We start from the raw sequence: 60,948 nt of genomic DNA on the forward strand, positions 1-60,948 counted from the left end.
ACCATTTAGTAAGTAATTGTTTAACGTGGTCAATTAAAGGCAATAGATTAGCTTTAAATAAGTCCTTATGTTTCTTGGTAATTTTAACACCTAAATACATAAAATAGTCAGTTACCAATCTAAAAGGTAATTGCCTATAAATTGGGGTTTGCATATTTGATGGAAAAAGTTTGCTCTTATTAAGATTTAATCTATAGCCAGAAAAAACACTGAGCTGGTTTAGTAGTGATAGTACTGTGGGGATAGATTCCTCCAGATTAGAAATATAAAGTAACAGGTCATCTGCGTAAAGAGATATCTAATGAATCTTCTGTCCGCGAGTAATGCCACATATATTTGAAGAGTCCCAGAGTGCAATAGCCAAGGGTTCTAAAGCAATATCAAATAATAAAGGGCTTAACAGGCAACCTTGTCTAGTACCTCGAAAAAGCCTAAACAAAGGAGATCTTTGATTATTAGTAAGTACTGAAGCCATAGGTATATAATAAATCATTTTAATCGCAGATATAAATTTAGGGCTAAAATTAAATTTTTGAAGTGTAATGAATAGATATTCCCATTCGACTCTGTCAAGTGCCTTTTCAGCATCTAGTGAAACAACACATTCTGGAATTTGGGATGAAGGGGTATATATAATATTCATTAATCTCCTAAGATTAAAATGTAAATAACGATTATGAATAAATCCTGTCTGGTCTTCAGGGATAATTTGTGGAAGAACCTTTTCCAATCTGTAGGTCAATATTTTGGAAAATATTTTTGAATCTACATTTAATAAAGAAATAGGTCTATAAGATGCACAATCGGTGGGATCTTTATCCTTTTTAAGAATTAAAGAAATAGTTGCTTCATAGGAAGATTGTGGTAGTTTGCCCACTGATAGGGCATCTCTAAAAATTTTGGCTAACCAGGGAACAAGAATATCAGAAAAGGATTTAAAAAGTTCAGCTGTATATCTATCAGGGCCGGGTGCTTTACCTGAATTCATTGAAAATATTACTTTATTTCTTCCTCCGAAATGGGAGCATCTACTGTAGAACATTCATTTAAAGATAAATGGGGAATCAGATCTCTTAAAAATTCATGCATTAATGTAGGATCCTCAGGGGATTCTGACTGGTATAAAGAAGAATAAAATTCTTGAAAGGATTTGTTAATTTGAACCTGATCTATCGTGTAGGTACCATCTGGTTTACGAATTGTATTAATCTGACATTTAGATAAAGTAGCTTTCAATTGGTTGGCCAATAATTTACCAGATTTGTCACCATGTATATAAAATTGACTTTTGTTTTTAAGCAGTAGATTTTCAGTTGAAGATGTTAATAATAAACTATGTGTAATTGGAATTCTGTTCTCTTTTTAAAAAGCCCCAGATTAGGAGTCTCAGAATATTTTTTATCGATTTCTTTAATCCTGTCAGCTAATATATGTATTTCATTATTAGGTCATTTTTTCAATCCAGCAGAATACAAAATAATTTGACCACGGATATATGCTTTAAAAGTATCCTATAATATTCCACTGGAGATTTCTTCAGTAAAATTAGTTAAAAAGAAAAATGAGATCTGTTCTTTAGTAAATTGGACGAAATCTAAGTCTTGCAATAAAGAAGGGTTAAATCACCATTGTCTGACATCAAAGGATACATCTGGTAATTTAATTGATAATCTCAATGGTGCATGATCAGAAATGGCAATTGCATCGTATTTACAGTCCATAGTAAGTGGAGCTAGTCTAGCATCAATAAAAAAAATAATCAATCCTCGAGTAATTATGGTAGACATGAGAAAAGAATGAACATTCTTTGTCATATGGGTGTAGAAATCTCCAAACATCTAAAATTCCGGATTCAACTAAGAAGGAATTAATAAAGACAGGGGATTTGTTTGGAAGTGCAGGAATTGACACAGATCTATCCATCGAAGGGTTTAGACAGCAGTTAGAATCTCCACCCATAATCACAGTGTATTCATTTAAATAAGGAAAAAATGCAAACAGATGTTTAAAAAATTCAGGGTGATCTGCATTGGGTGCATAAACATTAACCATAACAACTTTTTTATTGTGAAGTAGACCAGTAATTAATAAAAATCTACCATTTGGGTCTGATATTGTCTCATGATGGACAAATGAAATTGAGGAGTCTATAAAAATAGAGACTCCTTTCACCTTCGCTTGTGAATTTGAATGGAACTGTTGACTCCTCCAAAATCTAAAAAAACGTTGATTATCTTTCTTCCTGATGTGAGTCTCCTGAGCAAAAATGATCTGAGCATTTAATCTATGAAAAACTTTAAAGATCTTCTTGCGCTTAACTGGTTTGTTTAAGCCGTTAACATTCCATGAAATAAAATTAATAGTCTTATCCATTTTAATAGATTAAAAAACATATGGTATGTAAAGGGTTAATCTTGGTATATGCGAGTCTTACCAGCAGGAAGAAGCAAAAAAAAGTTCAAAGAGGAAGCGGATATGACGATAATTTAGAAAAATTTGTAGTTTAGTCCAGAAGAAAAAAAACCTAAAGGCAGCCCCACCCCCTCCCCCCAACAGCCCGAAAACTGGCCAATAGGCAGCCAGAAAACTACCCTCTAATTGAACTAACCCCAGTTCTATTGGTGGCAGTAGTCCAAGTTAAAAAAAATTGTAAACCACCCATGTTTGGTCTAAAAATTATCGACAAAGTCAAAACAAAGATATCAAACTAACAACCATAGTTGTGGGATTGAAATAGAGCCAAAGGACGTTAACAGTCAATATTTAAAAGATACAGTTTAATAATTATTTTGAAAAGAAAGCAAACGATCAGTCATTTTGTTAAATTCTTAATTATTATTAAAACAAAACATTAAAAATATTAAAAGAAGGAAACAGAAAGGTTTAATCTAAAAATTAATTGGATAATAAAGCAAGTAGGTAGTAAATCAAAGGAAAAACACTGTGTCTCTTCCTCATTTCTTAGCTTCTAAAATTAAAAGCTAGTTCAAAAGAAATTCCTCAGCCTCTTGGACAAATTTAAACCATTTGCAAGATTTATCAGGTAGTGTAATTCTCAACCTTGCTGGGAATAATAATGCAGGATGATAATTGCTTTGATAGAGACGAGCCATAATTGGTTTGTAGGTCAGCCTTTCTTTCATAACTTCTGGGGTGTAAACTTCAACTATTCAAAACTTCCGTTGTTTAAATTGAATCATTCCACGTCCATGAGTGGTACGAATCGAGAGTTCCTTGATGTTGACATAATGAAATCTCAATATTACTGGCCGAGGTTTTTGATCCGGAGCAGGTTTGGATCTTAATGTTCTGTGAGCTCTGTCCAGAATGGGCTGAACAGGGAACATTTCGGAACCAAACAAATCGACCAGAAGTTTAGAAAAGAATTCCGTAGGGTTACCAGTCTCGGTGTTCTCTGGAAAATTGATGATTCTTAAATTTTTCCTCCTGCTGCGTCTTTCCAGGTAGATGTTCCTTTGTTGTTAGTTTTCCAGGTTTTGCTTGGTCGTAATTAAGGCTTTTTCAAGTGAGTGGAGTTTGGCATCTCTCTCTTTACCAGCTTGGTCGAGTTCAGCAATTAGTTGCATTTGTTTGGCATTTTCCTGGATAAGAGTATTTTGTTTGTCTTCAAAGTCCTTTAAAATGGACTTCAATTTGGCAAAGCTCCGGTCGAACTTTCTATCCAGATTAGAAATAGCTTCCAAAGTAGGTTGGTCTCCATTACCTTTACCATTAGCTGGCGCTTTAGATCTGGTGTTCATTTTAACAATTAAAAATCAAAATTAAACTTGTGCCAGTATTATAAAAGACTTATTAAAGAGTGGTAAGTAGTAGGTTAAAAAGTGCTTGGACCAAAGCCAAGTTATGACTTAGTCCATCGAGCACCACCAACAGACTCCCGAACATCTTTCTAAATTCACCCCGAAGCCTCCAGCAAGGCCAGGGCGGATGTGAGATTCAACTAGTTGGCTCAGCTTCCTTCTGTGTGGATGCTGAACTTTAACGCTCAAAGCTAACTACCTAGAATGTTCTTTTCTGAAATTTGACAACCCTGTACAACATAGATACACTGCACAGCTAATAATTAACTAAAACTGCCAGGCACCCACTTGTAACCATTGTTTTGATGATGCTGGTTAGAAACACTAATACCATTCTTGGTTATCAAGCTCTGCAATTTTCAATGACTTGTTTTCAATGATCTTCAAATAATCACCTGGATCAGCAGCACTAGATTAATACCAATACTCAAACAGAGTCCAGTGTGTTGCCCAAGCCAAGCACAAAACATTGTCAAAGTAGTCAGCACACATCTTGTCAGAGCCATTACATGGGGCAGAATGGGTGGAGGTTCGTGGAAGATTTCTAATCTATTCTCTGTTTTTGAAACAGAGACACTTTTTGGAGCCCATGAATTTGTGGGAAAGTTACAGACTGCAGTACCGGGGGACATCAGGAACTGTTGTGTACTCTGCTTCACTGGAGGAGCTGAGCACCATGATCAACCATCACGAGATAGTGCACCCTGATGCCTTCCTGATCATCATGGGGGACTTCAACCAGGCCAGCTTGAAGAAGTCTCTGACAAACTACCACCAACACGTCACCTGTGGAACCAGAGGAGCCAACACACTCAATCACTGTTACACCACATCAAGAACGCTCACCGTGCCATCTCGCGCAGGCACTTTGGCAAGTCTAATCACCTGACTGTCCTTCTTTTCCCAGCGTATAGGCAGAGACTGAGGACCGCAGCACCAGTGGTGCGGACCGTGAAGGTTTGGTCAAGGGAGGCTGACGAGCGTTTACAGGACTGCTTTGAATTGGTGGACTGAACCATATTCAGGGATTCATCTTTGGATCTGAATGAATATGCCATGGCCATCACCGACCTCATCAAGACCTGCGTGGATGAGTGTGTGCTGTCAAGAACATACCGAGTTTTCCCAAACCAGAAGTCCTGGATGAACCAGGAGATTTGCAGTCTGCTGAGGGCTAGATCTGTGGCGTTCAAAACCAGATCCAGAACCCTACATGAAGTCCAGGTATGATCTATGGATCGTGAGAGCAAAAAGGCAATTCCGTGTGAAGTTAGAGACACAATCGGACACATGACAGCTATGGCAGGGTTTGCATGCCATTACTTCCTGTAAGGCATAATGGCAGTGATGCTTCACTCCCTGATGAGCTCAATGCCTTTTATGCACGCTGTGAAAGGGAGAATAACACTGCGCCTATGCGAATCCCCACAGCATCTGGCAATCCTGTGATCTCCATCTCGGAGTCCGACATCAGAACATTCTTCAAGAGGGTGAACACTTGCAAGGCTTCAGGTCCCAACAGTGTACCTGGCAGGGTATTGAAAACTTGTGCCGACCAACTGGCTGGAGTGTTCAAGGGCATCTTTAACCTCTCACTGCTGCGGTCGGCGGTTCCATCCTGCTTCAAAAGGGCATCGATCATATTGAGCAGGGTGAGCTGCCTCAACAACCATCACCCAGTAGCACTCACATCTAGTGTGATGAAGTGCTTTGAGAGGCTGGTCATGGCTAGAATTAACTCCTGCCTGAGCAAGGACCTGGACCTGCTGCAATTTGCCTACTGCCACAACAGGTCTACAGCAGACAAAATCTCAGTGGGTCTCCACTCAGCTTTGGAGCACTGAGACAACAGCAAAACATATGTCAGGCTGCTGTTTATTGATTACAGCTCAGTTTTTAACACCATCATTCCCTCAGTACTAATCAACAAGCTTCAAAACCTGGGCCTCTACCTCCCTCTGCAACTGGATCCTCGATTTCCTTATCAGGAGACCACAGTCAGTGCGGAACGGTAGTAACGTCTCCTCCTCACTGACTATCAACACAGGCGCACCTCAAGGATGTGTGCTTAACCCATTGCTCTACTCTCTCTACACTCATGATGATGTGACTAGGCACAGCACAAATGCCATCTATAAATTCACCGATGACACCACTGTTGTTGGCAGAATCTCAGATGGCGATGAGGAGGCGTACAGGAGTGAGATAGATCAGCTGGTTGAGTGGTGTCACAACAACAACCTTGCACTCAACATCAGCAAGACCAAGGGATTGATTGTGGACTTCAGGAAGGGGAAGTCGGGAGAACACACACCAGTGTTCATTGAGGGGTCAGCGGTGGAAAGGGTGAGCAGCTTCAAGTCCCTGGGCATCAACATCTCAGAGGACCTATCTTGTGCACAACACATTGATGCAATCACAAAGAAGGCACGCCAGCGGCTTTACTTCGTTAGGAGTTTGAGGAGATATGGTACGTCACCAAAGACTCTTGCAAATTTCTACAGATGTACAGTGGAGGGCATTCTGACTGGTTGCATCACCGCCTGGTATGGAGGCTCCAATGTGCAGGATTGAAAGAAGCTGCAGAGGGTTGTAGACTCAGCCAGCTCCATCATGGGCACAACCCTCCCTGCCGTCGAGGACATCTTCAAGAGGTGGTGCCTCAAGAAGGCGGCATCCATCATTAAGGTCCCTCACCACTTGGGACATGTCCTCTTCTTGTTACTACCATTGAGGAGGAGGTCCAGGAGCCTGAAGACCCACACTCAACATTTCAGGAACAGCTTCTTCCCCTCCACCATCAGATTTCTGAACGATCCATGAACCCACGAAAACTGCCTTGTTATTCCTCTTTTGCACTATTTATTTATTTTTGTAACTTATAGTAATTTTTCTGTCTAGTCTTGCACTGTATTACTGCTGCAAAACAACAAATTACACGACATATGTCAGTGATAATAAACCTGATTCTGATATGTTTTGAAGATGGTCAAGGAAAGAGAAATGAAGATTGACAAACTATTACCACATCCTCCTCTTCCTGTACCCCAGACTTGGACAATCACACTCGATCTCGGACTAGCTTGAGAGGGCCCTGTCTGCCTGTTATAAAACAAAAGATACTGGAAACACCCAGCAAAGAAGCTGAAACATTAACTCATTTTCACTTTTCACAGATGCTGCCTGACCTATTGAGTGTTTCCAGCATTTTCTGTTTTTATTTCAGAGTTCCTGCATCTGCAGTTTTTTTGATTTTTCTTGTTAGTTAATCTTGTTAGTTTGGCTTCTGCCCTCTTCCTTTCCAGTCCTGATGAAGGGTCTTGACCTGAAACATCAACTGTTTATTTCCCTCTATAGATGCTGCCTGACCTGTTGAGTTCCTCCAGCATTTGTGTGTGTTGTTGAATGTTTAGCTGTTACAATTAATGTCATTGCATTATAAATACAGCCAAATCAAATTTTTATATTTAAAGACAAAATGGTTTATACTGTATTCATTTGGTTATCTAACTGGAGTTCAATGACAAGTAAATTCATCCACTTTTCAAAGAACTTGTACTTACATTGTACTCTGTAATGAGGATGGCAAAGAATTCTGAGGCGCACATGGAGTCACAGACAAGCTCCTGCTATTAGAAGCACAAAGCACTGGAATGTAGCAGCAGACCTAAGTTAAAGAATGTCATCTCAGGATTTGTTTTAATTACTTAGTTTGCCTGAATCTAGTTGTCTCAGAAATAAAAATTTATTGAAAGATTTTTTAATCTAACAATGTTGCTTAACTGAGTTATCCTAAAGATTATTTCTTAAAGCTACAACTTTGTTATAAACGTTTTGGAGAAGTAATGTTTTAAAAACATTGTTCCAGCTAGAGTCACTGCTTTGTATACAACATGTACATAATTTTTGAAGGTCTACAAAGCAGGGAATTACTTTTGACAACCTTTATTATAAGTGATTTGGAGATGGTTTAATGCAGCAAAAGTGTAACTGAGGATGTACAGTATTGTGTATGTCATTAGAATCTGCAGGCCCTGTACCTGTAAGCAGGATCACAAACTACCTGGGCCTGGGGACTGGTGAGTTGGCACGGGTGAAGAGAGGAGGTTAATGTGTGGGTGGTTCCCAGCAATATCATCACTGGGATGGCATTGCCACAGAATTCAAGGTGGGACACAGTTCCACTTCCTTTACATTGTCAACATCTGTGCACAACACCAGACATGGGATGTGAAGCAAGAAGTGTCCGTGTCTCTTCATATTGTTATACGAGGCAGATGCAGTGGAGTGATACCACTCTGAAACCTTGCCAGATCCTCTGCTGATGCTCCCAACTCTAATGTTATGAACCCACATGAATAACAAGACCAGATCCTAGCATAGGTGTGGCCCGTGACCACAACAAAAGCAAGCTTCCTGACAACAACTGACCCTTGGCAATCTGAATGTGGCAAGTTTGAATGATGATGTTTTTTAAAATTTTCCAGCCTGAGCTGGAAAGGCTGGACTCTTCCTGTTCCAGGAAGATAATACTTCTCCCGGAGGACGTGAGCTGGAAGAACTGATTGCCAGGCCTATTGTGTTACTTTTACAAGAGGCAAGAGCAGAAGCAAAACAAATCTTGTTTCTTGCTTTCTGCTTCTCTCCTTTCTTGAATAGCGGCATTACATGTGCAGCTTTCCAATCAAACTGTGATCTCTCCACAATCCAGAGAATTAAGGCTCTGGAGCAAAGGGATGCTGCAGATATTCAGCTAGCTGTTCTCCATGAACAGAGAGAGACGCTGCCTGTCAGCACATCGCGCTCCTGAACATTCAGAAAGATGCCAGCCATTTCTCCCCTACCAGAGAACAGAACTCACCTCATATACAGGAGCAGAAACCAAAAACTCACAATCCATGGTGAAGACTGTGTCAGTTGATTCAGCTCTGGATTTGGAGTGTGATACAATGAGCTCCTGCAGCTGGATATGCTGTTGTCTACTTCCTTCCCTGAGAGGTTGCATTGGTGTGCAGATTTGTGACAACAATACCCTGTCTGCAAAGCCATCCAGCACTCCACCCTCTCACAGAGCAGGCTCTGGAGTGCCTCACAGTCAGCAAGCCCAGGCATCTCCACTGATTGGCCGTGGGTAGCAGTCTGAGCAGGGCGCCAAGGGCAAGTGGGCATTTATGGCATCTGCACAAATTCTGTGATAGGCAGTAGCCTTCCAGTAGCTAGGCCGAAGCCACATGCGGCCCACAGTGACATGGTGCTGGGACTTGTAAACCTACATGTGAGGGAGTGAACCACATGTGAGGAAGTGAACCACATTCAAGACAAATTACTCCTTTATACATTTATGCGTAACTTTACTTGTTACTATTATAAAGTTTAGTGAATACTGCAGCAGAACTGAAATGTGCGTTCGCGTCACTCTAGTTACATCTGTCATTGGGTGGAGGTAACTGTGTCAGCCGCTGGCTTTGCTGCTGCACAATTTCATATAGGAAGTCTGAGAACAGAATGTATGCCACACGAGCATGTTCCAGCCCATTCTGGAACACTGCCTTCCCCCTAAAGATTGCAGTCAAGTGGTTGCAGGTCTTATTGTAAAATTTGTAGATGTATGTACTTCTTTCTTTATTAGCCACATATACATCGAAACACACAGTGAAATGCATCTTTTTGCATAGAGTGTTCTGGGGGCAGCCCGCAAGTGTCGCCACGCTTCCGGAGCCAACATAGCATGCCCACAACTTCCTAATCTGTACGTCTTTGGAATGTGGGAGGAAACCGGAGCACCTGGGGGAAACCCACACAGACACAGGGAGAACATACAAACTCCTTACTGACAGCAGCGGGAATTGAACCTGGGTCACTGGCGCTGCAATAGCATTACGCTGTATGCTGTTGTTCCCTTGTTCTGGCAGTGACTGTATCTGAGCCCTGATGCCTTGCTCGTGATGTTTTACCCCACATGTTCTACACCAGTTATCACAGCATCCTCTGGGCAGCGACTTATGACAGTGGATCCAAATATTAAGATGACGTTGCTTGCTGAGGTGGAAAATTTTCTACAATGTACCCCTTCCACTGGAGAAGTCTATATTGCAGGCAAATTAAATGTTCCTCAGGAGAAATTCATTGGTGAATGATGTTGTAATGATTGACTTGAAGTGTTAACCCCTCAAATGACGTCCATACCTATTGAATGCCAATCTGATCACTTACTGTGAAATGTATTTCACTCAACTGATGCAGCTGTCTTGCTTACAAGTAGCCATCAGCTGAAGCAGCAGTCCAAAGAGGTCAGTATTTGAAAGGATTACACCTGCAGAGTGGAGCACAGCAAGGAAGATGCTCTTGCTGAAGTCAGTGCTCTTATAAATACACACCATTTAGTAGGTAACACCAATTGTGCAGCAAGCCATTGCAGTGTTTAGGTCATGGATCCCTGCACTGATATATACTGACCAGTGCATGGGCACCTGCAAAGGAGGACGTGAACAAATATTGTTTCTGCTTTCTCAGTTTACTTTTGGAGAACTAGCTGGGTGACCAGGATTGTGTTGTGCAGTGGTTACCTGGTCTGGAATTCTCACAATGCAGACTGGCTAGGAGAAGGATCTCTCTGTAAAGGAAGTCCCTTCTCGCCCTTGATGAAATGGCCTCTGTGTTCAATACTGCTGGGAGATAACACTGCACTTGTTCATCAGTGAACTCTCTTCATTTGCCATATCTATTGATACCACCTAATCTCCCCACAGGCCTTTGTAGTTTAGAATTCCTTCCTTTTCTTCCTCCACAACATGCTGCTGGGTACTTATGGCCATAGTATGTTGCACACAGAACATACATATGATGTCCAAGCACCTGACTGGAGTGTACTGGAGGACTCAAGAAGATGCCAGAAACACAGTTTGTGGATGGCTATGGATTTCTCCACCAAGATTCTGGTGCTCACGTGGCTGTTATTATGGAAATACCCTGTAACTGTGTGAGGGAATCACACAAGAGTGAGGGACTGGAGAAGGAGAGGTAGCCCATACTCTCAGCATGGATTCCTCTAGGCAGTAGTGGCTGCTGAAGATGCCTGAATGATTTTTGGGTGCTGCTAGAAAAAATGGTATTGAGCATGTGGAATAGCTGCGAGTTGTTGCTGACTTTGAAAACATTGGACAATGTTTGTACAGATCACAGTGAGTTTTAAAAGGTGCCCAATCAGATATCCTGATGTCAGCAGTGAACCTTTAAATCACAACCAAACCTGGATGATCACATCAATATCTACACAAGTGACTCCAGGAAGATTTCACTGTGCTAGGTTGAACAGCATACAGAAGTGCCCAGAAAAGTTTTGTGACAGGTGTTATTTCTAATATAAATGGGCACTATCCCTTTAAATCATGTGCTAAATGATACTGTAGGTACTATTTCATTTAAAACACAACTGCAGGATCCAATTTCTAGGCACATGTCTCCAGTCACAAAGAGTTGAGAATTTTATAATAAACTGTAGGCCAAAAGGTTAACTGTTTAATAAGTAGTTATCGATAAAGGTTTACTGATTATCAACTGACAATAACCTTGAACACATTTATGGAATTCTACTCAAGTGCACACAAGGCAATTGAAGGTGAATCTGCAGTATGCAATTCTGCTCGTGAAATCTGACCAACAGGATCAATCTATTTCACTTACTTGAGTAATCTTTGCCAAATATTGGACACTTTCAAATCAGAGCATACTACAGTGTCTTTGCTGTGCTTGGTGTGAGTAATGGTTTGGTCATAATCAGAATCAGATTCATTATCACTGACATATGTCGTGAAATGTGCTGTTTTTTGGCAGCAGTACAGTGCAAGGCATAAAAATTACTCTAAGTTACCAAAAAATGAATAACTAAAATAGTACAATAGAGGAATAATGAGGTAGAGTTCATGGACCTGATGGCAGAGGGGAAGAAGCTGTTCCTGAAATGTAATGTGTTGGTTAAAGGGTAAATGCAATCAGAATGAAAAAATGATCATGTGTGAATCAGTGAATGATAATAAACGAATGGATATTGAAGATCTCCTGGCTGATCTCCCACTCTCTATAAACCAGCTCAGCCAAAACATTACCACTGACATCCCATCTTACACCAGGCCATATTCACCCATCACCACTGTGCTCCCAGTTAGCAATCCATTGAATTTGGATTCATCCATTTAACATAGAGCTTTTTTTCAGAAAGTGATGATTCATTGAAACTCTCTTCATCAAAGGGCAAAGGACAGAGTCTTTGAGTATTTTAAAGCAGAGGTAGATAGATACTTGATAAGCAAGTGGGTGAAAGGTTACTGGGGGTAGATGAAAATGTGGAGTTGAAGTCAGATTAGCTTATTGAATGGCAGAGGAGGCTCAAGGAGCCAAGTGGCCTACTCCTATTGCTAATTTGCATGTCCGGTTATAATTTAAAATTCTTAGCTTTTGTGCTCAAATCAATCTGTAAGCTTGCCCTCCTAGATGTCTGTAATCTTCTACAGCCTTACAATACTCCCATGAACAGCTGAACCTCCAAATCAGGCTTCATTTTCATCTTAGATCTCCATCACTGCTCTAATGGTAACTGTGTGCTCACATGCCAAGCCCTGGAATCCCATCCCTTAACCTCTCCACCTCCTCCCTGTTGTGAACCTCATTCAAACTTTTGATGTCTCTTTAAGCAGCGCATCGTCACATTTTCTGTGATGCTCCTGTGAAGAGCCTTGGGGCATTTTACTACATGAGAGGTACTATCCTCATGTAGATTGGTCCTGGTCATAATTAGAGTCATGTTCCAGGGAGAGTCTAACAGTGCTTGGTTTCTCACCTACCCTTTTTAGTATCTTTGTTATCTGGAGAAGGAGTAAGTGAAATCCAGTTCTTATGAGCTGTAACTACATGATAGTTACAGCTATCATGATAGCTGTAAGTACATGATAGGGTGTGGGCATTGGTTATAAAGACCCGCACATTTTTGTCCATCCTGGCATGCCCTTGAGAAGGTGGTGAGAAGCCAACTGAGACAAGTTTTCACCGTGGCTACAGAATAAGTATTTTGTGTCTGAGTTGCCACCTGGTTTTATATATTGAAAGAATATAACATGTCCCAAGGCCTTTATTAGCTTTTGATGTAATTTACTCTCAGGCTATCTGTTGCTTATCAGTTTTAAAATTATTTTTATATCACCTATTGCAAACAGGTCTTTTCACAATTGTGCATGTGGAAATTTGATGCAGGTTAAATATTAAATTAAAAATTAAGCATTATTGTTCTAAAATTGTGGAGGCCCTAAATGCAGCTGCTTTCTTTTTTATGCCTTTAAAATCCTTATACAGCACAGTACAGATTGATAAAGAGGAGGAAGTTTGCAGGTTATATCTCTGGTCTGTGCTAAGCAGGCTTGGAGGTGTTGCAAGGGGAAATAGGGGTCCAAAAGTGTGTTAAAAAGGCAGTGCACAATGAATCCACCAGCATTAAATCCTACTGCACAAGGCCCAAGGCTTCATGCACACAGGAGTGGGCCTTACCTGTTTAACAAAGGTCTTTCCTCTGCATATGTGGAGCTAGACGAAGAACACATGGCAGGTTGAACACTCACTGGGGAGAGAAGCTAGGGATATGGGATAGGAGGGAGAAGCATTGAGAAATAGAAGTTGAAGTTGGTATATGGAAGCGTGAAGGTGGAGGTCAAACTATTCCAGTCAGTGTGGGAATTAATTGGAAGGGATTTTAATATTAAAGTCCAGTCATGCCTGTTATTACAGAACCCTCGCTACTTACTGGCTACATTGGATATTGTGATTAGAATTGAAACATTTTGAATCATTACAAAGAAACGTTTGGTTAAAACGATGATAAAGCCACAAAACCATGAGTTCAATTCCTTTAGCGTCAATGGTTGGAGAAAGAAATTGGCACCTCTTTCACCTAGCTTCTTTAACTGACTAAGTTGCATCAGATAACAACCCACAGAAGTATTCAGGCTTTAATATAGTCATATTAAGTTGAAGAGTGATGGAAACTGACCCTTGGACTATTCATATTGCGTATAGTACACACGGCAGCCTGTGACATCAGCAGAGTAATGGGGATTTCCCCACTCGAGCTTACAAATAGAAATTTATCATCCACATAACAGTTGAACTCAAAGCCATAGTTCTACAAACCACCAGGGGAAATTATGATTCTCTTTGAATTTCAGTTCAACATAGTCATAAGGAAAAGGGTGTTGTTTAGTGATTGATGTTCTCCCACTTTTCACAGAAACTCGGCTTGGCATTTCCGAGCAACAGCAACATTTCCAGCCACAGGGCTAAGATCTGTGTAGTGAATGAAATGGTGGTGGTGGCTTGGGGGGGTGGGGTGGGGGCGGGAGCAGATTAAACAAGCAGTAAAACTTTCTGGAGCATCTCCTGACGGGTTTATTGCACACATATCAACAATCAATTGGCTTTGAAGAATAGGTCAATATGGAAACCTAGAACCCCATCAGGAACAGTAAAACTCTCACCGCAACACTCAAACTCATTGGGCTTGGGTTTTCCATGTTTTTTCCCCGTATTTCCTCATGACGTAGAAGGAGGCCATTCAGCCCATCGAATCTATACTGGCTCTGACAGCAATCCTATCACTCTTATTTCCCTATAACCTATTCCCTCAAATACCCATCACCTCCCCCCCCCCCCATTTCTCCTACCAGCCACCTTCACTAGGGGTAATTTACATTGGCCAATTATCCTATGAAACAGCACTTCCTCGGGATTTGGGAGGAAACTGGAGCACCCGGGGGAAACCCATGTGGTCACATGGAAAATATATAAACTCCACATTGCAATGGAAGTCACAAGTGAAGCAGGGTCTCTGGAGCTGTGAGGCACCTAACTACTTGCAGCATCATTGCGCCGGCCAGGTGAAATGAAAGGATAATGTTTGCCATTATTACAGCTACTTTGCAGTGCCAAAGCCATTATTACAGCTACTTTGCATGTCCTTAGTGCCAAATCTTTAGTTGCTGTCAATTATATCCTTCTCCTCCTTAATAACCTTCTGCAGCATAATCTTCAGAAATCAATGAGCTAAAGGGAACTTCTGATAAATATCTACTACTGGCTACTGTCATGAAGGGATACAACTAAAAAGATGATGGGAACAAATCAAACACAACCACCAAAAAAAATAAGTGAACCCATGTCTTTTTTATGGACAAACTTCTCCATCCTTTGCAGAACAAGGATTTCAATCCACTGAAATGATCACTGTTCTGATTTAATACCATTGTGAGCACCTTGAGATGTTATTAGGTGACAGGACTTACAGTTATTCATATTATACTTGTACATCTTGTTATTAGTCAGAATCCATTCAAGCCTTTTACTAATGCCAAATAATGAGATGATTACTCCATATTGTTTTACCCATCGGGGCCCTTCGCACTAAATTAAAATATAACTGATGGATCTGAGAGTCTCTTAGCAACACGTTGTGTGAAACTTCAATAGATCAGAAGTTTAATAATATTTCAGGTTCCAAAAATATTTCTCTTCTCGTGTCCAATTTGAACAGAATTAACAGCTTTGCAAGCCAGCATTCAGTGCTGATTGAAGAAAACCTAAGCAAGTGCAATAGTAGCAAGCAACATTCTCCCACTTTTGAAATATGGCCATTGATACGAAGGATGCCAGACCATTTATTGGTATCAGCTCAGAATTAAAAATAAATAATTTGATAAACTGGACAATGAATACTTGATGGACAATTTCATTACTGTTTTCTCCACATTGTATTGGTTCCTAGTCCTAAAGTGATTCCCATCCCCCTCCACTATACAATGCAATCTGCTTTTTGCTGTCTCTCACACATTTACTGCCAACCATATCATTCGTTCAGCAAATAAAACCACAATTCCAGAAAACTATTATTGTTGACATCCATTTCAATCAATGAATAGCTTGAGAATATTCTGCCTGATACTAGCTTTTTTTTTATATTTGTGTGCAGAGCTATAGTGAGCCTTAAAGGGACCTGTCGATATTTAGGGAGAATAATTCTGATGAAATTTGAAACTGATGGCAGAAATGAATCAATTGTTCACTGCACAATGCCCTATACCATCATGGCTGGAATATCATGAAGAAGTACAACTTCATGTCATGTACAACTTCATGTCCTTCATCAATCGGGGAATTGAACTTAGGAAACGGGAGGTATTGTTGCAGCTATATAGGTCCCTGGTCAGACCCCACTTGGAGTACTGTGCTCAGTTCTGGTCGCCTCACTACAGGAAAGATGTGGAAGCCATAGAGAGGGTGCAGAGGAGATTTACAAGGATGCTGCCTGGAATGCGGAGCATGCCTTATGAAGGCAGGTTGAGGGAACTCGGCCTTTTCTCCTTGGAGAGACGGAGGATGAGGGGGGACCTGATAGAGGTGTATAAGATGATAATGATAGGGTAGATAGTCAGAGGCTTTTCCCCAGGGCTGAATTGGTGGCCACAAGAGGACATAGGTTTAAGGTGCTGGGGAGTGGATAGAGAGGAGATGTCAGAGGTAAGTTTTTTACTCAGAGAGTGGTGAGTGCGTGGAATGGGCTGCCGGAAACGGTGGTGGAGGCTGATACGATAGGGTCTTTCAAGAGACTGTTGGATAGGTACATGGAGCTGAGTAAAATAGAGGGCTATGGGTAAACCTAGTAATTTCTAGGGTAGGGACATGTTCGGCACAGCTTTGTGGGCCAAAGGGCCTGAATTGTGCTGTAATTGTTCTATGTTCTATGTTCTAACCTTTCTTCCTTGTGACTCCCAAATTCAGTACCATCACTTTCCTAGTGCAGCCCTCCTTCAGCCGTGCAATCTACAGGGAGAAGCAAAATAAAAAAGGCAAAATCTCAGGACAATTGCAAAAATAATGCAGGAAATTTCCCTCAGGCAGTAGAAACCAATCCAGGAGTACACAAGGATTAAATGTGTCCATAAGCACTTACCTTCCATGTAATGAAATCTTTGTCTCACCCAAGAACTGATCAAACTCCCTCTTGAAGGAACAAGGACAAACAGCACCCAAAATATGGCAATACATTCCAGAAGGTTCACTGTGCTCTGGAACAAATAGAACCTTTCAAAGACCAGAGTTGACACCTGTGCATCCTGGAATCCTCTGATGTGTTAAATTGGAATAATTTATAAACAGACATGGTTTGTTGTCCTTTAAGTATTTTATGGACCTCTATAATATCAGGGCAAAGTCCACATTCCTCTAAGATAAATAGACTATAGATTTGAGTGTGACAGAAAGGCTGAGGTTATCGATCAGCTGTTTCTTTTGGATGAAGATAAGAACACTTGCTCCATATGGTTATATCCAGAGCAGATTCTGGCAGATGAAGACAAGTTTTCTCTTTAAATGAAATCCCCTTGAATACTATCCGTTGGCTTATCAGTTGTTCATTCAAATTGATTAACAGCTTGGAGAAGATTCCCTTCCCTGTATTGCCTAGCTATCTAGTCTCTGAGAAAGAAAGAGTAGAAGATGTAGGAAGCTGAGAGAAAGCTGAATGACAAGTGAGGACGTGAACTGGTGAGCAAGGTCATTGAACCTATTCCAGTACTACGTGCCAGTTCTTGGTAGAGTGGAGACATCACCAACCACTTCTACCACAGCTCACACAACAGCTTCCTTAATGCCAGTAATTTGCTTTTTTGCAATTACTTCTGCCAAAAATCTTCAATTCCAGTTGCTGATACCAGCATAGCTCCTCCTCTGAATGTTCTTGCAAGAACAAAATAAACTAAATCGTACTCACTTCTAGTTGGCAGTTCATTAGAGAACTGCCAGTGATTCTAGTGTGGAAGTGCCCTGACTTGTAAGCCTGCATGTTGAAGTACAAAGACAGTCATGAGCTGTGGTGAGTTGGGTCCAGGTGTAGAGCACAGCATGGCTGAGCTGAAGGGCACGGAATTCACCTCCAGTCCCTCAGTGTTGCAGCAAGCCTGACCCTTAAATTTGGAGAGGTGCCAATCTTCATAAAAAGGGCAAGTAAGAGATGAGTTTATTTTTCTTTTTAGTTAATGTTTTTAATTAATTTGTGGTAGTTTGGCGTTTTAATTAAAAGGTGGTTTTAATTAACATTTCTTTTTTAAAATCTTTTTTTTATACATGGTTATTTGAAAGGTGTACGAATATCTCAAAGACATCATTCAAGAGCCTTTTACGTCAGTGAGACTTGAATACAGTGGATTCACTCAGTTGATCCTTTGTATCCTGATCAGGCTGGGCACTGCAGGTACCGTGTTTGAGCAGCAGGCCAGATCCAGCACGTACTTGCCCATTGCTTCCTTAAAAACTATTTGGGTCACAATCCTCTTCTCAAGATTAAATGGTCCGATAAAACTTTCTATTAGGTTTGTGAAAAAATGGTCATGAAACACATCAGCGGAGGTCTACTGCTACATGTGCACCATACTCCAGCAATGCTGTAGGGGCAGGAGGATGGAAATTGGTAACAGTCAAATATATTTTGGAAGATATTCCTGACACTGCTGTAAATGTATCTAACACCTCATGTTGTAAAATCAGAAACATAAAGAAATGTAGTATATCTACAGTTCAGAACAGGTGACAAATCTCCTTGGTATATTTTCGATTACCAACATGGGTGGAACTAGAAATGATTAACAATCTACATGATTAAAGTTATAAAAATATTAAAACTGAAAGTGGACCTATGGAGGATATAAAGGCAGAGTACACGGCACTGTTGAATGGATTCAATAAATAATTCCAGCAGTGCGTAATTTATGTTGCTTTTATCCATTGTGTTGATGTCACAGCTTGTTCTATGCACAACATCTAATATATAATACATTGTTGCAAATTGCACAGGTTTTGTCCGGGTTATCCAGGATATTATCAGTTAAAGTAAGCCTGACTTAGCTATTTCTCAAAGGAAAAAAAACTTTGTATCTGTAAGTCTAAGGCAAAACATTACAAGGTGAAATCAATGTGCTGTAACTTTAAACCATCAGTTATATATTCAGGTTTGACATTAGGAATATGGCAGACAATGGAAGAATAACAACATTCATTTTAGCTCAGACCCTCCACTGCTGGTATTACATCCTTCACCCTACATAAAACATTTGTTATGTATGTCTCCCTACCAGGTACACTTAACTTTTGGTTCCAATCCTCTCTTCATCAGCTCCACATCCACTCTGCCACTAAGAATGTTTCTTTGGCAAAATATCAGCAGGGTCCATAACTTTACAGTGGGAAATCAGAGCATCCACGGAAACAAATCAGAGTTTTAATTCTCAAAATGTTTTTCTGAAATGTGGATACCCATGGGTAGTAAAGTGAACACTAATCCTGTTTTGGAATTGGATTACTTTTATACAATGAATAAATACCATGCTCAGGAAATTCTATCATATCGTGTAACGTCTTTCCCAGCTGATAAGAACAGTTAGTCACCTGAGATCTGCTCCGAACTGGACAGACCAGATGGGGTCCCTCTCACTGACCACAGGAATGCCAGCAAGATCGATGCTGGAATTGTCCCAGTGTGATTACAAGAGCGATGGCTTTATTAATTCCAGTTTTATTTTACTGCACAAATACCCTGAAACTTAAATTCTCTCTCAGATAATGGTTTATCATCAAATTTTACATAAATTAATCAATTAAAAAATAAGGAGAAACAACAGCATCTCAAAATATTCACATCACATAATGTTAAAGTAATCATTGTCATCCACATTCATAAGACACAGTGTGTTAGTGAGGATAGCGAATGGCCAGAAATATATTACAAATGGTTTAAACTCTGAGTGAATGTGGTGTGGGATTTGATTTTATTTTCATCTGTACTTAATGTTAGATTCTGAAATGCATTTGCACAGCTGGACTTAGCTTTAATTATGTAATACTTGCACAATAGAATCATGGAATCTTCCAGAAAAGGAGGAGGATATTTGATGTATTGTTTCTTAGAAATAGCATTCCATTCTACTCTTCTGCTTCTTTTTGGCCTGAAATTTTGTCTCCTTTAAGTATTTATCCAGTTCTATTTTGAAAAGTATTTCTGACTTTACTTCCATCAATTTTCCAAGCTTTGCATCCCAGATCCTAACATTGCACTGTGCAAATGTTTTTGTATTCATCTTAAATTTGGTTCTCCACTGAATTAGATTATAGAGTCATAAAGTTGAACAGCATAGAAACAGGCCCTTTGATTCACCATGTACATTCCAACCTTTACAGAATCCCATTTGCCTGCACTGGGTCGACACCCTTCTCTGCCTTCCCTGTTGAAATGTCTAACCGTCTCTTAAAGGTAGGAATTGTATCTGACTCCACCTCCTCTGGCAGTGAGTTTCAGATATCATAGAACATTACAGCACAGTACAGGCCCTTCAGCCCATGATGTTGCGCTGACATTTTATCCTGGTCTATGATCTATCTAACCCTTCCCTCCCATATAGCCATTTTTCTATCATTCATATGGCTATCTGAGAGTTAAATGTCCCTAATGTATCTGCCTCCACCACCTCTGCCGACAGTGTGTTCCATGCACCCACCACTCTCTGTGTAAAAAAACTTGCCTCTGACATCCCCCCATACCTTCCTCGAATCACCTTAAAATTATGTCCCCTCGTGTGAACTATTTTCATCCTGGGAAAAAGTCTCTGACTGTCCACTCGATCTATGCTTCTTATCTTGTTCATCTCTATCAAGTAACCTCTTATCCTCCTTCGTTCCAAAGAGAAAAGCCCTAACTCCCTCAACCTATCCTCATAAGACATGCTCTCCAATCCAGGCAGCATCCTGGTAAATCTCCTCTACACGCTTTCTAAAGCTTCCACATCCTTCCTATGAGGTGACCAGAAATGAACACAATACTCCAATTGTGGTCTAACCAAAATTTTATAGAGCTGCAACGTTACCTGGCAGCTCTTGAACTCAATACCCTGACTAATGAAGGCCAACACATGATACGCCTTCTTAACAACCCTATCAACCCGTGCAGCAACCTTGAGGGATCAATGGACGTGGACCATATCAACTACTCTCAGTGTAAAAACATTTTCCCTCAAATCCCCTTTAAAACTCCATGCCCTCTTGTTTTTGATACCCCAAGCATCTACTCTATCTATGTTTTTGATAACGTTGTATATCTCTATCTCTAGTCTCTTGGCACCTCACCTGTGGCTAACAAAGATGCAAGAATCTCTTTCAAGGTCCCAGCTATCTCCTCCCTTGCTTCTCATAACAACATAGGATATATCTCATCTGGCCCTGGAGAGTTATCAACCATTATGCATCCCATAATATCTAAAACCTCCTCCTTCTTAATACTGACCTATTCCAAATTATCCACGTACCTCCCTGAACTCATCTAACCCCCACATCCTTTTCCTTGGTCATCTCTATGTAACTGAAAACTTACAAGTTTGAATCTAATGGCAAACTATAGACCAGTTAGCCTGATGTCACTGACACTGTGGAGAAGTAGCGTAGCTAGTAGAGCCTCAGCCTTGCAGCTGCGGAGACTTGCATTCATTTCTGACCTCAGGTGTGGAGTTTGCACATTCTCCCTGTAACTACATGGGTTTCCTCCAGGTGCTCAGATTTCCTTCCACATCCCAAGGACATGTGGGTTGTAGATTAATTAGCCACCATATATCACCATCAGTGTGTAGATGACTGGTGGACTCAGGGGCAGTTGATGTGGATAATGAGAATAAAAAAAGGTATTAATATAAATGGGTGATTGTTCGCCAGGACAGACTTGGTGGGACAAGGGCTCTGTTTCCTTGCTGTCTGTCCCTATGAAATCAGGAGGAGGAAAAGTGCTAGAAATCTATCCTTTAGGAAATAGTAAGATATCTTTATTAGTCACATGTACATCGAAACACACAGTGAAATGCATCTTTTGCGTAGAGTGTTCTGGGGCCAGCCCACAAGTGTTGCCATGCTTCTGGTGCCAACATAACATGCCCACAACTTTCTAACCTGTACGACTTTGGAACGTGGGAGGAAACTGGAGCACTCGGAGGAAACCCACGCAGACACGGGGAGAATGTACAAACTCATTAAAGACAGCGGCTGGAATTGAACCCGGGTCGCTGGCGCTATAATAGCATTGCACTAACTGCTACACTACCGTGCCTGCCCAATGGCAGGGTTTGTCAAACATTACTTCCCTCTCATCAATCTACGTTGACTCCATCCAACCATTTTATATTAGAGTCAACATGGATTGATGAGAGGGCAGTCATGTTTGACAAACCTGTTTCTTGAGTTTGTAACTAGCAGAATAGATAAGGCGGAACCAGTGGAGGTGGTGTATTTAGACTTTCAGAAAGTCTTTGATAAGGTGCAACACAAGAGGTCATTAAACAAAACTAATGCACCCAGGATTGGGAGTGATATATTGGAGTGGATTGAGGATTGTCAATGGGCAGAAAACAGAGAGTAGGATAAACTGGTCATTTTCGGGCTAGGAAGTTGTGGTCAGTGGTGTATCACAGGGACTGGCCCCTGTCATCCTAAATGTTCAATATCAATGATTTGGATAAGAGGACCAAACATAATATATCCAGGTTTGTTGCTCATAAGAAAATAGTTAGCAATGTGGGTGGCGAAGTGGATGCATAGAGGCTTCAGAAGAATGCAGACAGAATGGTAAAAGGGTGAGGAAATGACGGAATATGCTATGGAAAAATATGCAGTCATCCACTTTGGTAGAAAAACTAAAGAAGTGTGAGTCTTTCTTAAGTGATGAATAATTGAATGTCGTTGATGTTCAGAGAGACCATTGTCCTTGTTTTGAATCACTAGAAATGAACCTGCAAATGTAGCAAGTAATTGGTTGGTCTTTATTGCAAGAGAATTTGAGTACAAGAGTAAAGATGGCTTGATGTAATTATACAGGGCCCTAACGAAACTGAACCCAGAATATAGAGTATTGGTCTGCTTTCCCTACCAAAGGAATTATAATATTTACCACAGGGTAAGTTAATGAAGGTTCACCAGAATGATTCTTGGAATTGAGGGGGAAGCAGTGGAGATATTCTATGGCAAAACTCTCCTGAGATTAGATGAATGAGGGATGTTTTCATTGAAATAGACAAAATTCTTTCAATAATAGGATTCTTTCAATAACAGGATAGATGAACAGATGGTTTTTCCTGGAGACACAAGAGACTGCAGATGCTGGAATCTGGAGCAACACACAATCTGCTGGTGGAACTCAGTGGGTCGAGCAGATGGTTTCTCCTGGCTGGGGATGTTTAGAACTAAGAAGTCACAATCTCAAAATAAGGGATTGGCCATTCAGGATGGAAATGAGAATAAATTCCTTCACCCAGAGAGTAATCTGTCTTTGGAGTTCCCAGAAGTGTTGTGGAGGTTCAATTGCTAAGTAATTCAAAAGAAAGATCAGTAGCAGTAGATCAGTATCAATGATCAGTAGTAGTTTTGGATAAAGGAAATCACAGCATGTGGGGTTAGTGCAGGAAAGTAGGGCTGAGGTAAAAGATTGGCCATGCCCTAATTGCTTGGCAGAGCAGGCATGAGGAGCTGAATGCCCTACTCTTACTTCTATTTCTCATGTTCACATATTATTGTGTCTTTGAAAACAGGTACCAAGAATATATCCACTACAACTGTTTTGAGTACTTGGAGTATCGTGCACAAAATTGGTCATAAAAGTCTAGCTGATACCAAAGCAGTGTTTTAAAAAGTTCTAGCATAACTGTTTTTGTACTATATGCTTGTGCTTTGAAAGCCAAGCATTCCTTATATATTACTTCAACAGCCTTTTTTGACATGTTCTGCATCTTTCAAAATTTACATAAACCTCCAGATTTCCTTTTACCCCCTTTAAAATCGTACCAGTTATTTTATATCCCCTCTCTCCATTCTTCCTGCAGAATAATTCACTTCACACTTCATTAAGTTGCATCTGCTATGTGCTTCCCCATTTCAGTCTCTATCCTCGCGGTGATTTTGTAAAAAAATTGGCTGTACTTGTACGGCACTTATAATGACCACAGCATGTCCTGAAACACTTTGCAACTGTTGAAGTACTTTATGAAGTATAATCACTGTTGTACTATTGGAAACATCAATTTCTTGCTCATCCTTTACTGTGCTTAAATTTTGTCTCAACCTCAAACTGTATACTCAAGTACACATCATCAATCTGTTTCAGGTAGAGCAACAATCCTGATTCTGACCTCGAGGGGACATTACATTATACCTCTCTTTTATGTGAAAAATAACCTTTCACTACCACCTTCTGATTCCTGTTCCTAGGCTTTCATTACCACTGTCCCTTCCTTTTGAGATTTTCTTACATCTATTATGTATATTTTAACAAATTCCTGTTGAAAATCCATACCCACAGTACAACTGCAATCTCATTTACCCTCTTTGTCACTTTAAAATATTTTTTACATTTCCTATGTTATTAGTTTCCAAACTTCTGGCATAAGTTCTCTTAGAGATTGGCAAACCTGAGTTCACTGTGGAACTGGGAATTACGGAAGGTATACAGAAACTAGATATCTCACAATGAGGTCAGCACTGAAAGTGCCCATCATGAATATTGACAGGACTCATGGCCATGCTGGCATTCAGCTGCATTCACATTTCAACCACCAACTGCAGGGTCACAACATCCTCAAACTCCAGATAAATTCAGATTTAGGGAATGAGTTATTCTGAATGAGGTGTTCAACCTTTAGGTTTGGTTAACTGCATGCATGAATGAAAAGACATTCACTTATACAGAGCTTGTCATGTCTTTCTCAGGATCCTGAAGTGCTTTAAAGCCAATTAAGTACATTTGAAGTGGGGTCAATTACAAGGACTTTCCCTTCTTTCATGAATGAGAGCTGCTATCTCTTAGGTATTGTTGGACAGAGACCATTTCCTCTTGATCATTATATATTCTATATCATTCTATGATCATTGCAATGTAGGCATCCCTCTAAACTCGAAGAACGAATTGCAGAAGTTACACACAAGGTAAACTTTTGTGATTGGGCTACATAGATTGATATCAATATTAGTCAGTAATGTTTCTGATCTTCTCATAAGCATGATCACTAAAGGATGGTGGTATTTTATTCACTGGAGTGAGTTTCAGTGTTGGTTCATTTGGGTTTACACCCATCCTTGTGAATTGACTTTGATGCTTTTTCTGAGCATCCTCTGGTTTTTCCAAAGATACTAGTTAGAGATAATGACAGAAAATACTGGATTCTATTTTGGATTTCCACCATCTGCAGTATTTTTTTTGAAGTGTATTAAACTTATTGCAGATTAGGCCATTCTGCTCATTTTATCGGAAATAGCATGTGAGCTGTTGCAAAGAGGGACTTACAAGGACAAAGAAAATGGGAGTCTGATTCAAGCAGCATTTAGGATGTCCACAAATACCACACACTAATTAATTACTTCTGTAACATGCAGACAGCTCCTTTTTAGGTAAATGAACTCCAGTTGAGCAAAAGGAAAGACAAAGAGCAGTATGATGGATAACTGACTTGCTAATCTGCTTTGGTGCTGTTGATTGCTTGAAGGATAATTCCTGTTTTTCTTAAAAAAAATGTGACACATCATGATTTACCCCATTTGAGCAAACTAACTTTAGTGCCTCTCCTGGAAAGCAATGTCACATTTCCTCACTGCTACAATGAAGTGTCAGCTTACATAAGAGGTTCCTAAACCTTTCATCATCGTGTGCCTTCCTCCAGATACTCCAGTTTCCCATCTGCTCCCAATGGCTTATTATATTTTAACCCTTCAATTGTCAATTATCTGCCACAATCTTATCTCTGTCCTATGTCCCCCTCCCTGTGATCCTTCCTTCAACAAACACTCCACATCTTAACAACTACGCAGGGACTTACAATTACACCATTGTAGAATTTCTTCCCCTCACCCTCCAGAAATATCTTGCCTACTTCTTGATGTATACCGAATTTTGTGAACGCCTAGTTCACTTTAAATGCTCAAACCCTGCAGTAAGCCTTAAACCCACAACATTCTAATGCAGGAATGGAAAGACTATAACTGGATCAAGAATCAAGCTTTCTGTTTTAAATTTAATGCAAAATTTGAGATACTTCAGCGAATAATATTCATTCCCAATTGATACTTTTTCCTGCATTCAGTTTTTCCTTTTTATTGCATGACATAAAATAGGAACCGAAGCTAAAACTGGTTAAACTGTTTGGTTGATAACCCATAAATAAAGTGGGTATTTTTGCCTTCCTGGCATGCTGTGCTACTTAGGACATGTTCCTTAAGAACCTACACATGGCACAGTAGGTAGGTAACATATTAAAAATGAGTGGTATAAAGGGTTTAAATTAGAAACAGTAAATTACCAGAAAACTCAGTTGACATTTTTATGATTCTTTATAGCATAAACAAATAAAGCCAGTTCCAAAGATGCATCAGGGCATTGCTTTTGGATTTGCTTTTAATCAAAGCATATTCTTAAAATACTCACGTTTAAGAGCCGATGCTTTAGCTGACATTTTCAAAAAAAATTAGCCAAATAATAGTTGATTGTTTTGTGTAGAGAAAAAGAAGCCACAGAACCTCAACTTGAGCCAAGCTGCTGGATAGAACACCCTCCTCATCCAGGCATTTTACTTTGAGGAATGGAAAGGAGGGAAGCAAATCTAACAGTATTCAGTGCTTGGATGGAATAATATGCTTTGTGTCACCTGCCAAATCACTTTTTATGGATCTAATAAATCTTCTGTGCATTGACTACCTGGAATCATAATTCACTTATGAGAAAAACAGAGGCTTACACATCTCCTGTAAAGGATTATTCAACTAAGTGCAATGAATATACAGTCTTTGCCTTAAGGTATGCATTATATATGAATTGAACTGATGCAAAGTTCAATTACATTTTGTCATTAGAGTATCAAATGTGTTCCTCAAATGCATTCCTCAAACAAATATACCAGCTTCTGAAATCCAATTTTAATATGACCCGCTAATGATTATTTACCTCATTGTTTCAGCTCAGTGGTGGCTCTATTGCCTCCAAGACAAAATATTAGAGATCTGAGCACTAGAGATCTCCAGATATCTGAGCGCATAATCCAGATTGATTTTTTTTCTAGATTCCAGAGAACATTGGCCAATTCTACTCATCCTCTCCTCATAATACAGACCTCTGATTCCAGGAATCTATCCAGGGAGCCTTTGTTGCCTCCTGTCCAATTTCTACATTCTTCTTTAGACAAGAGCAAAACTGTACACAAATTTTTTTTAATGTCTGGTCACACTACAGATCTATTTAAGTCCAGAAAAGCTCTGGCACACTGTACCATGCCACCTTGGAGATGATCGCTGTTCTCCTTGAGCACCAATATGCCTTCCACCGGTAGACTGCTGCTTTCAGTGGGCATAGGGATCCTACATGAGCTGCTATCTCTTCTGCCCAAACACTGAGTTGTTGTGCATCAGGTTGTTATCCTGCAAGAACAGAAAGGTGACCTACCTGAGCCGGTCACTCTCTCATGGAATCAGAAATGTAGCTCATGGGAACTGGCCTCTTTCCCACAGGAGCAGCTACACAAGCCCCCCTTAAACATCACTGCCACTCCACCAGTCCCCTACTACTTATGGCCTCTCCCTAGTGTGCAGAGTCCTTTTCAGATTGCACTGTCCGGAGAGGAATGATGAGAGCAAGGACTCTGAGTCCGGCAACCAACTCAGCTCAAGGGTTTGAAGGTTGAAACTATGGTAGAGCGGTCCATGTACAATGTTGACCATTGGCTACCTGCTCGAGAAGCCACCCAGTATGCAGTTTCAAAGTATTGACATCCCCTTCAACAAGAGCAGCAGACAACCTCTCACCACAGCCATTCATCCCGTATTGTTCCCTCAATTTGTCCTGGATAACAGTCTGAAGATGGGCCCTCTAAAGCAAAGGTTTCTTTAGTCATTGAGGACATTTGTTGAAATGAAATGTAGCTATTTTCAAGCAGAAACACTGTGATCACAGAAGGGACTTACTGATGTAGGGCTCAGACATCAAAACCCACATATAAAAGTAGTTAAATGGAAAAGGCATGAGAATATTCATGTCCTGAGTCAAATGTAATAATTTTTGTATTACTTAATTTTTTTTAATTGTTACAAACAACACTGAACATACTGGCATTGTTGAAATGCACCACTCTTATGTAGGCTGTATCATATCCACCATAATGCAGTGATAAATACCACTAGTAGGGCAACTTTCAGCAAAGAGGATAATTTCATACTTCTTCACAATATATTTTATCTGCCACCTCCCTGCCCAGTTATTTGATGTAGCCAACTTTTTAGTCTCTTTGCATTCTCTTCATAGTATACCGACTACCTTATACAATCAGGTACCTCATCTAAATTCGTGATATATATGGTGAATAACCGATCATTATGGCATTCTGTTAGGTGTATGCTGCTGTACTGAAAGTCACCCAGTTGTTATTCCCAATTTTAGTCCATTAACTAATCCCTTTTAATATTACACCCAATCCCATGAGTCCAAACCTTGAGACATGAAGGTGTAACATGTTACCAAATAGCTTACAAAAATTCCAAATATACTATAATCCATGGTTTCCTTTTATTTATCCTGCTAATTAGTTTTAACTTCAATAACTAATTGAATTATCAAGCATTATTTCATTCACCTAAAACCACATTGACTCTGTTTAATCATAATCTCATTCCTCCACAGCCTTTGCAATAGATTCAATTGGTCTGGCTACTGCCGATGCCCAGTTAATTGGACTATAGCCAAGCTATAAAACTGCTTTTGCCTTACCATTATTTCTTGAACCTTGGTGGATTTCTGCCTGCTAATCTATGGGAGTCATTCTAGAGGCTGTGGAATATTGGAAAATTAAAATACAATGCACCCACTACCTCTGCAGCCATCTCTTTCAAACCCCATGTCCTGTCAGTAATATTTCTATAATTTCATAAAGCTAGTCTGATTTGACAGTCTAACTACAAGCCTCTTCTCAACAGAATAATAATAATAGCTGGACTCAGACTATATATACACGCACACACACACACACACACACACACACACACACACACACACACACACACAGGTTAAAAGATTCAGCATACATAAAGATAAAGTACTTCATGACTGGAGGAAATTCCATTCATTTTACAGTGCATTCCAGTGTTCCAGATAGCTAAATAAGGATAGCTTAATGTTTTAGTTGTCATTTTTAAAAAGGTGGCAATTTAATTGCATTGAAAATTCAATTGCATTAGAAATTGTTGATAAGCAAATTTCGCAAAGAAACTGTCTTGCGATTCAAAGTTTTATATCCATGACTTTGGCTATTTTACCTCAATTCATACCTAACCCATTATTACTCTTCAGTCTTTGTTCCTTTCCTCCTTATTATAGGCTTGAAATTTCAAATTGTTGGCAGCCTTTTGTGCATCTCTCACTATCCATTCTGGAGTTCAGTGCTACCTCAGTAACAACCACAACGGCCTCATTCTCCACCCAGTTGACTTCCCAATCACACTTTTGGATGCAATCTCACCAACTCTCTTGCACACCTTTAAAAATCTTAACACAAGGAAAAGCAGTCTTTGTGCCATCGAACCAGTGGTCTTTAAAGGACAACTGCAGAATACAATTGACAATAGTGTAAAATACAAATGTGGACCCAAGAGTTCTCCAGTTGTATATGTTTATTCCAGGACTGCTCCTCATTCAATCCACCAAGATAGTTGTTAGTTTTCACTCAATTCCCACCTGCAATTATCCTTAACCTTTTCAAACCATCCTTCTGATGACTATTGCTTTCTTATTGGGCAACCTTTCAAACAGCACACTGGCCGGATCTCTTCCCTGGTGAGTTAATGTAGGTGACCATTAGGCCCATAACCTACTGACTACTTGATAAAAGGGTCCAAGGCCTAATTTGCATGTGCTGTGGGCCTTCCATTCAAGCATGTGATCCCTCTGCAATCTCCCAGCATGCACTTCTTGCGTTGGCTTGAATTGCTTGACCTGAGCTCCACAGAGTTTTGTCCCAAGTTAACAGATAGAGAACCAGGAATCACTCTTTATAACAAAAAAATGAATAAATGAGAGCAAATAGAAATCTGCAGCAGACCTGACTTTCTAATATCTTTACATACTTAAAGAAAACAACCCAGAAAAAATCTTCTCAATTGTTCTATTTGGTCAGTGTTAGAGGCAGCCAATCAGTAGTACTTGATTCCACCTCCATTCCCTATTCCCACAAAACTAACCCTCCTCATCCTTCACATCCACTGGAACTATGGCCCTGCACCCATCTAGCTTCCAGGCAGGCATTCCTGGAAAATTGTTCAAGTCCAACATGTCTTGTTTACCCATCCTTACCCACACAGTGATAATCTCAAATTCAAGTGGAAAGTTCATTTCTCCCAAGATCGGTATTCCCTTCCAGCTCTATAGAGCAAGAACTCTCCGTTCCTTGACTCTGGTCTCTTGTTATTGAGCCATTTTATATAGGCAAACAAATTTATTGCCTGGTACATCATTGCATAGCTCACACTACTCCTAGTTTATGATTGATATTTTGAGTGTGTTATGGTGCCACTGCAGTGGCATTCCACCAGCTCACATTTATGGAAGTATTCATGGTTCCTGAAATTCATGGATACTGTGGCAAACAATCAAACAAGAAGGTCAATACCTGGGGCAGGGAGGGTTGAATTAAAAAACAATTTTGGGATGTGAATGCCAGCCTTTATTCCCCATATCTAATTACCCCTGAGAAACAAGTGGTGAGCCAGCTTCTCAAATTGCTTGAATCTGGCCAACAAAAAGACAGGCATAGGTGAGGCCCCTGTGGATGCCCTTGGCTATACTTTTGATTTGTAGAAAATGGGAAGAATCAAAAGAGAAGTTGTTGAGGGTATGAACAGCTGCTGCCAGACTGATGAAAGTATCAGTGGAGGGGAACCAGTTGGGTCTTTGTTCAAGAAAGCAGCGGAGGGACCCAAGACCTTCCTGATGGGGATGGATATGTATAAAGACTGCACGTCCTCTACTTCTTTCTCTTATCCTCAGAACTTCTCTTTCGATTCCTCCCACTTTCTACAAGTCATCTCTGATGGGTGTTCTCAAATTGCTACAGTAGTCCCCTAATGCTGCAGGGAAGAGTGTTCCAGTGATGATGAGGGAACATGGATACATTTGCACTTCAAGGTGAGCCTGATTATGCAAACCTACCACTTTCAGATCGTAACAACAGGCCAGAGGGATGTTTGCAATTCTGGATCTACCATGCCCTAGACGATACTAACAAATTAAAGCCAAGGATGGAAAATGTAAAACTTTTGGGAAGGAGCTATGGATGAACACTAGCCTCTCGAGTAATACTTGGCCTTTTTGATAATGTAATACTTCATACTTCAGTCATGCAGAGTCAGTGTGCCGGTATTTGAGGAATATGGATCAAATCAGCCAGTCTAGCTTGATAGCAAAGTGTCCTGCAGTGCTAGAATTGCCAGCTTTCTAATGAGTTGTAAAAGGCAAAGCGCCAAAGTGGACGTTAAGCAAAAATCCTTTGGTATCATTCAAAGGAGAAAACTTCTCTCTAGTGTCCTGAGAAATATTTATTCTTCCCGTATCAAAATAAATTTGATCTTTGCCTCGTTTGTGAAAATGTTTACGAGTTGACCTATGCTATTGTCTTATATTACCATAGTTGTCATGCACTTCAAAAGGCACTGCTGTGAAGGGTACTATACAGGTACACATTTTACATATATACACACATGCACACATTACAACAGAAGTATGTTCCTCATCTAACCAGTAGATTTACCTCCAACAAGCAAATGTTCACTAGTTGTTGCTATGCCTTTATCTCCTTCACTTTCATTGATCTAGCCATTGTAATCTAATCATGGACCTAGGCATTTTCTGCCTCAACTATCGACTCTAAAGGTTCTTTCATTGTTTAACCTTTCATCCATTGCTACTCAACTAAAGAAATCTTAATCAAGCTACTTATCTAATCTTTCAACTAATATTACCCCGTAATCTACATTGCTCTAATAAAAATAGTCCCTAATTGTAAAGACATGCAGTTAATAACTTTCTGGATTCAAGGACAACAATTTGCCTGACTCTTGCTATCCTCAGCAAGAATCCCATGGCAACCAAGGGCCCCTCTGTCTTTGATTACCATTGATATGTATCTACACTTGCTGTACCACCCACCACATTTGAGGATATACTTGCTTTGGAGGCTGTGCAAAGTGGATTTACTAAGTTGATTCATAGAATGAAGCATTTGAAATTGAGGAAGATGCAGCCAAGAGAGAGAGGTATTCTGATTGAACCATTGTTCTGAGGGGGATCAACAAGGTGAATATCAACAGCACGTTCTCTCTAGTGGGGTTATTTAGAATAAGAGGCATGATTTCAGAATAAGGGATTATCCATTGAAGATGACCCAAGGGTTACAAATCTTTGCAATCTTCACCCTAGATCTGAGGAGGCAGAGTCATTGAATGTATTCTAACCAGAGATCAGGTCCCTTGCAGTACAAACATCTGTCAAAGAGTAAATGAGACCAAGAAAGTAACATTGAGGCAGTGAATGAATGAGGCATAACCTCATTGAATGATGGTGCTGTCTCAAGCTTCAGTAGGTCAATCAGTCCCTTATGTTCTGTATTACAAGGTGGTCAGTGGCACAAGCATATGAGGATTTTAATGCAGGAGTAAAGCAGGTAGTTCAGGAAAGGGGGCAGTGTACATGCACCTGTCTACATCAACGGTGCTGAGGTCAAGAGCTCCAAGTTCCTGGGAGTGAACATCACCAACAGCCTGTCCTGGTCAAATCATGTAGAAGCCACGACCAAGAAAGCTCACCAGCGCCTCTACTTCCTCAGGACGCTAAAGAAATTTGGTTTGTCTCCTTTGACTCTTACCAACTTTTGCAGATGCACCATAGAAAGCATCCTATCTGGATGTATCACGGCTTGGTATGGCAACTGCTCTGCCCAGGACCACAAGAAACTGCAGAGAGTTGTGAACACAGCCCAGTGCATTGTGGACACCAGCCTCCCCTCCTTGGACTCTGTCTTTGCCTCTCGCTGTCTTGGTGAAGCAGCCAGTACAATCAAAGACCCTACCCACCCAGGACATTCTCTCTTCTCTCCCATCAGGTAGAAGATACAGGAGCCTGAAGGCATGTACCATCAGACTTAAGGACAACTTCTACCCCACTGTGATAAGGCTATTGAACAGTTCCCTTATACAATGAGATGGACTATGACCTCACACCTTATTGCACTGCACTTTCTCTGTAGCTGTGACACTTTGTACTGTTATTGTTACCTGTACTACATCAATGTACTCTGTACTGACTCAATGTAACTGCACTGTGTAATGAATTGACCTGTACGATCAGCTTGTAAGACAAGCTTTTCATTGTACCTCAGTACAAGTGACAACAATAAACCAATACTACCAGTCCTGCTGTAGCCAAGCCTGCTCAGACAGTCTAGTGATTTTAGGCAGCACCCAGCAGCTGTGTAACACTCCTCCCATTTCAACTTGAAGAGTCATAATACTGAAATAACCCAAAATGACTTTATTCCCATTTGGTAAATTGCATTGGGACACTAAATTCAACATATGATCAGCAGTTTAAGGGGGTGCTCATCTGAAAACTAACAAGAAAGTTACAGTGGTAGGTAAGACAAGAACATCAATTTCAAGCTGGACTTGAGACCTTTCTGCAGGAACAAGGAAAAGGCTTTCAATTTCTTCAGGCAGATGACCATTGAGTACCATGAGCATTCACGAGCACAAGGAGATTGAATAGAACGTTGGGTTTTAAAGGGCACCTTTGGTCTTTGAGTTTAGAGATGCCTCAACAGCATTAATGCCAAGGGGAAGTTTTCTCATGTTTGAGGCAGCCAGAGCATAGTCTTGAGGCAGCCATTTGGAACTAATTAGGAAATTCTTCACAAAATTGTACATCTTTGGAATTCTTACTTCTGAGACATATGTGCCCTACTGTTATTTCATATGCAAGAGATTTTTGTGAAATGTTTGACAACGATCAATTTTGTATTTGAATGGAGGATACTGGTGATAACCAATGAGTGGCATTCAGCAGAAGATCGATTACCAGAGGAAACTTGCTGACCTGTTCCCATCTACAAAAACAAACAGCAATCTCTTCGAACCTCTGGAGCTGTATTCACTCAGGATTAAAGTGAAGATTTTAGAATTGTGGGAAGCAAGGAGAGAAAATAACTGCAGCTGTCAGAATAGACAGCACTGCAAGTCTCTCTCAACTCCACAAAGGCCAAGAACAGAAAATAAAACTGAATAAACTGTCAAGAATTAGCTACACCTGCTTCACATTACAATTGTACTTTGTCACCCAAGGACATGTTACATTCCTAACTAAATTGCTACCGATGGAAGCAAGCTAACCCCTGCACATAAAATGAGCAGAAAATTAAATCCAGGCAAGAACATCACATTTCTTCAACCCACTCAACTGTAGAGTTGCCAGTGTTCTGGATCAAAATTAAATTTTAATGAACAGCAGCAGCTATAGCGCAGGGAAACTTTCTAAAGATAACATTAGGAGCCTAGAAAGAAAGACTAGCCACCTACACACCAATTCTCTCACACTGTGCAAGGCTCCAGCCAGTGCCATTTGGTGGCTTGTTCTTTTCCCTCATTAACACTAAACTTAGACCACATTACCAATCTCTTTAGAAGACTGAGCAGAGATCATAATCATCCCTAACCAAGGAAGAATATACCTAGGTGTGTATACACTCAATACAATCCTTAAATTCCCTTGAATACTTTCATTCCCTCAATGCTTGCCTGAATTTGAGCGCTTGGGGTAAGTGGTGATAAGCAAGGAAGTCATGATGATTGATTATGCAACAGCTTTTCAGCCACAATTAGAGCAGTGTTAGTCTGGGCACCAAGACTCAGTACAAGCAATTTACTAAAATGATTCTTAGTAGAACAGATTTGAGATAAGTGGACAGTCTGGAGAGGCTGACATCAGTCCCCTCGGAATGGAGGAAGTAGCAAGATACAAGAGGGTATAGACGCCAGAGAGAAACTTCCCATTGCTGGAAGGGTGAAGAAACCGACAGAATAAGATCTGTATTAGTTACATGTACATCAAAACAGTGAATTGCATCTTTTGCATAGTGTTCTGGGGGCAACCCACAAGTGTCACCTAACCCTACATCTCTGGAATTTGGGAGGAAACTGGAGCACCCAGAGGAAACCCACACAGAGTTGAGGAGAACGTACAAACTCCTTACAGACAGTGGCCAGAATTGAACCCAGGTCACTGGCACTGTAATAGTGTTACACTAACTGCTACACTACCATGTCTGTACCAAACAAAAGAACCAACAACACAGCAAGTGGCTAGGGTCTGGAGTGCAGTACCAGGGATAGCAAGGTCACAGATTCAACTGTGGCCTTCAAATTTATAGGACTATGCAAAAGATCAGCTCATGCACAGAGGAGCTGGTATTGATGAATTGGGCTGAAATGGCCTCTGCTATTGTAAAGTTATCTTCCCACATCATGAAATCAGTGATGTTAGAAGCTGACTATCACAGTTCAAAAAGGATATCATAGAGCAAGAGATTGGGAAGGAATTCCATATCTTGGAGACTAAAATGCTGAAAGGTGTCAATGACAGAGCAACCACTTCAGAGATGCACAAATAGATCAGAATTAGAATACACAGCTGAGTGTTGTAGAAATGGAAATTGTAGAAAGCAGAGATCTTGAAAACAAGGAAGGGGATTAAAATCTTGGATCAATGACTAATGTATGTCAGTGCATTTAAATTGGTAAATTAATAAATTGGTTATTATTGTCACATGTGCTGAGGTACAGTGAAAAATTTGTCTTGCATACTGACCATACAGATCAATTCATTACAACAGTGCATTGAGGTCATACAAGGTAAAGCAATAACAGAATGCAGAATAAAATGTTACAATACAGAGAAAGTGCAGTGCAAGTAGACAAAGGTATCTGAGAGGTCAAGAGTCCATCATACTAGGGAACCATTCAATAGTCTTATAACAGCAGGATAGAAGATGTCCTTGAGCACAGTGGTACGTGCTTTCAGGCTTTTTATCTTCTACCTGATTTTTGGGGGGGTGGTGGGGGGCTGTTGTTAGGGATTGAAGAGAATGTTTGGAGTGGGTAGGATCTTTGATTATGCTGGCTGCTTTACTGAGGCAGTAAGAAGTGTAGACAGAGTCCTTGGAGGGGAGGCTGGTTTCTGTGATGTGCTGAGCTGTGTCCACAACTCTCTGCAGCTTCTTGCAGTCATGGGCAGAGCAGTTACCATACCAACTCATGACCCATCCAGATAGGATGCTTTCTATGGTACATTGGTAAAAGTTGGTGAGGACTAAAGGGGAAAGAGGGTCAGTGTGGTCTGAGTTAGGATAGGGGTTGGACAGTTATATTGTTAATTGTGACATTCAATAGCACCTAGCACAGGATCTCATCCTTCTTGAATTTACAAGGGTTAATTTACTCAGTGGCTTGGAATTTGAGGAAATCAAATCACGCTGAACCACCATTATGCACTCCTAGACCAAAATGGCTAATAAACCCCATTGTTGATGTTTCAGATCGAAACCCCGCATCAGGACCTGAAACGTCGACAATTCCTTTCCTCTCACAGATATTGCTCGACCTGCTGAGCTCCTCAGCAGATCATTTGTTGGTCCAGATTCCAGCATCTCGTGTTTCTAACAAATCCTGTTGACTTCAAGGTAAAGATGGTTAGGGATTAATATTTGCTCTTTACACATTTGCCAGCATGTCAATGAGAAAACATCTGTCCTTTACTTGCTCTCCTTCCCGATTTGTTTGCATAACATCTCTGTTCAAAGTGCAATGTTGATCTGAGCTTCCAGTTGCCTGTCACTAACTGTCACACGCCCAATATGACCCATCTTCAGCCCCCTATATTTTCCCCAGAAAACCTAGAATGATGAAGAGCATTTTATCTTCTAACTTGGCATATTAGTCTTTAAGACCATTTCTGATAATCAGCCATTGCAGTCTTGCATCTCACTTCTAGCTTCTCATTTTTCCTTTCACTGCCATTTATTTCCTCCTACTTGCATCTCCACCACCCTCCAATACCTTTCACCTTGCGTCATCACTTCTTATCCACTCCCCACTGCTTCCCGTTTTCTGCTGCTTTAGTCAGAATTTAAGACCGAGGTTTATTTCTAATTTCTCAGCGTTCTCATGAAGAGCCAAAAACCCCAAAACATTAACAGTTTCTTTCCACAGTTGCTGGTGCACAACCTGTTGAGTATTTCCAGTGTTTGGTATTATTTTAAAGTATTAAATATCTAGTTCAAATTGCTTTCCATACAGAATAGAGCAATTCAACATATTCATTTAAGGCCAGTCTAACATCAATATCACAGTGCTGAATGCAAGGTTACTAATCTTAGCAAGTTCAGTGACCTGAATCAAAATAAATGTGGAGCTTTTCAGAGTGCCACATCCCAGTTTGGCAGGGGTTGGGGGGAGGTGGTGGACAAACATGTTACATTAAACAACATTTGTAGCATAAAACTCCCAGGGCATTATTGCTTTAAAATGTCTTGTCCATTCATAGATTAAACAAGAACTTGAATTTATATTGTGACAGGTTTTAAGTTGTTAACAATAATCTTGATCAGAAAAATGGGTATTTTGGTACAGATAATCACAAAGTATAGCTTTAAACAGTCAAGGAGAGGAGTAGAAGGAATACCAGAATGTGTAAGCCTAGATGGCTGAAGGCAGATAATCTATATGGCAAGAAATTTGGTATCCTTCACAAACATAGCTGTCGGAATAATAAAACAGGAAAGATGCATTGAAAAACATTGTATACCAAAGACTTGTAGTTCAGCAATTTTGCATTACCCAGACTTCAAATATGCCAGATCATATGTTTCTTCCCAAGTTCTATTGTTTAAACCACTTCAAAAGTTTATCAATTTCTTTGCAAGCCAAATAAAATTGCTAATTACCCTTGAAGAAAAACAAGGCAGCTGACCTTTCATCAGGTAGTCTTTATTGTCAAATAGGGACCAAAGGTCTACAGGTTCTTTGGTTTGTACAAAGCATGTACAGCAGCATAACAATCTGAAAACAAAAATTTAATGTACAAACACTGCCAATAACAGCTCATTAAATCTGGAAATAAAAATACAACTCACTCGAGAGAGGTCTCAATCCCAACATTCATGCTTTACCACCCCACCACAAAACAGAAAAAGATGGGTTAAGATAGCTCATTATCATTTTATCCTCTTGCTCTTACAGGATAGCAACTGGTTTGAGAGTGTAAAGCCCAAACAAGAATGTACGCTGCACAGGAATTCCAGTGTATCATTCTTACCAGTATTTACATAATCCTGAATACATTGATAATTTCTCATTAAGCTGCATGTTTTGCAATATTAAATGCAGTATGATGCACCCTCAAGACTGAGCATACTTGTAGTTCCGCAAATAAAAAACCATGAAAGTACCCTCTAGACGTGATAACTTTGTAGTTAAATCCACTGTGATTACATCAAACCTTGGAGACCAGGAGTGTCCTAGGTTTGACTGACTGTCTGTGCAGTACTATCACCTAGTTATCTAGCCTCAGTTCTCCCCTCCCACCAACCACCACCCCCTTCCTCCCCACCAGGAGATCAATATTTCCAATTCAGGTCACTAACTAATGACTCTCTCAGAAAGTGCATACTTGGGTGTTTATTTGGAGGACAGGACAAGGTGCAGTTATGACACCCAAAGGTTTAACAACTATTCATTAACACCCTCACTGAATTGTGCAAGATATCAGAAGGCTGCTATTGCTTGTAATATAACATTGCAACAGAAGTCAACAATATACAGAATTCCCAGTGCAACAAGAGAATCTAATGCAAGTTTAAAATTCACAGACTGCTCCATTTTCCATATGCAAAACATGTTCTAGACACAATGGGTACATTTCCTTTCATGCACACAATTCAAACCAGGATTCACTGCTCAGCTCATTGACATATTTCAGTGACAGATGTTGAAATACAAATATTTTGTACAATGCACTTCAATTCATTTTACTACAGCTCCAATGGTGGTAATACAAGTACTAGCTACATTTCCCTGCACCCTTAGTATATTTAATGAAATCATACTTGTTTTGGCAGGTGGTGAAAATAAAAAAAAAAAATGGGTGGAAATCCTTTCCATTTGCAAAGTTCTATCCTATTTTCAGTTCCATGTATTCCAGAGCTGGTGTTTGGAAATTCAGCATACAATTTTTATTAAAAAGGTAAAAATCGCCAATTATTTTTGTCCCCTGCATTTAAAGTACAGCAATACTATGTTCACACTGAATCTGGAATGTGTGCTGGACCAGGACTTCTGCAATGACTGCATTTATTACCCCATTAGTGTAATGAAGTCTCAAGGACAAGGCCTCGCCAATAGTACACTGTGTTTTCTTTTAAAAAACTCATCTTTAAACACGAAGTACTGCATTTTGCCTGGTGTTAACATTTAATGTGCCATGCAAGGAGAATTTATAAACAGAATGTCCTTTCTGCTTTAAATCTCTTGCAGTATTTAAAATGAGCAATTAATGCCAGGTGATAAATACCATGCTCAAACTTGTGATTTCAACACTCAAGATCTTCAAGAAATAGTCTTCTTTTGCTGCAAATGGTTGAGAGAACAATCCACAAGTCACCTTGGAAAGCAAATGGAAGAACCCAAACTTCATCCTGAAGCAGTGTGCAAATCAAATTTCAATCGCTACCTTGAATACCCTAATACCCAAAACCTACTCAAAGTTATCCAAATCCATACTGTTTTCCTATCAGCAATTTTCTAGATTTAGATAGCAGCTTAGCATTACCACAAATGTTTGCAAGAGATTTTCCCTCCACCTACAACTCTGAACAATCCACATTTCTTTATTTTGTGAATAAAGCTTTTGACAGCCAACTATACTGACAGACTTCAAATCTGGAACTTGTGCTTCATCTATCCTTAACCCAGTATACTCACTGAACTTAGGGCATGGATCAAAAAAGTGACACCTGTAGACTCCATACCTTCTAAAGCCAGCTTTACAGAACTGGAGAAGAATACAATGACTTCAGTATATTTTCATTGCCTGGGAATGTCATTCAGATTAAAAGGCTGATGCAAGCAGCCAAAAGAAAGATTCTAATGGTGCAGAATCAACAAAAGCATTCGCGCAACTTTCAGCACCAAAAATAATTCAACACTAACTCACTCAAAGGAGGCATACTGAATTCACAAACATGAACTAAATAGGCAGAGGATCATCTAGTTCTCAGTTTTATTTTCTGATTAGTTTAGTACAATTAAGGGAAGGTGACAAATCTGAAAATTAAAATGTTTTATCAACAAGAAGTTTTATTTACCCTCAAGTTTTCAAATGAAAAATTAATTTTGTCATTTATTCAGAAGGCAGAAATTCAGATCACATTTTCATTTCCAAGAACACTAATAGCCTAGGTTATATGCAAACTAGCCAAAATATTGCCTTTTTTGCAAGTTGGGACTTTGCAACTTCGTACCACAAAAATATACCAATTCTCTTTTCTCCCCAACACCCACTTCCCTCTCCCACTCGTCTCTTCAGAAACCGCTTATCAATTGAGGCAGGCACAATAAACTTCAAATTTCTATCTTTGTGGCCCTACTAAATCAAAAAAAGTTTCAATAAATGCTCAGTGTGCATCCCCTTTAGTTACAATTAGATCAAGTTTTTTGTCTCCTATTGTGCAGTATTTTGCAAACTGCTTACTTGTGCTTTTGATCTAAAAAATATTTTTCCAATACACCATGAAAGATAAACATTCTTTTTGAATTCCCTTCATAGAAAGCAAAAGTTAAGTTTCCAGAACAGTATGACACAGTGTACTATCAGGACTCTTGCTAGTGTTGAGTCTCTTGTTCTAATATGTTCCAAACAACGTAGTGCCATTTGTTTTCAGATTTTCCCTACAGCAAAAATTAGTGTGCATATTATCCTTGTATTGTCATTGCAGTTTAATACATGCAACAGGTACAACAGTCACAGGGTTTGCTCCCTTCTCAGCTAATGTGAATGAAAGAAGCCATTAAGGCTAGCTGAGCTGCATCAATCTGCACACAAGTCAACTGTGAACATAGCATTACTTATTAGTTGCATGGAAGCCAAGTAGGGTACGACTGTTGGTATGAGGTGGTACTGTGCGCTACATAATAGTTGCTAAAGTTTGCATCACTGACATAAGGAGCAGGCTGGTAATAGCAAGTTACATTGGTGACATTGGGGATGATATTCTGCTCTGCCAGCACCCTGAGGGCCAAAAGGCTGATTAGGTTGAGAGTTTGGCGTCTTTCGTGTCCCATCAGACAGACAGTGCTCTCATTCACGACATTCCTCAAGATCATCAGATAGTCATATTTGCTTTTCTCCTCTCCAATGAAGTGGTTCTGGAGGTACACTTCCAGTTTTCTTTGTTGTTCAGTAATGTCTGGGAAATCAATAAAGAAACGAGAACACATGTACCGCTCCAAGGATTTGATCACCTCTTCACTGGCTGGTTTGAATTCTCTCACCAGAAGATTGCAGTATTTCAGCAGTCCTCCTCCTCTGATCTCCTCTGGAGTCTTGGTTGCAATCAGTGTATTCCTGAGGTGACCTAATGCTTCCTCGAAGTCCCCATATACACTTTCTCCAATCACCGTTGGGTGAAAGTGCTCACTCATTGGGTTCTCAGAGTAGTCATAGTAAAATAGGAGGGAATCCAAGATGATCTGGAAAGAGTCAACACTGAACTCAAACTGGCGACGGAGCGAATCCACAAATTTCAACTCTATGTTCTTCCCATTATTGTTGCAGAGGGAGATTAAGCTCCAACGGTCTGTATCTGTGCAGACTTTCACCATTTTTTGCACATAAGCCTCCTTGAGTGTAAGCGGTGTGATTCGTTCCTTGTTGACACCTTCTGGAAGAAATTCCAACAGACAACCCAACACCACATCTTTTACCAACTGGAATTCTGTTTCCCCTGGTAGATCAACCCCAAAAATCAAGTCCAAATCTTTGTAGTTTAAGCCATTATCCTTTACTAGGACATGGCTAGCTGCTGACCCATTAAGACGGACATCACGAACTGGAATTCCACTTTCAAAAAGCCTGGTTCTCACAGTCTTAACCACATCTTTGAGCCTGACTTCTAAGGTTGGAAAATTTCCACGGCCATGAATAAGTACCACCTCAGTAAGGACATCATTCAAACTGCTGACTTGATCCCAGCTCAACACACTAGTGGCTTTATTTTCTGCCATACTGAGTCTTTGGACTTCAATCAGCTGGAAAGAAACAAAACAGGTAAATTATAACCACGTCTACTTTTATGTATAACAACTTCTTGAAAGATCAAAACAGCAATTAATACACCAGAGACATCCCAAACACATTTTTCCAGAAGTGAAACAGGACCACTCAGTTTGGAGGCCCATTTTCCATATCAAGTCAGAAACAATAGGTTTAAAAACTGCTTGTAACAAACACTCTTGTATCAATGGTAGATCAAAACCTCATTTTGGTATTTTAATGATAATAACTCATTGCAGCTTTAACAAAAATTCCGTAAGCTTTCAGTAAATCCATTGCCCAGGATGAAATATGAGTGGCAATTACTGGAGCCAGTGGATTTAGCAGGTACCAACCCACCTTTGTTTACAAAGTAAAGTTAATTTGTTACATTGTACAATACGACACAGCAAATAATCAATAAGGTCATTCAAGTTCATGTCAGGACACTTTGACAATAAGAGCCATAGGTCAAATGGAACCTAATCAATTGCTGCAGCCATTCATGGGCTTCCAAAAATAAAAAAAGGCAAGAATAAAAACTTTTCTTCTTTAAGTCTCCAAACCACTGAGGTTCTCAAAATAGGTTTAACAGCAAATAATATCCAATAATTTGAGGTCACTCCATAAATCACTTTAGAGAAGTTGCATTTTAAAGTATAATTCATGCATTTATATAGCAACTTCTATGCTGTTAAGGCAGCCAAAAGACTTTGAAACCAATGGATTTGTTTTGCATTTCTCCAATGAAGAGCCAGCACAAGAGTCTAACAACCTCAGTGCACCAAGAACAAGAACAATGCATTACTATTTATTGTAGGGTGCCAGTGCTGTTCCAACCCAAAATGTTTGTTGGAGCTTTCCCAGACTAATCACACTACCACTCTGCATCTTACCCCGTTGATCAGATTCTCCCTTAAAGGATGCAGTAATTCTCATTTCCATGAGGAATTTTAAATTCTCTTCTGCATGATTTACCAATCTTGCCAATCAAATTTTTTTAAGTTATAATTCCTGTTTTTTCTTTTGAGTGCCAAAGAGCTAAGAATCATAAGCACAATCTTGAAATGCTTTGCTTCAATCCTTGGGACCTTTCTATATTGTATACTTTTTATAGTGTATAATGTATGCTGTGGTCTTGGCAATGCTTTCTATAAATTCCTTATTGTTCTCTTACCAGTCACTACCTTTATTTACAAAAACATTAAATCAGCTTCTATTAAAATAAAAAGATTTACCTGCAATTCTATTTTTAGGGAAATGGGAATTTGAACCATTGGTCACAGCTCACCTGCAGTATTCAGCATCCATATAGTCGCATTCCTCAAAAATGAGCAACTACCTGCTTATCCCTATGGGATTGTACTTACTAGTTTGCCATTTTACTTCAAAACTTTGTTCCTCTCCATACAACCCTTTTACCATTTTTGAAACCAAGTAGCATTATGCCCAGGTAATCCATATACATTCCGAACAGAAGTGGACTGATTATGGAATCCTGGAAAACTAATCCCTACCATTCAACCAAACCCTCTGTACCCCATTTACCCCCTTACCATTTAGGCAACTTCACCCTTCATACCATGTAACTGAACTTTACTCTTACATACTGAAAATCAAGTTTAACTTCACTTATTGATTAGCTTTTAGTCAAACACTCAAATTTATCAAAATTATTTGTATTTAACATTCTCTGCTCATCATCTTTGATACCCCATGCATTTTAAATGTATACTAATTTTATTTAAAACTGTGTATTTTAATTTCTGGCTGATCCCAAATGTTAGCCCAATGGTGAAGTCATTAAGGAAGTCAAAATAACTTCAACCCATAATAATCTTGGAAGACTCAAATCCCACAGAATTCAAAGCAAAACTTCTCATTTTACTATTTCAATATTTAACAGAATATTAAAAATTAGACTGATTTATATCATCAAAATGACACTCTCCTAGGATCATCTGAAAGTAGGGCATGTACCAGAAGAACACTAACTTGAAATCCCATTACAAATTGAACTTCAAAAAAAATCATCACTAATACAGTGCTGCTGGTGTGAATAACTAACATTATTAATGCAAATTAAAAGTATTCAGAGCAAAAACTAGAATAATTTCTTATTGATTTTAACAAAAAATTAAAGTGGAAAATAGTGGCAGATTAATTACTGTTAATTGAAATGCAAAATAATTTCAACTACAAATATATCAGAAATTTAAAAAAAAATTACTTCCCTGTGATTAAAACAATTAAGTTCTTTAACATCTTTGTAAGGAGCGAAGTGAAGGTAAAATTGAAGCTTCCACTTTAGAATCTAGTGTGTATAAACCTAAACTTAAGCCTCTAACGCAAACACTAAAGGATTAAAGTGGTTAAATCAAGATTTACATAACTAGATTGCTTTATTCCCCCAAATTAAGACTACCAAACAGTAATAAAACTAAATAAATGAACGTCATTGACGCTGTAAAACAACCTTTTTCCCCCCCTCTGGAAAACGAGAAACGAACACTTTCAGTTATACCTCTCAAAACAATTTAGCCGGCTTTACAGAAAGATTAAAGGAAACTCCAGAGACACTCACATTATCACGTACACAAAACAAACGCTAGTGTCCAGCGAGTGCCCTACTGCCGGCTCTGCTGCAATTTATAGATTTCAAACCGCATCACACACAACTGTGAGTGTACCTCTCCACCGCACAAATACATCTACAACATAAATTGGCAAGGACAAAAGCCCACCTTCAAATGGAAATCGCTCTACATTTTTATTACGTTTGAAAACAAAAACTTTTGAAGCACTTATTTTTTCTTGGACTATTTCGTTGGCAAGTATTTTGCTAATATGGATTAATCCGAGCGCCCCAGCTGATTGGCTGCTCGTTCACGTGCTAATGGGAATCTTTGAAATAACACAGGTACACTGGGAATCTGGAGCCTGTGTTGTAGGGTAGTATTCTCCTGTATTTGAATTATATTACTGCAACTCACTTTGGTGACTGCACAGCAGTATTGTATTTAAAGCATCTATATTCCACAATAAACTGTAAAGAAATATACTTTGAAGTGACTTATACTTGCCAACGTAACAAAAGTTATAATAGATTTGCTAATGCATATGTTTATGTTTTGCCTTTTAAAGTGTTCTTTTATATTCTAACAAATTGTTTTGTCCTTATTTATTCCTTTTTAAAAGCCACATACCACTGCTCCACTTGTTACCTCTGTGGTCTGGATGAGCCTGTATTCCCTGGCTGGGTTGTGATAAATCGTGAGAGCTTTCAGCCCCCTCAAGGGGACTCCACCTCAACTTGTGGCGCCACCTCAGTCCATTGCTTCCGAACTTGGCCTTCTAGTAGGGTGAAGGGGGATACGAGGTTGCTGGTTAGAGGAGCAGGAGAGTTGCAATTTTCATGGTTATGTTTAAGATTCCCACAACTGGTTGGCATCGCAAGGATGGGGCAAGAGGAGCATTGGTTAAGGTTATAAGTTTCCCTTGTTTCTTTTTAAGGGGTACTTAGGAGGGGGCATTCTTTAGTATAGTAATAAGGGCACCACGGGAATCTACTGTTTGCTTATCAGGCATTAAAGAAAGCAGCAGTCTTCTCATTGCGAACCCCACGCTAAACAGCTTAGAGAGCAGCAACTTAGCTGGCGAACAGCTCCCTCTTTTGGAGAAACTGTTGATCTCTACTTGAACACTCCTATTGAGATTAAATTGCTCACTGCTCTAATGGTACAGATGTTACAGTGTCCCTTAAGTTGCACTAAATCTAGATGATACTTGGAAGCAGAGGGAGCTGCAGTGACAACAGTAATAGTCAAGGTTGTGGAACCAGCGGACAAGTAACAGATTAAATGTAACCCAGAAATGGTAGGAGAAACGAGGAAAGGCAATGTAAACTGAAAGGCACAATTCTAGAAACGCACAGGAATACAAAGATCTGGGAGTAAGCATGTATAAATAGTCAAAAGTGGCAGGGCAGCCCATGAAAGCAGACAAAAAGCATATGGGATCCTCGGTTTTATACATTGAGGCATAGAGTACAAGAGCAAGAAAATCATGCTCTTGTACTCTATACATTGGTTTGGTGACAGCTGGAATATTGTGTCCAGTTCTGGGCACCACACATGCAGAGCGATGACTTACAATGTTCTCAAAGGGCTTGACAGGATAGATGCTCCTGATTTAGGAGTCTAGGACCAGACGCCATTTAAGAGTGATAAGTGATCATGTAATAAAGGGATTGTGCTGGAAAATGGCATTGAGGTAGAACATTCGTGATCTTGATGAGTGGCAGAGCTCCTGCTCGTATTTCTTATGTCCTTATGAGGGACTTCAGTTACGTAAGTGGAGTGGAGGAGCTGGGGTTTTCTGCTTGCAGCAGAGGAGATTGAGAGGGCATGCAGTGGAGAAGTTTAAACTCATAGACAGAGGAAATAGAAGCTGTTTACTTAGGAAAAAGGATTAGGAGCTGGGGCCATTAGAACACAGTGATTTGCAAAAGAACCAAACACTTTCAAAGTCTTTCCTTAAGACTTTGAAATGCAACGAGCCCAAAGCACACTATCAGAATAATACACAGATTTAATTGTGGTGTTTGAAAGGGAACCAAATGAGTGCAATGGAAAAATAACTACAAGGCTGCAGGAGAGAGTGGAGGAGTGGGCCCAGCTGTATTGCTTTTGTGTAGAGCTAGTACAGATTTGATGGAATAAATCACCTCCTTCCCTACTTTCTGTGATTCTGTTAAGAATGTTTACAATTTTAAAATCATATAATGGTTTAGTTTATTCTCATTATCTCTCATTGCAAAGTGGTAATTCATTGCTTCTTTTTTTGGGTTTTTCATAAAACACAAATTGCTACCCTTTTACACTAGTTTCCTACTGCAAACAAGGAAGACAAATTAATTTACCTACTAAAATAGAAAACAAAGCATTTTAGTTCTTAGTGCAACTTCATTACAAAGGATCCAGTTTATAAGGATTATCCAAGTGACCCTCCTAATCGGCTGTCTATTTACATGTTGATGAGTAATGCTTAAATAGAAAAGGTAGATTGGTAAATGGGAGCCTCTGTGTTTGAGGTAGTAAAGCCATTATATGTGCTATAACATATATCCAAACAGATCACATACATATTCCCAGGCTTGATTTCTGACCTAAATTCCTGGCTTAAAGTTTTCCTATATTATATTCACAACACATGTGCTTTTTTCTAAAACAGAATGTTTAAACAAACAGTCTAATTTTATTTTTAAACATCTTACAAATTATTTCTGTGTTTGAGAGGTATTCACTTTTACCCACACTTAGCCATTTATACAACTCTTGTTCCTCTGTCTATTATGAAAGTATTCTCCTGAATGGATGCAGTCCCAGGCTGGTATACCATGGGATTCTCTCTCCCATTAACTTGCAGCAGAGGTGGTACATAAGCAGCATATCAGTAATTCAATTCACGTACATTGTATGTTGACCATTAGGTTCCACTGATCTATGATGCTGATCACTGATCCACTCTGATGCTCATTACACAGGACAGAACTTGTATTTTCATGACCTTGAGACATTAAAATGTTCAGAGTTTCCAGCCAATGAAGATGTTTGAAATGCAGTCACTATTATAAGTCTAGAAAATATGTTCACAATGGTTTGCATTGCAATATGTAACCTCATAATTTGCCTTTTGTTGAGACTTTAAATTGCAAGCCCTGTCTATTCTCTAAAGTGGAAATAGAAGTGTCGAGAACACTATTTCAAAGAGCAAGAAAGCAAAAGAATTTTCACTTTATCTGGGTCCACTTCAATGTGAATGAGAGACAGATGGTAATAATTTAGCTTCACATGCTAGATACTTGGAGGATTATGCCCTGGTACATGATTCATTTTAGACCCACATGTTTTGTGGTTGACAGCAGTAAGCACTTCATGTGATAGCCTAAATAGTGGAAGACACTCATTCAAAAAAGTTACTTACACAATTGTTTAACTTAAATAAATCAATTAAAAAAATAAAGCTGGATACATTATGCCTTTCACACCTGTAACATGTTCCAAAGTAATACATGATCTGTTAGCTGGATCCTTTGCAATGTAGCAACAGGCTTAGAGGAAACTGCAACTGTCAATTTGCTGATAACGATCTCAACATCACTGTGCAAAAAATCTACTTTGGTGGGAATTTTTGCAGTGTAAATGTTGGACACAACCCTGATGGAAGTCCACAACTATTCTATGGAAAGTAACATGATGATTTATACTTACCTGCACAGGCAGACAGTGCCTTTGTCTTCTGAGGATTTAGCACTTCCTCAGTGCCAACCTAAATTTGTGTGCTCAGTTTCCTGAACTGGGGCTTGTGCCCATGAATATCTGATCCAGTGACAGTACTACCACCGAGGAAAGTTAGTTCTTAACAAACGAGCATGGGAAGGCCAAGTGATGTACACCTGACTGAATGCATGAAACCAGACTGTCCTTTTTGTGTGAATGGAGGGAGAAAACAATAGCAAATAGAATCAAACTAAACTTCAATCATTTATTTTGGATTATTTTTCTCCTTATCTATGGAAGATGTTGTTGGCCATTCTCTAGTACCCTCCTAAAGAAGGCTTTATTCATCCATGAACTTTGACAATGTCAACAGACCATTCAGTCATTGAAGGCATCATTGTCTAGGTTTACACATTTTCAACCAAGATCCAGGAGCACACATATGCATAGGGAGCCTTTGTTCAGAGATCAGTATCAAAAAGTCATGCAAGTTTTTCAATTTCTATCTCTGTGAAAATTGCCTGTTTAATAAGTACTGCAAATTGAATCCAGGACCTTTCTGTATGGCTCAGCTGAGGAGTGACTCAGGAACAATGATAGAAATTACTTTGGTTATGCCATTCAGAAAGGAATATATAATATACAAATGTCCTGTAACACCATTACAATTTTTTCCCAAAACTGTTACTTCATATTTATAATAGAATTCTTTAAATAGTATAGAAAATAAAATTTACACTGGTAAATTTTCTGTTAGTTATTGGGCAAGAATAGATCTCAAACTGACCTGCTTCATTAACAATTACATTACTATTTGGAAAACTGAGCATTGAGCCACTGAGGCACTGCTTAACTCTCACACATCTTTAAAGGACAGGAGCTCCATACCCTGGCCGATTAAAGTACCCAGGTTATAACAGCAAGAAAGAAAACTAATATTGGGAATAAAAATATTTCCACAGCCATGACATCACAGTGACATCATAAACCAGTCTCATCTGATTTCACCAGCTGAAAAAAACACTGATTATATTTTTTCCACTTTTCATACAACAGTTGCAAGCACTATTGATGGAATGTATATGACATAGACATTACTTCAATAGAAAATTATTAGCATGTGAGACTGACGATAATACATCCATGACTTTATAATTCATGAATCAGTTTCATTCATAAAGCTGTTTACTTTAACCTGCAAGGATGTAACCGTATATCTTTTGAAAATTGTTTCCTTAGGCATGGTGATTACTAGAACATGAGGTGACATCATTAGGTTTTCTTTGATCTCTCTTGGTCAAGCACTGTATAATTGCTCTCTGAAGACAAGGAAAAGTCTAATTGAGGTTGCTTCCTCTAATTTGCCATATGGGAATAGCTTAGTCGATTCTGTGGCACCACCCACACCATTCTTATCTCTGCCCCAATAATAATAAAGTTAAGATTACTACTTTATACATTTGGAGAATCAGGTACTAATCTGAGATTGCCACTTTGTGACAAGACATTTACCAGGTGGTCCAATGACAACAAAGCATGATTTTGGCTAAATAAATACAAGGAATTGGTACATGGATGTTAATGTTCCAGGAACTCAGTTGCAGAGGCTCCTAATGTAATATGTGCAGCCATATGTTAACTCACTCAAAAATAATGGCACAGATGACAAGAAGAAGGGAGAGAGAAACTGGAAGAGAAAAAAAGGAAGCGAAGAGAAAAAAAATGAGAATAACACAATTGAAATTGAATTCCCAAGTGGCAGGAACTCTCCTTTCTTTTTGTTCTTTGTCAAATATAGTTGTACACTAATGCTATGTTGAGATGATTGGAGCTGTTTTATACTGCTTTAGCCACCTGCTTCCAACATGCTGACAAACCTATTGAATGTGTTAAGGTTGGCAATCAAGAAGGTCCTTTTTAATGGGTTGCTTTTCCAGCTGGTGGTTTATGTGGCCTAGCAAACATGCTGTTCCTGCTGCAGAATAATAGCTTTGTGATATCAGTTTGCCATAGCATGCAGCAAAAGACACAATAACTACAATCATTTGCATGTCTACTTGTATTCTTTACATTCTGGAATCCAGTTTCAGTAGTTTTATGGAGACTGGAGCACTGGTATCATTCTTATGGGATCTCACAACAATGTAAAGATAGATTTATTATACTTGGAACTCCAATATAACTGGTTGCAACTAATGAAAGTAAAAGGCTTGCATTTATAAAGGTACCTTTCACAATGCAAAATACTGTAAAGTCAAAGGGGTATTTTTGAAATGTTATCACTTGTTGCATTGTAGGAAACACATCCAATTTGCTTGTAGTAAATGTTTGGAAATAGTGAAGAAATAAATGAATTGGGCATTGGTTGATGGATAAATGTTGGCCAAGACTTTGTGAGAACTCTCTGCTCTTCGTTGAATGGTGCAGAGGTCTTATTTACGTCCCCTCAGAGAACAGATGGAGCTTCATTTAAATGTCGTATCTGAAAGTCAGATGGTTTTAAATTTAAATTTATTTTTTTTAATTTAAATTTTATTTACAGCGTGGTAACAGGCCCTTCCAGCCCAACTAGTTTGCACTGCCCATTTTAAACCCAATTAACCTACCGGTACGTCTTTTCAATGTGGAAGGAAACCAGAGCACCTGGAGGAAACCCACGCAGACACGGGACCAATTACATACCTGTAGAAAAAACGCTTGCTAATAACTTGTTCACAGCTTTCTCACTCTGGAATCAGGCCTTCACTTCCTACAATCCACAAAAATGACCTAAATGAAGAGATTAAAAGCAGAATTCGATTGTTTGCTTTTGACATCAAATGTCAGATTGTGGTGGAATACTGGTTTGAGAAAAAACTGAGCAGATAATAAAGGAAGAGCTAATTTTTAACAAGCTTGTATTCTGAGAATTTAACAAGTCCTCAAAAAAATCTAAGAAAATTAACAACCAACTCATTATTTTTGACATGCAGTTCCTGTTACATGGGTAAATGTGGCACTCCATTTGGGCACAGCAAGGTTCCGTAAGTATAAAATGTCTTAAGCAGTTAATTGCATTTTGGTGGTATTGATTAAAATCAACATGGGCAACATAAGAACTCCTTAATGTTGCCATAAAATGCTTACACAACAGAATATAATTATTGTTAACTTGCATGTTGATTACCCTCATTTACTTTCTAAGATAAATTGCAAACATGTTGTCAAATTATGTGTAACTTTTTGTCATCAACACCCACTTTTAAAATGCAATTTCGCAATACTAAGGTGTTGATCAGTGATGGGAAAAGAAAGATAAATACCTGCAGCAGCATTAGATCTTCGAATATCCAAAGAGTAATTCAAAGAGTCATGGAATAGGTCACAAGTTGTGGTTTGTACTTTAGGAAAAACATTTCCCCATCCTTACTGTTTATTTAGTAAACGTATTAAATTCTTCAAAAAAATTCATTTTAATAGATCAGATGAAGCTGACCCGTGGACAATATATTACTGATATAACATAATTCCACTTTGCTTTCCTGAAAATAAGAGGAACTAGACGATTATCTGAATGCCTTAAATGTTTCTGAATTCTAGATCAAAAAGTGGCCAGATGCATTAGTTCAGTCAAAGAATTGCCACCGATCACACTCTGTCTCCTACCACCAGGCTGAATCAGGTCATTCACAACCTACATACTCTTTTTGAACCTGAGGTGAGCTTTAAATCCTTACCTTATACTTCAGAGACTTTTTGATTCCCTTCAGTAACACTGTCCATGACTTGTCCTATCAGCCTCGATACTTTTGAAATCTGTGTGCAGCTCTTTTAACGACAGACAGAATATTGGAATTTAACTATTCTAATACGTTCCATATGGGTGGTTGATGATCGATGCGGACTGGGTTGGCCAAAGGGCCTATACCACCTTTTCAATCAAGCTGTGGGATATAGGGAAAGCAAATGACTGGAGTTGAGGGAAGACAACTGTGATCTTATTGAAAGGTGGAACAGGCTTCAGAGATCCTATGACCTACTGTTCAGATTTTGTCTGCCCTTCATCCTTTACTCACCATTATCTCCAAGATGTTCAGACTTCTGCCAAGGATTTCACTCTAAATTAAATTGCCCAAAAGAACTTGGGTCACAAAATTCAGCTCTGCAGCTGTGTTTCGTGCGTGCCGGATGTGCTGAATCGGTTCCATCAGGGCATTGAATATGGTGGCACATATGTGACAAAACTTGCACTAGAGGGCAAAAACAAGCAGAAAATGCCCACCGGAAGTACGCAGCAAAGGCAAATTGTGATAGGGTTAGAGTGCAATGTTTGTTCCAGGACTACTAGCCTGGAGGTTAACATTCCAGCTAACGGCCTCTTGTAACCTTGCAAAGCTGAAGGCACATTCATCACCAGGAAGGACAACATGCAAGTGCTAATTAAAGAGATTGCCAACTATTACAAAGGTTGGTTGCTGATCGATTTATACTGGCTGTTGTGACAATTATAAGAGGTTGGAGATTTCTAAAGTGTTTTAAAATTGCTTAAGTCTCCAGGGAGAAGTGTGCCAAGAGCTGAAAGACTGCCTTGACTATAAGAGTTCTGCACATACTGGTTGCTACCAGTCACGAGTCTTAGTGAGCTCTCCTCTTGGAATATAGCACAACTCAGAGACTGAACAAATAGCACACATATCAGGACAAGCTGATGGGAGGGGAAGGAGGGGGGAAGTGGAGAGGGCTCTCAGATGGAAGCTGTTTCCACTTACGGAGTTCTTGGAGCAATTATCCTATCGGAACCGCAGAGAAAACAGTACCTGCATGTGAGCAGACATCCTCAACGAAATATATCAACTAGTACCACCACAACTGTAACCTCAGAGCAGAGCAAAAACTGCTCTGCTAGTGATTGTCAAAGTAACCAAAGACACTAATTTTTATTCAGGCTCCTTCATAACTGGAGTTGGAGAAATTTAAGACATTTTGCATTTTGCCATTCACTATTAAATAACTGACATCACTGATTCTATTTCAAGAGAGATGACTATGCCTCTTAGTTCTTTGCCATTCAGCATCAGGATACATGACGATATGGCTTTGTGAGGATTGTTGTCTCACTCATGGTATTGTTGAGTGCATTCAGGTCTCTTTGTGGCCATAATATCTTCATGATCTGAGTACTCGAATAATGAAGTTTCTTTAAAACCACTGTTTCTAGCATTCAGAACCAAATATTAGGTCCAAAATAGCTACCCTCACATTTAGCAGCCCTGAAATCCATTTGCCAAAGTTTTGCCAATTTGTTCAATGCACTCATGTATTATTGTAAATTGATTCTTCTACACATGCTACTTAAAATGCTGCCCTTCTTTGTGGCATTAACAAACACAGGAATGCAGCTCTTTATTCTAACATCTAAATCATTTAAAAATAAGGTCTATTTATTTTCACAACACAGATCCTTGCAAGAGACAAGCAACCAAAACCTATCAATTTGTGTTCTTCCCATTGACCTACCACTCAACCATTTTACAAGCTTGGTTAATAATTTGCCATCAATTTCATGAAAATTAACTTCAGCTAAGTCTCTTAAGAGTAACCTTCTCAACTGTCTTCTTGAAGTCCGTGTTAATAACATCCTTTGAAAGTTGACTGAAGTAGAGAATTGTAAGATTTCAAAGGATTTAGTAAGTTTCAACAAATATCACCTACTCTTGCCTGATGCCTCACCACAAGCCCATTCTGTCTCCAAGCTAACCTCTAAACAGCACACAGTGTCAGTACTTGCGACAGTGATGACTGCAGGTGCTAAATTGAGTGAAGGAGCATTTTCATTTTCACTCTCTCGTTATTTTACAACCAGCTGCCAAAAATGCAGTTCTTTTTCACCTAAATGAATAAAGGCGGAAGGGCAGGATAGTATTGCAGCCATTGGGAAATGCAGGGGTGCATGCCTCCTGCAGCTTGCAAATCAGAAGGGATTGTGGGATGACGTAGCAGTGGGATATAAGCAGAATTAGGTTTGTGGATACTGTTATCTTCTATACTGTTTGCCAGGGCTTCAGCAATGGCTGCTCCAATGATGGGAAGAAGTCTTAGGTGATCCACCTGTGCTGGTTTACTCATGCTGCCTGCACTGAAAAGCATATCAGTTAGTGACATGCAAAATGTTGGGTGATATGCCCGCATAGGTGACTAGCCAGCAGCATGTGCATGCCGAAAGATGTGGATGTGAGGCTTACAGCGGGGACAGGTATGTAAGAAGCATTGTACCATTTGAATGACAGGGATAATTACTATTGATGGAAACTTTTGGTGGGCGATGAGAGTAGGATACATTGGGTTTTGATGGTATATTGCATTTGAAGGTGCATCCACTGATCTGGACCACAATTATGAAATCATTGAAAATCCAGGTCCTCAGATCGTCACTTTTGATCTTAACACAACAGATGCCTCCACCCACTGTCTTCACAGACTTTCTCTGCTCCTAGCCCCTATTGACAGATGAAAGCTCTCATTCTCTCCATATCTTGCAGCAAACCTCCAGTGCAGCAGAAAACCTTAAGGCTTGTTCTTTCTTAAGTAGTGAAAGCCATTCTTTATTGTCTCCCTCTTCAGACGGAGTTCCACGATGCCTGTTCAAGACTTATTATGGCCATAAACTGCCGACCCTTTAAATGATGCAGGCTGACTTTAAGTGGAGCTGAATATCAAGGCATGCAGCAAGTAATCAGTGTGATTGACGTAGGCTACAGGAAGCAATCATGCCAGTGAACAGACATTGAAACAGTGAATTGCTGCCTGCATCAGAAGGGTGCAAGTGCAAGGTGATCCTACAATCCACTGCTGGTGATTAAACTTAAAGTCCTAAAAACCTTGATGCTACTGTTATTTCAGCTGAGTGAGAAAAATATCAATAAAATCCATATACAGATAAGTAATACTCAAAGTTCCACAAGAATGTTTTTTGTTAATTCATTATCCTGAAGAAAGCAGACAAATCAGCTTCTCCCAAGCTTCTGAAAAATACTGCTTGTAAACTGGTTTGTGCTTGTTGGAGTGTCTCTCCCCTGTTCAATGGCTCTCTTCAACAGTAAGACAACAACTGAGAATCCATGAAGCAAACCCAGCACTTTATAGTCTGAAAACCTCTGCACACTTTATTTTCCTTCATGTCCTTATATTGCTGACATCTTCACAAAATACGGTTGCTCATTTAATTTGATACTTTGGTGAATGCTTGTTAGCAAAGAGACTGAAATGGCAGCACAAATTACAAGCCTATTTTAGTTCAGATGGTCTTTAGGAATGTCTATGTGCATGCGTGTGTGTGAGATGGTAGAGTTGCCAATTCTGGATATATTCCAGGAATGTCATTGAATGACCTTTTACCTCCAACTGACTCGATCCATAAATTTTACGATTGGTCACCCGACACCTTCACCCTTGTGGTTCACCTTCTCATGGAACTTGGAAAAGTGAACAGATTCTTATTGTGTGGGTGATTCATGATAGCTGATTGGGGTTGTGGTTAAGTTACAAGGCTTACATCTTATCTCCAGAAACATGACTTCAAATCCCACCATGACATCAGTGGATTTTAGATTCCATAAATTGGGAATAAAAAGCGAGTATCCGAAATGATAACACTGAAACTCCAGGATTGTTGCAAACATGTACCTGGTTCATTAATGTCTTTCAGGGAAGGAAATCTGTGGTCCTTACACAGTCTGGCCTATTTATGACTCCAGTCTCAGTTATGTTGTTGTCGTCTTTTAACTGTTCAAGAACAATTAAGTTCAATAACAATTAAGACTGGCATTTTCAGTGAAGTCTATATCACGTGAATAAATAAACTAAAAAGTCATAAAAACATTTTACCAATTTTCAAAATTTTACAAAAAAAGTAACGTTTAAATACATTAACAAATACACAGAACTTGTTTAATGTATCTATGATTGTTCTCCTGGGTGCCACCAGCAGGATGCAAGAGATAAATATTTAATTCCTGGAGACACCAAGACAATCCTGGAGTGCTGGCAACTCTGAAGCTGGGAAGAAAGACAATGGTTACCCTATCTTTTTAAAATTTGCAGCTCCATAATTTACTTAAATAAAACAGCAGTTAGATGAGAATGGTTGTGCTTTAGTCCCAAAGAATATTTTGTAAATATGTAAATCTATTTGCATTAAATTATCAATCTGATGAAATAATATAGCAATGGCATGAAATCTATTGCACTTCTGAATACCTTGTTTAGTTACAGATCTTAATGTATGGAGCAGTTTCAACAGGGGAGATTTTTTTTCTTAAAAGGAACTTTGGTTTCAATCCAAAAACCACAATAATTAATCTTAACCTGAAATGCTACAGGTGACATCACACATCCTGTAATTTTTGGAGTTTGCCGGATATCCGGGGAACAGGGGAGGGATCTATGTAACTAAACTGTTGGGATTTGTCAAACAGCATTTAATAACTTTCTTTGAAGTGTTAGACAATGTAACACAAACCTATCTTATTGGGGTGGTAGCGAGGAGGGGGAGAGGCAGGTGGCAATCTCAGAAACAGGGAAATTAGAGAAGAAAGCAGTGGATCATTCTGGGTCACTTCCTATACATCTGGAAGAGCTGAAGAATTGAGATGCTTCAGTTGAACATCTGTAAAGTTTAACATATTTTTGATTGATTTTAGTTCCACAAAAAATCTGAAAACAACTGGGTGAGTTGTCAGAAATTGGCTGCTTGGATCCCAGTGCCCTGGGTTGGAGTGGCTGAACTCTTATTCTGTCCCTTCCAACCTTTGTACAAAAAGGAAGCAAACTGAGTGATTTATTGAAAATTGCACTAATATTGTAGCTGGTCCTGAGAAGAAGCCCAATGTTGCATGTATCATACAAGGAGAGTGGAGAGACAACAGAACCCACCACCAGTCTGGGTACCAAAAACCAAGAAATAAGTTCAAGTACCACCACTGACCAACTTCACTGTGTAGATCACCCAGCTGCAATGTATTTAACTCACAGAAAACATTGTCCTGCTTTCAAGTACCCTAAACTACTCAAGCCCTTGCTTTATTCTGCCAGTTTTAGGTTGGATTCCAGAAAGACATTTAGAAGTGTTAAAAAATGGAAATGAATGATCTTAAGGATCACCGTGCAACAATAATTTAATGGATATCAACCAATTTGGCTTTGGAAGGATACTACCCTGCTCCTTTCATTTCCTTTTAAGAAATACCAACTCGTGTGGGCAGAGGGGAACACCATGGCCAGGGGTACCTGGATATTCAAAAGGCTTCCATGCTGACAGCTAAAAGATTTTCATAATTTTGTGGGGAATTAGAGTTATCCCTAGGATTGAAAACCAGTTAAAGAGCAAGAAACAGTAGGAGGAGTTGGCAGAATTCTGTTATTTGGCAGAGGAAGACAATACTACTAGTGTGCCTCATTGCTGCCAGACGACTAGCAGCGGGGTGAGCTGAGAACCACCAAGGGAGTGGAATTGATTCAGCCTCTAAATTGTTGCAGTGTTGATGGACCAGTATATAGATGTGTTTTAGGGCTTGCTGTTAGAACCACTATAGTTTCAAATTTACACAAGGAGCCTTGATTCAGAAGCAGAATGCAAAATTTCAAATGGTACCAGATGGAAGTAGAGTGGAATTGGAAGCAGTTGTTTAGGAGTTAAAGAATTAATTGTACAAAACAATAAACAATGAAAAGTGATTTGACATATGGGGAGGAAAACTAGATGGCACACATTCTTTATTCTGGAAAGATTCCTAAATAGCTAAGGATGACTCTGGAAGACTAATACAACAATTTCAGCCAACATAGGGCAACTCTCAGCATATCTAATAACACAAGTCAAAAGATCAGACTGTTTCAACCCCACTAAAGCACTGTACCCAGATTTGACAGAAGAAGCAGAAAGACAATCCACAAGTCTGAGCCTTTAATTCCAGGGGTCTGAGTGCTAAACAAAAAAAGGGATGCGTTGGTGTTTTCAACTGAATATAGAAGTTTTGAGGTATACGAATTGTTAAGAGTGCAGAAGTTAACCCAGAAAACTACATTAAACTGTGGAAGTAGAACTGGGGAAACAGGTTCAACTGCTAAAAGGTAACTTCAGGCTCGACATCAGAAAGTCTGCTTCAACGAGTGACTTTTTTAAACAGGAAATTCACTTCCATATTGAGTAAAGGATGCAAAAACACTCAATCCATTAAAACAAGTTGGAGGACATTGGAATCCCACCAGCTGAATTATGATGGATTTAGCACTCATCTGTAATTAACTTGTGACTGCCTCCAGACGCTGCCTTCCCTAAACGGCAGCGTTTATTTTAATTATCCACGTTATACGCTTTAAGACATCTCCATCGTTACTATTCTACGCCAGCTCTGTAGCTGTCGACGGGATTTCTCCCCCATCCGTCTTTAACTTATGTGCCAACATATATTCTGCTTTATCTGAAGCATTCGGTAAAATTTTGATCATTATTCGTTGTCTGCTATCATTGGTACATTAGCGAGGACTTCACAATCCATGTACTACTTTTTGGTCCCACAAGGCTGCGCTCAGCCTCCCTGACTCCAGAATTTTAATCGCTGAAGATCATATGTCACACAGAATGTTCTTTCTAATCAAATTTTGCATTTACATATATTTTGGTATATTAAATACTGTACACCTAGTTTTTATTGAAGTATGTTAATGGTGTAATCGGGGATTTAAATTTTCCTAGTTTTACTTTCTGCCGTAATTGCACGTGGGTAGAAGGAATGCCTACAGGTCTAGAATGCAGGAGGTACTCAGTGAGTGGCAGTTCTCCCACTATATATTGTTCACAATGTTCTCTGTATCACAATGCAGGGCTAACACCTCGTTTTTTGATTAATAACCCGCTACGAAAAGATCTCTCGGTCTTAAATGAGTCAACCAAAACGCCTCCTGCACACACACAAACTCAAACTCCCTGATTAGCTTAGCACAAGAACTTACCAGTAACTTAAGGCTCATTTAAGATCAGTGCCACATTCCATCTCCACCATGCATTATTTTAAAAATATTACTCATTTTGTCTGCAGCCCGAGCTGCCAAATCAGGACAGACTCAGACATGGTTCTTGTTCTTACTTTGTTGTAACATTTGTAGAACAAGGTGTTTCTTTTAAATAAATCTGTCACTAAATGTCACTTTTCACACCAATTTTTAAAGGGTAGTTCGTGTTAACGAGCAGCGTTCGCTCTTGGGCCTACAAATTAAAGCTAATAACTGATGCAGTAAGTAACTTAATATACCATATTTACCTTGTTTTTAAAGAAGGGCCTTCTAATTCACAGATCCGAAAATACTATTTAAAACTACTTCCCACAAAAGTAGTTGTAGAACTTAGTTTACAGTATATAAATTTTGTCTTAATAGATAAGTCTTGTGGAGAAAAAACAATCAGTTCGATTGAGTTCTTATAGCGCTTCGTGGATACTGTGCCAGTAAACTTTACCATTCTGAACGAAGGGTCTCCGATCTGAAACATTGACCCTGTTTCTCTTCCACAGCCTGATCTGCTGTGTATTTCCAATATTTTCTGTTTGATTTTAGAATTCCATTACCCACTCATCATTCACCTAACGTCGAGACTTGTGCATTATAATGCATATATTTATCGATGGTTTAGCAGTTGAAATCGACAGATATTAAAACGCATCGCGCTACATATGCTTTCCAACGTGCAACGTAATAGCTGTAGTTCTGCTGGAAGTTGCTAATTAACGTTACCTTATTTAAGCATACGCATTATATATAGATATTATTTAATGTAAGTGTTAATATCCTTATCGGTCAGTGTGTAAAAATAGTATTAGCTGACTCAGCGGCATTAGTGGTGGCGTTGCCTGCAGTGAAATGTGACAGTTCAACCACGGAGATACAACCGCTCTGCAGTGCTACTCACCTCTGCAAGTAGTGCAATGGAACTGCTAACCAGACTTTTTGATTTTCAGAGATTTACAGCCAAAGCTTCGTAAGTGAAATAAAGCATGATGTTCTAAAATGTTTTAAAAATTGTCTTGGATTCAGTCCCACGTGAAGTCCCTTGTTGGGTAACTTGTGAGGATCTTTCTCGGTTTGCGCGCTTCTCCTCCACCTAAAATGTGATCTGTCTATCTCTCTCTCTCCAAATCAGTCTGTATAAATGGGATCTCCGGCTCTTATTCTCCCTGTGATCCGTACGTAAATTTATCTCCATGGCGACCATTTCGTCAGAGACCTTTGGGCTAAAAGCCAACTGAAGGTCCAAAGCTGGGCACAACACCCCCTCTGCTGTCAGTGAAAGCTCACGGCAAGCAGAGGCGCCAACTAAACA

At 39.5% G+C, this 60,948-nt stretch overlaps 1 protein-coding gene across 3 annotated transcripts; it reads right to left on the reverse strand.

The window, feature by feature from the left end:
* Window positions 1–37,974: 37,974 nt before the first annotated feature.
* Window positions 37,975–60,740, reverse strand: tent5c (terminal nucleotidyltransferase 5C). 3 transcript variants are annotated; one of them, XM_052014970.1, is made up of 2 exons: window positions 44,900–44,943; window positions 37,975–42,311 (listed from the first exon to the last, which is right to left on the reverse strand). In XM_052014970.1, the coding sequence occupies exon 2, from the start codon at window positions 42,285–42,287 to the stop codon at window positions 41,133–41,135; it is 1,155 nt and encodes a 384-aa protein (XP_051870930.1). In that variant the 5' UTR covers window positions 42,288–42,311; window positions 44,900–44,943; the 3' UTR covers window positions 37,975–41,132. The 3 variants fall into 3 exon arrangements, with proteins under 3 accessions (XP_051870930.1, XP_051870927.1, XP_051870928.1); XM_052014967.1 differs by lacking the exon at window positions 44,900–44,943 and adding an exon at window positions 60,538–60,740 and having other exon boundaries at window positions 37,981–42,311; XM_052014968.1 differs by lacking the exon at window positions 44,900–44,943 and adding an exon at window positions 45,540–45,665 and having other exon boundaries at window positions 37,981–42,311.
* Between the last annotated feature and the right edge of the window lie 208 nt (window positions 60,741–60,948).

The sequence above is a fragment of the Pristis pectinata genome, chromosome 4 (genome assembly GCF_009764475.1).
Source record: "Pristis pectinata isolate sPriPec2 chromosome 4, sPriPec2.1.pri, whole genome shotgun sequence".
Lineage (NCBI taxonomy): Eukaryota > Metazoa > Chordata > Chondrichthyes > Rhinopristiformes > Pristidae > Pristis > Pristis pectinata.

What these genes read in the sequence shown, in the direction of transcription:
- tent5c (XM_052014970.1), bottom strand. Translation starts at nt 42,287, where the DNA reads ATGGCAGAAAATAAAGCCACTAGTGTGTTGAGCTGGGATCAAGTCAGC.